This window comes from Delphinus delphis, chromosome 6 (genome assembly GCF_949987515.2).
Source record: "Delphinus delphis chromosome 6, mDelDel1.2, whole genome shotgun sequence".
Taxonomy (NCBI): domain Eukaryota; kingdom Metazoa; phylum Chordata; class Mammalia; order Artiodactyla; family Delphinidae; genus Delphinus; species Delphinus delphis.
Genome location: NC_082688.1, coordinates 104,794,411 through 104,856,481, shown reverse-complemented (window position 1 = coordinate 104,856,481; position 62,071 = coordinate 104,794,411). Strand labels below are relative to the sequence as shown.

The 62,071-nt window shown below is 41.8% G+C and overlaps 1 protein-coding gene across 3 annotated transcripts; it reads left to right on the top strand.

Moving 5' to 3' along the window:
* The first annotated feature begins 2,986 nt into the window (after positions 1-2,986).
* Positions 2,987-60,070, top strand: FBXO16 (F-box protein 16). 3 transcript variants are annotated; one of them, XM_060013610.1, is made up of 9 exons: positions 2,987-3,063; positions 8,390-8,525; positions 16,711-16,746; positions 25,746-25,952; positions 30,525-30,689; positions 34,694-34,926; positions 40,469-40,571; positions 57,900-57,925; positions 58,421-58,560. In XM_060013610.1, exons 2-9 carry the CDS (start codon positions 8,427-8,429, stop codon positions 58,428-58,430), a joined length of 879 nt encoding a protein of 292 aa, XP_059869593.1. In that variant the 5' UTR covers positions 2,987-3,063; positions 8,390-8,426; the 3' UTR covers positions 58,431-58,560. The 3 variants fall into 3 exon arrangements, with proteins under 3 accessions (XP_059869593.1, XP_059869592.1, XP_059869594.1); XM_060013609.1 differs by lacking the exon at positions 57,900-57,925 and having other exon boundaries at positions 58,421-60,070; XM_060013611.1 differs by lacking the exons at positions 25,746-25,952; positions 57,900-57,925 and having other exon boundaries at positions 58,421-60,070.
* Positions 60,071-62,071: the final 2,001 nt, after the last annotated feature.

Below are 62,071 nucleotides of genomic sequence, written 5' to 3'. Positions count from 1 at the left end.
ACCTGTTTTGAGAACCAGTGTGCCCCCGGGGACCCGGGAATTGGAGATGGTTAAGAGGCGGGTCACCAGCTGCTCAGGGTGGCACTGGGTTCAGGTGGAGGTAGTCAGCTGGCCTGTTGCAGAGCTCCAGGCTGAAACAACAGAGCAGACAGGATACCTGCCCATGAACAGTTTATATCTTCTTTACCAACACCTTAGTGGGCAGGTGGAGCTTGCGGATGATTGGTGGCATTCCCCCATATTTTGCTCCTTAGGAAACGTTTCTCCTCGCTTTTTCTACATAAGTAATTTTAGAACTGAAAGATTTCTTAGAAGTCATCTAAACCCAACCTCTCATTTTTCAGACGCGAAAAAGAACGGTCCAGAAAGGTTAAATGAATTACCCAAAGTCACACAGCGTTTTAATGGCTGAGTTTGGATTCATTTCAAGCCAAAACTGTTCCTCCTTTTGCCTACATTATTTTACCTACCTTTCTCTTCCTTTTCGTCCGTTTTCAACCTAGACTTCACGGGCATCATTTTGATCTGTGGTAGCACACAGGACTTAAAGTAATTTTTTTTTAAAGTAATATTTTGATCTTGTCCCACAATATGAATGTACTTAACATAACTGTACGCTTGGTTAAGATGGTAAATTTTGGTTCGTATATTTTAACATAATCTTTTTAAAGGTGTTCCCTAAATGATAAATAAATGTTGAGCTGAGACAGCCATAAATACAGTTGAATGTCAGAAGACGAGCTATGGGAAAGCGCATCATAAAAGAGATCTGAAGAGACATTTTCAATTTCGTTAATAAATAACTACTCGTGCAGTAACATTTAAAAAAAAAAAAAGAAAGTGGTATTGATCCTTAGGCTGATTCTTGTCAAGTCATTGTGTCCTGTGGAGCCAACACTGCCTCTACTGAGGGTGAGTGAAGCAGCTAAGAGCGTTTGTGAAAATCTGTGTGGACCTGCTTCATGTACTTCCAGATCCCTTGTACCTGCAGATCTTCTGGAGATGTGCTGCTAGCACATTTTTTATGCAATTTACACACGGACACATTGAAGCTGTCAGGCATAGAACATATCTTGGTTCACACCGGGAGGTGGGAATGATGTAGAAATTATCACTGAATGTATCAACATGATCACATCTCAGAAACAGAACAGAGTGGAAAAACCAAACTACAAGATATGTAAATTATGATAGCTCTCTAAAACCGCCGTATTGTTTATGAGGTCAACCATGTATATACAGTAAGCATAAAAAGTGGACTAGTGGGCTACACACTAATTTCATGATAGTGGTTGCCTCTAGGCAAGCAGGGTGGGGAATGAGATCTGAGAAGCATGCAAAAGGGGCTTCAACTGTTAATCACACACAGGAAGCAAAATGTTAACATTTTAAAAAATCTCTGTGGGGAGACAGGGTGCTTCTTAGGCAAGTCTCTAAACTTTTCTTTGTGGTTGAAATGTTTCATTTAAAGGTAATGTTGAATTATCAAGGATGTTGAGCCAGTGCGCTCACCATGAACACAGGTCTAGAGGGTGCTGGTTGAGAGGATCAAAGAAAGGGACCTTATTTTCATGGATAAAAATATTCAGCTCTAACAGGGTTAAAGTGTTCTGCTCTCTTTAAACCCATCTCTCTTTCATTCAATGTTGTAACCACCAGTAGAAAATCTTTAATGAGCGGGAACTTCACAGAGACACAGCACTCTCCCAGCATGTTGTTAAAACTGGTCTCTTTCTGGATGAACCCGTCTTGAAACCATACATGTTAACTGGTAATACACGGTAATTTAGTATTGCATCTACCTACCTCCCCCAGGCCTCTGGCCCTGCAAAAAGGCTTTGTTTATTCATTTTACATACAACCTGATCATGCGGAAAAACCACTAGGCTGGAATTCAGACAACCTAGGTTCTAATTTCAGTTTGGCCACTTGCTGATCCTTTGTCAACTCACGGAAAGCAACAACCTCTATGAGCTTCACTTTTCATTTTCTTTTTAAATGGGAGATATACAAATGCTGCCTATTTCAAAACTATGAAACGTTACAAACATAGAGTTTACATTTGTTTGCATAGGAGTACATTTTTATCTATTTTAGGAAATATTAGATAATGAGAAAGTCTTTTTTGTTTGTTTGTTTAGCTGCTGCCCATAAGAACTGCTTTACATTTACCAGAGAAGCTCCGTTCTGAAATGTTGAATGTTTTGTTTTTCTCTAACACTTGTTTATAGTTCTATCACAGTAGTTATCACTGTGGTCCTTACAGTAGTTATTTCTACATTGCATTTTCCAGGCTTCCTCATTAGATTTCTTTTTTAATCCTTGCATTCTCACTCCGCCTCTCATTACATGGTGGATACTCCACAAATTTAATTAAATTAGACCGATCCTAAAATTTCCCAAATTTGGAGCTATTCTTATTAAGGCATGCCATCTGCTGGTTCCCTGGTGTATCTGTCAATCGGCCTGAATTCTTTAGTCCAATAGATTAAAAATCATGTTGAAGCATTTGCGAGTTTGTGTGTTGGGCAGTTTTCCCACGTTCTTCCACTTCCTGTGTGCAGGTGCTATTCTTTCAGTGAACCTCTCTAGAATTCTTTTTCCTCCAACCTTCTTTTACCTGTTGGCCACTCTTAAAACCCGGAGAAATGGAGTTGACATTTTGGAACCCTGGAGCGACCAGAACGATGTAACTGGGCATGCTCAGTAGGTTGGCCTGATTTGGAACACACGTCTTGAATGAGGGCTTTTAAGGCTGTTTATTTCGGGATCGGCTGCATCTTCGTACTAGCATTATATTGGGAGATTGCAGTCCCTCCCACCCTCTTGGCGCTCACACTTTTTCGTTTTATCCATGCGCCCAATTTTGGAGCCAGCCCTCCAGGATCTCCTGGCCAATCAAGAGACCACACATTGTTGCCTAAGAGACCCCGGATGCCAGCGAAAAGATTTATAGGCGGTGATTGGACTACTGGAAGGGGTGGGGGCTAGACAGAGTCAAAGAAACAGCAACTATGGCAACACCAGCGCCAGAGGCTTGAAGAGAAAGACGAACCAAAAGAGGTGAGAGCAGTGGGCAGTGCATGAAAAAGATGGAGACTTTCGTTTGAGAGCTCCTCTCTCAGATCCTCCTGGGTCTCTCACAAACCTTGGCAGTGCCCCCCCGGGAATTACATTTTGCTCCGTTTCAGCTGCAGTTCAAGTGACAGATGCTTCATATTTCTGAAATTAACAACCAACAAATAATTGTTTCTATGCCTATCAAGCACTAGCTCTTTGCACGGTATTATAGTTTTTCTGTTTCTACCTAGTTGAATATCAGATGAATTCATATTTAAGTCTAACCATACCCTCTTTCCTGATAATTTCCTGATAATATCTGATCTCCTCTGATGATACTGCAATGTACAATGGGTGAGATGTATGTTAGTATAGAAACTCAATCCTCTTCCACTCTGTAAACTCCAAATAAAAATCCGATCGTCCTGAGTTTAATACCAGTGGTCAGTTCCTAATGTTGAGTTTTATCCTTCCCTTCCACTAGTCTTAATCCTTAAACCGCCTCCCCTCCACTGTTGTATTCATTCATTCAGTTGACAAATATTTATTGAGCACCCATTACGTACGTACTACTGAGATTAGGATTCAGGTGAGCAGTGTCAGAAAACCACATAAGCAAAGAAGCATCAGTTTTGTACCATGTTCTGTGATCTGAAGTTCAGTGTGTCTGGGCAGATAGTGCATGAAGGGAGAGAAAGGAGGATGAGGCTGAAAAGGTAGGTGGAGGTAAGTTCATAGTGGACCTAGATTTGCATGCTAAGAAGCCTGGATATTCTGTAGCCATTATCAAGCCTTTGAAGGTTTTTGAGCTGAAAAATGACAGGTTTTTTTTTTTTTTTTTTTTTTTTTGCTGTACGTGGGCCTCTCACTGTTGTGGCCTCTCCCGTTGTGGAGCACAGGCTCCGGACGCACAGGCCCAGCGGCCATGGCTCACGGGCCCAGCCGCTCCGCGGCATGTGGGATCTTCCCGGACCGGGGCACGAACCCGTGTCCCCTGCATCGACAGGCGGACTCTCAACCACTGCGCCACCAGGGAAGCCCCGACAGGTATTTTTTAAAAATACCTCCCAAGGAGAGTGGTGATTAGCAAAGGTTGGGGGGGTGGGGAAATGGGGAGCTATTGATCAAAGGGTACAAACCTCTGGTTATAAAATGAATGAGTTCTAGAGACCCTATCTACAGCATTGTGACTATAGTTAATAATAATGTATACTTGAAATTTGCTAAACGAGTAGATCTCAAGTATTCTCATCACACACACACACACACACAAACGGTAACTATGGGAGGTGATGGATATGTTAAATAGTTTGATCGTGGTAAGCATTTTACAATGTATACATGTATTAAAACATCACGTTGTATACCTTAAATATATACCTTTTTTATTTGTCAAGAAAACAACAAACACAAAAAGAAACCTCTCTAGCAGTAGACTTTTAGCTCCATTATAGCCAAGACTCTCATCTTTGTACTTCTAATACAGGCCTAATAAGGTCCTTAGTGCAGTTGAATAATGGTGACAGTGTGAAGAATGGCTTAGAAGATGGGATTGGAAGTACGTGGCCACTGGAACTTTACCAGAGGAACTATCTTTGCCTTTAAACATGGAACTAGAACCACACATTGGGGGCAAGGGCCATAAGCCCTTTTTCTTCCTTTTTATCCAAAGAAAAATTAAAGATGAACATTCAACGACAGCCATTAAGGGGAAAAGAGGTCATAAAAAAGCAACAGTGGATTTCCCTGGTGGCGCAGTGGTTGAGAGTCCGCCTGCCAGTTCAGGGGACGCGGGTTCGTGCCCCGGTCTGGGAAGATCCCGCGTGCCACGGAGCGGCTGGGCCCGTGAGCCATGGCCACTGAGCCTGCGTGTCCAGAGCCTGTGCTCCGCAACGGGAGAGGCCACAACAGTGAGAGGCCCGTGTACCGAAAAAAAAAAAAAAAAAAGCAACAGCAAGCTTTGTATGTTGAAGGAGGGAAGACAACTTGCTTTGTCTTGTTATTTTTATGTATGTTGTATAAAAGTGTCTGAGTGGTCTATACTGTGAACCGGTGTGGGCGTGCAAATATGCACGGTGCCCATCTTCTAGAATGGATGGAGGAGGAAAAACTGTAAAAAGACAGAGCAGGGCACCTCCATTTGCCTGCTTCAGCAAGACTATTACCAAGAGGTCTCTTTCTCCCGGCCTGGCCCATCTCCTGAAAACCAAACTTTCCTCAAGTTGATTTGAAGAAAGCCTAATTCAAATAATTTCTAGCTCTGAGGACCCAGGACAAAGAAAACAACCAGTGTAAGGCCTTGGGGAGGCCCTAGAGAAACTACTTTGTCATAATCAGAAATTGTGCCTAGAATCAGTCAGATTGTTTCCTACACAAACTGGAAAGAGAGAGAGTTTCTCAGCTTACAGCAGGAGTTTTCATCATATTCTCAAAGAGTTTTATGGCCCTGAAAAAAGAAATTGAAAACAATCGGTTTAGGGAATTCCCTGGTAGCCCAATGGTTAGGGGTCCGCACTTTCACTGCCGAGGGCCTGGGTTTATAGAATTTTTTTTAAATTTTATTTATTTTTGGTGGCATTGGGTCTTTGTTGCTGAGTGTGGGCTTTCTCTAGCTGCAGCGAACGGGGGCTACTCTTCGTTGTGGTGCACAGTCTTCTTATTGCGGTGGCTTCTCTTGTTGTGGAGCACTGGCTCTAGGCACATGGGCTTCAGTAGTTGTGGCACGCGGGCCCAATAGTTGTGGCACACGGGCTTAGTTGCTCCACGGCATGTAGGATCTTCCCGGACCAGGGATCGAATCTGTCCCCTGCACTGGTAGGTGGATTCTTAACCACTGCGAGGGCCCGGGTTTAATCCCTGGTCAGGGAACTAAGATACCACAAGCTGCACAGAGCGGCCAAAATAAATAAATAAAAATTTAAAATAAAACAGAGAAAAAACCAATTGGTTTAAAGAGAAGAAAGGTCAAACATGAATAAATAACAATAACAAAAAAGAAATATGTGATTTTTAACTGGGCAGATCTAGATTCAGTGACCATGCTTTGTACCTATAATTTGCCTGCTCACGTGTACTTTTATAGCTGCCAATTAATAACACTGTAATGAAATCATTTCTTACACCTTTTGCAACATAGCTGTTTGGAGCTAAGAATATAAGGACTGATCTGAGCCCCCTTATGCCAGTGGAGTGGTGACAGCAAAAAACTGTAGGAAGATACTGTCTACCTTTAAAACCCTGAGATACTGTCTACCTTTAAAACCCTGAGATTTTAAAACATTGGCTTTATCTTCAGCTCTAACTTAAACCTGAGAGAGAATATTACATGTCAAGTGAGAGCCTCAAAATTTCAGATCTAGCATTTGGGGAATCCTCTATCAGCTAAACACTAGTGATTTTTTTTTTAAAGAGGTGTCCAGTATTTGTTGCTGTAATTTTCGCAGCCCAGAAATCAAGCAGGCAAGTAAGTCCTAGCCCCCTCACTCAGCACCACTTCCTTGGATGTGAAATCTACCTACAGAGAGGAAGAAAAGCACAAATAAGCAGAAACATGGAGGATACATACTGAAAATACCATCAGTCTGCTTTAAATATTTTTCACCTTAAAATATTTTGTTGTGGGCTTCTAAAGGACAGGCTTTGAGGCACTCTGTAAATGACAGGGAGTTCTAAGAAAGGCTGCAGGGATTCTACTCATCAAGACCACTCATCTGTCAGGCATTCTGCTTGAGCCTTTTTTCTCAAACCTTTGCAACAGCAGTTGAGGGTAGATATGCACACCCTTATTTTACAAATAAGGAAACTGAGATGGATTCAATAACTTGCAAAAAGTTACACAGCTAGTAAGTTTTAGAACCAGGATCCAAACTGTATAAGGTAAAAAGTTTTGGTTGCAAACAACAGAAATAGATTCTAGCTAATGGAAGCTAAAGAGGAGATTGATTTATTGTATCAGCTGGCTTACAAAATGAGTAAGAAAGGACGAGGGGCTTCCGAAGGTTGAGGCAGCAATAACAGCTTGTTAGTCTGCTCAGGGCACCTATGGTACTTTGAATGACCACCTCAGCTGTAAACTAAGGATAAGCCAGCATCAGTAAACTGGCCTAGGGGAATTCCCTGGCAGCTCCAGTGGTTAGGACTTGGCTCTTTCACTGCTGTGGGCCTGGGTTCAATCCCTGGTCAGGGAACTAAGATCCCACAAGCTGAGTGGTACAGCCCCCCCCCCCAAAAAAAAGTAAACTGGCCTAGCTTGGTCTCATGACTGGGGAGGGGGAGGCCACCTTGATTAACCAACAGAGCAGACTCTAAATAATGAGGGAAAAGTAATTCCTAATGGAAACTAGAGTGCTTTAATCAAATGAAGGAAGACATATTTAGTACTGGACATCTAAAAACAGCACATTTCCCCCATTAAACCCAAATCTGTCTGTATCCAAAGTCTTGGCTTTATCTGTTGTACCATTCTACCTCTTAAATATGGTATCAAGCTAGAACCCTTGTTACCTAGATGTCAGAAAGATAAGAGGGGAGGAAGAAGGTCACAAGGGACAAAGATAGAGTGTTTTCATATTGCACTGTGATTTTATAAATACTTCTTCTTTCTGGCCGATATGGTATGTTCTTAGCTAGGAGAGATTCTGGATTTCTCCCATGGTTCAATGAAAATCAAGCAGAGTTAAATAGACCTGGGTCTGATTTCCAGTTCTCCGCTTAGTGTCTGTATAAATTTGGGCAGAGAGTATTATTTCAGTGAGCCTCATTTTCTTCATCTGTAAAATGAGCTAAAACCCACCACCTCACCAGATTGTCATGAGTTTTATTTATTTATTTATTTGTTTATTTATTTTTGGCTGTGTTGGGTCTTCCTTGCTGTGCGCAGATTTTCTCTAGTTGCGGCAAGCAGGGGCTACTCTTCGTTGCGGTGCGCGGACTTCTCATTGCGGTGGCTTCTCTTGTTGTGGAACATGGGCTCTAGGCGTGCGGGCTTCAGTAGTTGTGGCATGCAGCCTTCAGTAGTTGTGGCTCATGGTCTCTGGAGCACAGGCTCAGTAGTTGTGGCACATGGGCTTTGTTGCTCCGTGGCATGTGGGATCTTCCTGGCCCAGGGCTTGAACCCGTGTTCCCCGCATTGGCAGGCGGTTTCTTAACCACTGCGCCACCAGGGAAGCCCTGTTACGAGTTTTAATTGAGCAAACATAAAAGTTCCTGACATATAAAATGTTCCCAATAAATGTTAGCCCTCCCATTCCCTGGTCCCAACGTACTAAAAGATTATATGGTATTAGTGTTTTTAGTATTCTGAAGATTATATGATTCATTTCTTCTACAGGTATAGTTTTTCTTATGGAAGAATATCCAGTTATTTCATGATGGCATTTGCACCTCCAAAAAACATAGGTGGTCCCAAAATGCAGGCAAAGATGAGTACCTGGACACCCCTAAACCATCAGCTTTTGAATAACCGGGTAAGTGATAAGAGCTATTTTATCAGTTGGGTCCACACCTTAAAGAAAAAATAGTATTAAAATCTTGGTTATCAAAATATAAACATTAATTGTTTAGGACTGTGTAATGGATAAAAAAACAAAATGAAGGACTTTTTCAGAAACTTTAACTGAACGCTTGCTACATGGCCAGGGTTGGCAGTAGACACAGAGTTCCTGCCTAGAAAGGAAGGTCTTAGATTTGCTCTTTCCTCCACTGTCACTCCTCCTCTCTCTCACCCCAAATGCCTTTTCCCTTCTATCACTGGTTCTTTGCAGGAACCACCGGAAATGAAAGAGGAGGGGGTGATGTGTGAGGAGTTCCCCCCAAAATAGGTTTTCTTGCTAGAGTTGAGGTTACTGGATAAAGCTGTACATTTAACCAAGTAAATAAAATGAGTCAATGTCAGCTGATTACTCACATTACTGGGATTCTCCTAAGAAGTTTATTTGCCACCTGCGTTCTGGGGAGGTGCCAGCAGAATACACCAGAAAAAGCATTGCAAGTGTGGACAGCTGGGTATCATGTGGGCATGAGAGATTGCCAACCTCTGGGGATTTCTACTCCTGCTTCAATTAGGGGCAGAATTTCCAACAGGTCTGTGAGCTCCTATATCAATACTTATATACAAGGACCATATCTAGTTGACAGTAAATTACGATCATCAATAAAACTGACCTCATTATCTTGCTCCTACACACCAGTTCCTCCCCCTAAGGAAGGGCATCACTTTACACCAAATCACTCAAGCTGCAAATCTTCCTTCTCCCTCTTGGGTCCAGGGTTTGGTTTTCCCCATCTTACAAGCTAATAACTTAGCCTGTTACTTATGGCAAAGTCACTACTGTTTTACAGTAGAAGACAAGAGATGCTTGGGTCAGAGACAAAGAACTTTCTTACAGTGCAGCAAGGGGCGTGAGCATCATGTTTGCACAGGTTCTCCTGGCCCACCTTGTGCCACAGGGGTGACGCAGAGACCCAGATAAATACTACGCACACAGTGGGTCTGCACCACAGCTGAGGAACAAGGGGCCCAGGGAATCCACTGCTTTCGATACTGAGCATTAGCAAGGCTGCTCTTGGTTCTAAAGGGAGTTAGTACCTCACCCCTCAAGGTTCCTTGCTGCCAGCACAGCCTGGAGTAATGACCCAAGAAAAGGGCAGTCAGGACCTTGCACTCCTGGCATTTCAAGATATTTAGGCGGTGAGAAGCTCAGGAAGGAGTGTCTGCCACTGCTCTGCCTCACTCCCACATGCAATTTGTTTTGCAGCTCTGAGTCTTCCTCCTAGGTCTCTTCATCCGGACCCCTTTTCTCCTTTCACTGCATACCTCCAGCTCCACATTCTCAGTTCACGCCCTCATCACCCTTTGCCTGGCACATTGTAGTAACCCCCCCAACTGGTTTCACTGCCTCTATCCCTAGCAATCCATCCTCTCTTCTGATCCCAGAATGATCTTTCTGAAGTACCAAACTAATCCTATTAACTAATCCTATTAAGTAAGACTGATAACACGCTGCTCCAAAGGGTAAATTCCAGCCCCCGCCCCACACATAGCACTGAGGACCCTTCATGAGTTGACTCAACCAGCATCACAGTTCAAGCCCTGCCTCTGCCTCCTCTCATCCTACATCTGGGCCAAGCTCTCTCATCCCCTCCACGCCTTTGTAGTGCCCTCCTCATGGCCTCCTGTAAGAGTTACCTGAAATGTCATTTCTCGGGGAAGCCTAATCCCCCTTGCTTTTCTTTCCTCTCATGACTGTTTACCGACTTCTCCACTTGACTCTAATGTGTTTTTATATGATTTTTCTTTTTTGTTTTTTAGGCCGTGCCGTGCGGCCTGCGGGATCTTAGTTCCCCAACCAGGGATCAAACCCGTGCCCCTTGCATTGGGAGCATGGAGTCTTAACCACTGGACCACCAGGGAAGTCCCGACCCTAATGTGTTAAGGGTTGCGATTCTGTCTTTTCTCTCTGCATCTCCAGAGCCTGATGTGTTTCCTGAAGCACAAAGAATGGAGTCAGAGGTCAACTGTACTCACTGAGACCTCCTTCATTGACTCTGACCTTCTTGTCCCCACGTCTCTCCTTCCTTAGCCTGGATTTGACCCTTTGCCTCTCTGAACTAACAGCTATGCTAATTGCTCTGGCAAAGCTGGAGCGTCCATCCTGACCCCTTCTGCTCAGGACTTTCCTGTTTCTACTCATTTGATGCAGAACATGAGCAAATTTGGGAGAGAGACAGAGGAACCAACATAGTGATCGGAATACTGAGAAGTAAAAGGGAGAGATACTGGAAAGGAAAAAGATAAAGGAAGTGAGGAAAGGAGATCGAGAAATAGAAAAAAAAAAAGGAGGCACGAGGAGAAACAAAAGGAGAAGCAGAGAGAGAAATCCAGCCTTTACCCAGCCATGAGCAAAAAGCAAGTCTATTGACAGTCTTTTTTAATTCAGCTCAACAATTATTTATTGTGCACCTGTTTGCAATGCTCTTAGTTCTCCAACAGTTTATATAGCAGCTTCTCTGCTTTCTGCCCCCAGAAACTCCAGTGTTTAGTTTTGAAATACATTTTCTCATAGAATTGTAAAGGTTTTACGCACGTGAAAAAGTGACTTGAATTGAAATACGTATTCGTTGGATGTCTTGATTTTCGGAAATTTTCTTTGAAAAATGAGAAGTCTTCATCGATTTAGCAGCCATGGAGAAAATGTATCTTGATTGTCTGATTGTCTGATTGCCTGTTGCAGGTTGGGTTACTGGAGAAGCAGACTCTGAGATTGGCATGTAGGGCGTTGATGGGGGAAGGCTCTCGGGATCCATACCTGGGGAGGTGTGGGGAGGGAAGAACAGGATGTAGATTTCGGGCAGAGGAAGAAGCTGGGCTGTCAGGCAGTTGCAACAAGGCCTCCATGGACCCTGTAGGACACCCCAAAGATCCTTCAGAGTCTTGCATTGCATCAGGGGGCCTGGCCTTTATACTTCCACACTGAGCATTCAGTGGATGGGATCTTAGTCAAGGCAGATCTCTCCAGCTCACGGCTGTCAGCCAGCAGCACTCCCAAGAGTTGGGGGGAATAAATCCTTCAATCCTGGAGGGGAATCTGGGCCGCGCATCATAGCAAGCATGACACAGCCTTATCTTGGTTCCTGAAGAGCTGTTGTCAAATTTCATGATAATTTCTAAAGATGATATTTATTTTGTTGTTCAGAACTCCCATTTTATTCCAAAATTGCTTTATTTTGGTTTAGTTAGGTTCTAGTTTGGAGTAAAATTATTTTAAAAAATCTTGGTGGACTTCCACTGTAGGGGGTGTGGGTTCGATCCCGGGTTGGGGAACTAAGACCCCACATGCCGCGGTGTGGCCAAAAAAAATTTTTTTTTAAAAATCTTGTGTATATACCCATATGTCTGTGTATTAATGTACATAGACACACCCATGGAATTTGGATATGTATATACCAAACTATTAATAGTGGTTTCCCCCAAAGAGTTGGATGGCATGGGAAGGTGGGAGGGAGGTCTGTTAGAAGAGTTTTTGGTTTTTACTTTATACAGTGCAATAATATTTCAGATTTTAAAACAATTCAAAAAACAAATATAAATAAAAGCAAACAAAGAACAAAAACTCTGAGAATTGAAAATACAGGTTCCAGATCAGCTGTACTAATAATCTCCTGCTTGACTTCAGTGAGTCACTTACATCTCTGGTCTTTACTACCTTCCTTTGGAAAATGAGTGGGTCGGGTCAGATGACCTCAAAAGTCCCTTCCAGATCTAACATTCTGACTGTGTGAAAAGGATTAAAAATAGATGGCCAAGGATACAGCTCGGCAGAAGGTGTCCATACAATAACTTCAAGGGCTACCCTGTATTTCTAAAACAGGGCGTTTTGTCACCAATGATCAGCGTAATTTTGAGGTTCTGTTTTTGGTTTTTAATTTTGCCTTTTTTCTGCTCTGTAGTAAAATGTGAAATACGTAACTGTCTCAGACTGAAAGTCACAGGGTTTTAACTTCACAGCAGGCTTTAAGCATAGATATTGAATTCGAATGTAAACACCTAAAAAAAATAGCATCATCAGTTTAGGCAAATATAACAGATTATAAAATAATTCAGGTATTGTGAACTTTGAGAGAAGGAATGTTTTAAAAGTATGTATTTCTTTGCCATCCAGTGTTTTAATTGAAAATGATCAACATTTCTTTTTGAGTATGGTTCGCACGTGTAGTACAGTACACGTTAAAAGGGTGTTCTGAGAAAAAGCACCTAACTACCATACATCTGTCATAATTTAGGAGCCCCGAAATGTCTTATTCCTAACTTTAATGATGTCACATGGTAAAATATGGAACTGCAGTGTCAACAGACTAAAATAACAACCGTGGGATTTTGACTTAACAGCAGGCTCTGAGTAAACTGTGATGTAAACAGACTACAGCATTCTGCAAGGAAAGAAGACCCACTTTAACGTTTCCGCTTGAAGCGATACGTTTCCCAGCTCTTTTTTTTAATTGAAGTATAGTTGATTTACAATGCTGTATTAGTTTCAGGTGTACAGCCAGCTGATTCAGTTATACAAATAGATATATATTCTTTTTCAGATTCTTTTCCCTTACAGGTTATTAAAAATATTGAGTATAGTTCCCAGTGGTATGCAGTAGGTCCTTGTCGGGTATGTATTTTATATAGAGTAGTGTGTATATGTTAATCCCAAACTCCTAATTTATCCCTCCACCCCCTTCCCAGCTCTTAAAGATGTAAAACCTGATTGCAAATCCTTGGAAGGAAGACTTGCTCCAAACCAGAGAATACATGATTCTGAGTCTGACTGAGGACCTGACAATTAAATAATTTGTCCCAAATTATATTTCTTGTGAAGGGCAGAGTCAGAACCAGATCTGAGTTTGTCTGGTGTTTCTCCTCTCCCCCTTTACTCTCATCAGTTTCCACTTGGGTCTAAATGCCTTTTGGTAGAGAACTGGATTTGCTTGGATCCTGCTTAGACTTGGTTGTTGGCTCTCTAAACACTCCACCTCCCACCCTGTTCCTTTCCTGCCACCTTCTTGCTGACTCTCCTCTCCCCTTCAAGTCAGTGCCCCTTTCTTTCCAATGCCCCCTGTTACCATTGGACACCACGATGGGCATCCCAACCTCCTTTTGAAAGGAGGTTGTGGTCTTTGGATCTAATCTTTTTTTCTTCCCACTGTCAGGCCAAAGTGTGAGCAGCGGTTCACTGAGAATATAGGGCTGGGACTTCCATGGTGGTCCAGTGATTAACACTCCACACTCCCAATACAGGGGGCCCAGGTTCGATCCCTGGTCAGGGAACTAGATTTCGTATGCTGCAACAAAAAATTCCACATGCCACAACTAAAGATCCCACATGCTGCAACAAAGATCCCGCATGCCACAACTAAGACACGGCACAGCCAAATAAGTTTTAAAATTAAATAAATAACACATGTATCAATCTGTCCAACTAAATATAAGCTTTAAAAAAAAAAGGAGAACGTAGGGCTGGAGGTCGGGATAGGGAAGACCAGGGATCTAGGGAGGAACCAAGTATAGAGTTGAGCTGAACAGACAGTCTGGAACCAATGATTAACTCTTTGGGCCTCTGCTTATCCCCTCTAAAATCAGGGGATTGAACAAAAAGATCTTAGAATTCCTTTTAGCTCTAAAATTCTACGACATCTGAAACTGTTGTTGTTGTTCCATCAGTAGGTGTTTGTTGAGAGCCTGCGGTGGAGCCTGTGGAGCATAGAAGGGAAAGTGGTTGTAATCTACACGGGAAAATGAAATGAACAGAATCACCTGGCAGGCAATTGCAAACCCTAGAAAGTCCAGGTGGATCATGGGCTGCAAGTGGAGGAGGAGTTGGGAGGAGTGAGGTCAGCGGGTGCCGGAAACGTGCTGGTGCCAGGGACTTGGGCTGGGAATTAGATGATTGATAGGATTTGGTTAGACACAAGAGAAGGGTTCAGGAAATATTTGAATCCTGATTTTTCAGTCTTCTGTATTCTCTAGGTTCTCTTCTATTTTTGTTGTTGTTGTTGTTTTATTTTGTTGTTTTGGCCGCACCTGGGGCATGTGGGACCTTAGTTCCCCAACCAGGGATCAAACCCGCGCCCCCCTGCAGTGGAAGTGCAGAGTCTTAACCACTGGACCACCAGGGAAGTCTGCTCTTCTATTTTCATTTAGAAATTCTGAGTTTCTGTTGCCGTTATTTGAGGGTCTTAGTAGCCCAGGTCGCAGTTAATTAGGGGGAAAGGGAGAATGGTATTCTTTTTTTTTTTTTAAAGAAGATAGTGGGTGTAGGAGTTTATTAATTAATTTATTTATTTTTGCTGTGTTGGGTCTTCGTTTCTGTGCGAGGGCTTTCTCTAGTTGCAGCATGTGGGGGCCACTCTTCATCGCAGCGTGCCGGCCTCTCACTATCACGGCCTCTCTTGTTGCGGAGCACAGGCTCCAAACGCGCAGGCTCAGTAGTTGTGGCTCACGGGCCTAGTTGCTCCACAGCATGTGGGATCCTCCCAGACCAGGGCTCGAACCCGTGTCCCCTGCATTGGCAGGCGGACTCTCAACCACTGCGCCACCAGGGAAACCCAAGAATGGTATTCTTTTTCTTCTTCTCTAAAGTATAAAAAGTGTCTGCCTGTGATGTATGAGGTTCCGGGGTTAGTAGCAAAGATGACATTTTACAGGCCTTGAGGTTGTTGTTGAACAAGTTATTTCAATCTCCGTGTCGTATGCCCTTTGAAAGTAGAGTTTGAGAGTCTGAAAAAGGAAGGAAAATATATCTGTTGGAAGAAGGAAGCCAGCGCCTCATCCTCCTCCACAAAAGGGAAGAAATAGGCCTGTGCTACTTTCCAAATAGGAATGATCTTAACAGTGTGAGAGAATTTAGATAGTGCCAAGAGGAAGGGAAAAACATCAGGTCCAATTCTGAAAGCTGACAGAGGGTGTAGTGTAGGAGTGAGAGAGACATTCACATCTGTTCACTGCTGTCTCTTACTTCCTTTCCCCAGAACTCCCTCCTCCGCCAAACATTCTCACATTAGTTGTCCCTTCCTCACTCATTCAAATATACAAATGACTGATGCTCAGAAAAACCAGTTTCGAAATACACTCACATTGTACTGATACATTCATAAGGATATTCATTTGTCACGATCACATTCATTTAGTCCAGCAAACATGAGTCCCTCTAATATGCCCTGTACAGCACTCTGCACTGCACTGCAAGGTGACTAAGACATGGTTTCTATCCTAAATAGTATATAACGACAAACCTATACAGATAAACACTGAGCTGTAAGCCCAGAGGCACACATATGCAAGTTTCTAATCCTACAAACATATAAGTCATGTACACCCCCTGATATGTGAACTCATGGAAATATAAAAACAGAGCCACTCACTCATAAATTTCACAGGTTCGTATACTATTGATGCTGATATATTTGGGGGAGGTTCTCCATTTTCCTGTTTTTCCTTTGTCAGTTTTTTCATCTCCTTTCAAATTCCAAAAATGATTTCACTTCACAATTACATTCTTATTTCTTTTTTTTCTTTTTGGCCATGCCAAGTGGCTTGTGGGATCTTAGTCCCCAGCCAGGGATTGAACCCGTGCCCCCTGCAGTGGAAGCGCGAAGTTCCAACCACTGGACTGCCAGGGAATTCCCAGCTTTTCTTATTTCTTGCCTTTAAAAAATTATTTCTTCTTCAAGATGAATTATTTCACATGGAGAAACTGAGAAAAAAGAAACTTTGCCCAAGTTAAAAATAAGTAAAGGTATTTCCCCAGTGGTCCAGTGGCTAAGAGTCCTCACTCCCAATGCAAGGAGCCCAGGTTCAATCCCTGGTCAGGGAGCTAGATCCCGCATGCCGCAACTAAAAAAAAAAAAAAAGAAAAGGTCCTGCACGCGGCAACGAAGATCCCGTATGCCGTAACTAAGACCTGGTACAGCCAAATAAATACATAAAATAAATATTAAAAAAATATAAGTAAAGTACCTTTTCAGGTACAAAATCTGTTTTATACTCAGTAGATATAATGAAAAGCCTGTCAATATTTATTGATACTTTAATGATGTCTTTTTTGTAATGGGTATTTTGAACCGTGAAATATGAAATCATTCCATTCTTTTTTTTATTTATTGTAGGTATTTGAAGAAAGAAGAGCTCTGCTTGGAAAATGGGTAACTATTTAAAGTATACTTACTTCTCAGTCAGAAAGGGAAAGACAAATACCATATGATATCACTTATATGTGGAATCTAAGGTATGGCACAAATGAATCTACCTACAAAACAGAAACATACTCAGAGACATAGAGAATAGACTTGTGGTTGCCAAGGGGGAGTGGGGGAGGGAGAGGGATCGACTGAGAGTTTGGGGTTGGTAGATGCAAACTATTACATTTAGAATGGATAAACCACAAGGTCCTACTGTATAGCATAAGGAACTATATCCAATCTCCTGGGATAAACCATAATGGAAAAGAATATAAAAAAAAAGAATACAGATATATATATGTATAACTGAGTCACTTTACTGCAAAGCAGAGATTGGTACAACATTGTAAATCAACTATACTTCAATAAAAAAATAATTAAAAAAAATTAAAAAGTGGGACTTCCAGTGATTAAGACTCCATGCTTCCACTGCAGGGGGTGTGGGTTCAATCCCTGGTCGGGGAACTAAGATCTTGCATGCCAGGTGACACTGCCCCAGAAAAAAAAAGTATACTTACTTCTATATTGTGTTATGTTATCATGGAGCCCAAAGAATTCAGTTTGGACATAAGGTAATGAGCCATTGTTCATTCCCTCAGAAGTCTGACTGGTACTTTCTGTATGTATCAGTTAAGGTTCAGTCAGAAAAAAAGAAATCATGCCAGTTATTTTAACAGACATAATTTAATAAATAGAACTGGTTAAATAAATACCAGAAGACAGAAAAGACAAAAAGGGAACACTGAGGTACCGTGGAGCTAGAGATGCAGGAAGTAGCTACCACCAGCTTCACTGATACCTCAGGAGCCCAGGGAAAGGACTCTGGAGCTGGGACCATCCCTGTAGGGGACGTCTACAGAATAAAATAGAGGATATCATGGCCAGCTGATTCTGCTATATCTGAGGAAGCATGATGGTTCTGGGAGTGTGGAAAAAACAGGATTCAGGAATCAACTGCTACTGCCAGGGTGAAGAGCTAAGGTGATAAGTGCCAGGAACAGCAAGGAAACAGAAAGGAGTGAGGTTCTTCTCCCTCAGTTTCCCTCTAGTGACCCCTCCCCATTGGCAGTATTTAACAGGGAGCCCGCCGTCAAAGGAGAAATTTGGTTTGTGGAGCCCTAGCCTTCCATATTCACAGAATATGGGGTGGGTTTGGATCTGAGAGAGGATAGCTTAGAAACCAGCACAGCTCCCCCACTTAACTCCTTAGCTTCCATATACACCCCTCTACATATACTTAAACTTCCAAAGGAACGCTGTAACAACATGCTTTTACCTAACAAGATATGACTATCCTTAGCACAAAGACTTTCACACTCTTCCTCAAAGGAAACACAGTCTCAGTGACTATTGTCCATCATGATCAAAGTCCCCATCTCTGAGCAATGCGTACTCCTCCTCAAATTCCTCTGCAGTCTCACCTGATAGTCTCTTCACTTAAGAGAACTGAAAACACGGCTATGCAAAAACTTGCACTTTTAGGTGAATAGTCTTTTGGACCTTCTGAAGTTTTAACCGTGTGAATGTTTTTAATCGTGTGACTGTATTACCTATTCAAAATAGTACTAAAATTTTATAAAATAAATTCACTAAAGGGACTTCCCTGGCAGTGCAGCGGTTAAGACTCCGTGCTTCTAATGCAGGGGACATGGGTTCAATCCCTGGTCAGGGAACTAATATCCCACATGCTGCACGGTGTGGGCCAAAAAAAAAAAAAATATATATATATATATTCTAAAATAAATTCACTAAAAATTAATTTTAAAATACTGCAGTCTAGCTAAGTTTTTCTCATATTCTATTTATGTTTTAAACTAACTTTGCATCTGTTACCAGAAACTTAAAAAAGACATTTATTTAGAATGACTGTATTTGCAGTCATTCCACTTACTACCAGTGGAAATCCCTAAATTAATATAACCAGGGCTAATGTTCTGCCAGTGCTCAGTGGTATGGCTGACCAGCTACTGTCTGTTTTGATTGGTTGTTAGCATTGCCAGTTGTTAAATATTTTCAATATCACCCTGGATGAAGTTCAAGGTCTTCAAACTTTTTAAAAGATCCTGTTTATTCTTTTCTTTTACCATAACTAATAGAAACATATATTTGCAAAGATCACTAATTATCTATCTACTGCAATTGGCTGAACTACAGGGGGTAGGCATGGTTCTATCATACTCCTTGTTACACATTCCTTGATGCTATCAGACATTTAATAAATATTTTCTAAATGATACTCACTGGTTTTTCTCTTTTGCCTAACAACAAACTTATTCCTTAAATTCACTAGATCACATAGTAATCTTTATACCCCCATGAAAGCTACATCAATTAAGTTTCAAGGGGATATTTCCAATTTATTTTATTTTATTTTATTTTGCCTTGCCCTGTGGCATGCGGGATCTTAGGTCCATAACCAGGGATCAAACCCATGCCCCCTGCAATGGAAGTGCAGAGTCTTAACCTCTAGACCGCCAGGGAAGTCCCTCCAATTTACTTTAATTCAGTTTCCTCTCTCCATTTTAGTTTTTAGGGTTTTTGTTTGTGTACTTTACAAACAACATTAAGAGATTGATAACATAAGAAATGCATTTTCCAAAAAAAGAAAGGAGAAATAAGGATGTCGATTTAAACATAACATTACTTGGGATATTCATTGTAGGGACTAAGTATTGGTTTTAAAGGTCCATCTAGTATTAGAAATAAAGTCATTTTTTAAAACAATCTGGATAGTAAGAGGCAAGATTTAATATGAGACCTATTCAATGATAAACAATTCAAAAGTATTTTATATTTAGCCATAGAATGTCATTTTTGTTCATACATTTGCACATGGCAAATGTCTGATGTTCTGTACAGTTACAAACAAAATGATTGAGAGAAACTGAAAAAAAGCTCTTCAACTTTGCTGTTCCATGCTATTACTTAATCTGTTTTCTCTTAAATCTTCTCTGCCCTTCAATCCCTGTTAGAAAAGGCAACTACTTCCCAATGGACAGAAAACACCAGCAGAAGTATTTCAGCTGAAAAGATAGTATTTCAGACTTTTTCTCAGCTTCTGCTATGTTGTTAGAAATAATTGTAATGTTATAAAGAATTTGATTAAAGTAGATGGCATCACTTTTAACTTGCTGGAAACAACCATAATCAGAGTTAAAATTCAAAAGAGAAACAGGAAAATATTTTGCAAGTTGCTTGATAAAGATTAATATCTGATGAATGGATAAAGATGATGTGGTGCATATATACAATGGAATACTACTCAGCCATAAGAAAGAGTGAAATAATGCCACTTGCAGCAACTTGGATGCAACTAGAGATCATCATACTAAGTGAAGTAAGTCAGAAAGAGAAAGACAAATACCGTATGATATCACTTATATGTGGAATCTAACATATGGCACAAATGAACCTATCTACAAAACAGAAACAGACTCATAGACATAGAGAACAGACTTGTGGCCAAGGCGGGAGGTGGCAGGGAGAGGGATGGACTAGGAGTTTGGGGTTGGTAGATGCAAACTATTACATTTAGAATAGATAAACCACAAGGTCCTAATGTATAGCACAGGGAACGATATACAGTATCCTGTGATAAACCATAATGGAAAAGAATATTAAAAAAGAATGTATATATGTCTATAACTGAGTCACTTTGCTGTACAGCAGAGATTGGCACGATATTGTAAATCAACTATACGTCAATAAAAAAATTGAAAAAAGATTAATAGCTGAGATATATAAAGTTACTACAAATCAATAAGAAAAATACAACTACCCCTACAGAATAATGGGCCAATAGAAGAATGAGAAATACACAAAAATATATGTGGCCAATAAACATGGAAACTATGTTCTTTTTACTAAAATTAGAGAAATGCAAATTAAAATAATGAGATTCCCAACCCTTCTCTTGGTCTATGGGGCAAAAATTGAAGAGATAAATAATATCCAGCGTAAGTAAGCATTCATTGGGGAGTAGTAGGATATGCTTAAAACACAATTAGAGGGAATGTAAAATAATAAAGACTTTTTAAAGACAATTTGACAGGATCTATTAGAATTTTAAATGCAGAATCTTTGAACCTATAATTCCACTTCTGTTTATCTGGACTAGAGAAATATAGACATAGGACATGAAAAAACGTGCACAAGAATATTGCAGTGTGTGTAGGCACGTGTGTGTGTGTGTGTGTGTGTGTGTGTGTGTGTGTTTTGGAAACAACCTAAATGGTATCAGTAGTATATTGAATAAGTAGATCATGGCATATGTGTACGTCTATGAATGACTGGAGAAAATATCATGCTCTGAAGTTCATTGCATATCTGGACGTTTATGGCTATATTTTGTTTGTTTTTAAAACTGTTGTGTAGTATTCCATGGGGTGGGTATACTCTAATTTATTTAACTGCTTCCCTATTTTTAAAAATAAATTTATTTATTTAATTATTTATTTTTGGCTGCTTTGGGTCTTCACTGCTGCGCATGGGCTTTCTCTAGTTGTGGTGAGCGGGGGCTACTCTTTGTTGCGGTGCGTGGGCTTCTCATCGCGGTGGCTTCTCTTGTTGCAGAGCACGGGCTCTAGGTGCGCAGACCTCAGTAGTTGTGGCATGCAGTCTCAGTAGTTATGGCTCACAGGCTCTAGAGCGCAGGCTCAGTAGTTGTGGCGCATGGGCTTAGTTGCTCCGCAGCATGTGGGATCTTCCCGGACCAGGGTTCAAACCCATGTCCCCTGCATTGACAGGCAGATTCTTAACCGCTGTGCCACCAGAGAAGCCCCTCTATTTTTTTTTTAATTTTATTGGCGTATAGCTGATTTACAATGTTGTATTAATCTGCTGTACAGCAAATTGATTCAGTTATACATATATATATTTTCTTTTCCATTATGGTTTATCACAGGGTATTGAATATGGTCCCCTGTGCTATACAATAGGACCTTGTTGTTTCAACTGCTTCCCTATTGATGACTGTATGTATACATAAATACATAGAATCGCATGAACATCAAACTGTAAACAGTGGTTATTACTGGGGAATGGAGTGAGATTTGATGGGAAGGAATAAAGAGGATTTTCATGTTTAATTCTGCAAGTACCCATCTGAAACTTTTAAAACAATAATGTATTCATGTTTTTATTGTGAAATTAAGTGTTTGATAATAAGATTCAGAAACTCAAGCAGATTGAGATAATATAACCAGTAAGCAAAAAATAACAGGCCTCTGTCTTCATCTTGCCCCTCACTCCCCAGGAACTTTCCTTGCTATTCAGTGTAAGATGAGTGGCACTGACACTCTAGCCACTGTCCTCACTTCCTGAAAGTGCAGCAAGAATCGTTGTAACAACTACTCTGAAAATAGGATTTTCACAATTCTATTGTCAAGAAAGCCCTATAAAAAGGCATTAAAAATAATTATAAAATATAATATGATATAAGATAGTATAGCATAATATAATATAGCATAGTGTCATATAATATATAACATTAAAAAGGAACTAACTGTGAAGTGAGGTACCTACCAGGATAGGAAAGTGACCCTAGCTGCTCCCCAGTCTCACACATTAGATCCCTGGCTACAATGTTATGGCTCTTCTTTCTTGAGAGGTGATGCAAGAGATGTTGGGATGGCTACACACTACCATATGTAAAATAGGTAAACAACAAGGACCTACTGTAAGGCACAGGGAACTATATTCAATATCTTGTAATAACCTATAATGGAAAAAGAATCTGAAAAAGAATCTATCTATCTATATATCTATATCTATATATAGATATAGATATAAAAAACAATCACTTTGCTATACACCTAAACCATTGTAAATCAACTATGCTTCAGTTAAAAAATTAAAATTAAAAAAAGAGATACTGGGAGATTACCAAATTCCTGTACAGTTAACTCTTCCACAGATTATTTACTTTTTGGATTATTCCTAGCACCTTTTAAATTCCAAAGGGATTTTCCCCAACTGTTCAGCATTCTTCTGAGTCATCTACCCACCTTCAATTGGTGGGAGTTCAAGGAATGCAAATGAGTTTTCTTTTAGCCTAAATAAACACAATTAGAAAGGAAAATCCCTCAAGGCAAAGAACACCAATCAAAGCCAAATATAAATTATCTTTGTTGTAATCAGGGAAATAAATGAGGAACCAATGTAATGATCTTTTTAATCTCTAGAGGAAAATGTTTTAATGTTTTCTTTTATAGATTTCTTCAGCATTTTATAATCCTAATGTTCTCTTATATTCATTCTAAATCACTTGTTCTTCAATCTGAGCTCATTCTCTTTTTGTGGGCATCCAGGAAAGTAATTGAGCTAACCTCAGTCATTCGAAATGTACTTCCCGTCCTTGTCAATGTACAAACCTGGTAATTTTATGCTTTGTAATTTAATTGTTTGCATATCTATTCCTTTTACATTGATTTACCCCACATACTTATTATTTTTAACATCACTGTGATACTTTATAATATTAACTGCCATGACTACGAATCATGCACCATATTAGGAATTTTATACATATTTTATTTAATCCTCATGACAATCCTGCAATTTAGATATAATTATTCTTAATGTGTAAATGAAGAAATTAAGAGGTTGTTAGTGAGACTCAAATGGCCTCATTCCCAAATCCACCATCCATCCGTAATGCCATACTTTCTCTTATCATGCTGATATATTAGTTTGCTGAGCTGATCCACTCTTGTTAGGCATTTGGGGTTATTTCTGATTTCTTGCAGTGCTAATAATATCCCATAAAAATTATTTTGTAAGCATAATCATCCTGGGTCCCCACGTAGCTCAGTTTCTACAGAGCCACATAGCACTGCCCAAAAGTAATTTTAAAAATGAATACCGATATTCATTTGGTCTCTCAAAGAAAAATCACAGGGGATCCAATTCAAAACTCATAACAATACTTCCCACATCTGCTTCCTTCATTCCCCAGTTCTCTCACACTCTATAACTGCTGCAGAGGCAATTACAGTCTGAACCCCTCAAACTCCCTACAAGCCCTGCAGCTCTTCTATCTCTGTATGCCTTCCCGTTGGCTCTTTATTTTATAGATCAAAGCAGCTTCTTGGGCCTGACCCTTCTCCTGGCCCTGGCCATTCTGGCCCAGCTTCTCTATATTCATTCTAATAATCCAACCCCAAAGGAAAGAAGTCTCATTTTATGGGAGTTGAAAATATGGACTGTGCAGAAACAAACATAGAAGAAATCTGGGAACACTCACACGTGAATATATTTTATTCACGTATTTGTAAGTTAAGGTTTTGGGGTTTGTTTTTTTTTCATTTTAGGATTCCCCATCCCCCCAACCCCACCCCCTGCGCATGAATTATAGTCTCCAAAGTGAGATTCATGGGTCACTGAATAGATCTGTAACAGTGAATAGTTTTAATCAAGAAGTATTCCTACTAATTAAAAAGATACATCCTATGATTATAACGAAGTTGACTTGTCATAAGGCTTATCAAAAATACATTTTTACTTTATATGCCTTTTTAGGTGGTCAGTGTATTTTATGATTACAACTAAAGTTTATTATAAAATTCTGATTACTTTATAATAACGAATAAACCTCTATATGTTAAATGCAATAGTATACAAAATACAAGTAGCCCCAAACTTCCCTGTTTTCTCTTCTCTAACGGCCTAAAGAAGAAGAGAGATTTAGACCCTGGTAGTGGCCCCTTCAGCAGCTAGGTGTTCCCCTAAGAGGCTTTCTTTTGGTTTTGGCCAGCCCTCAAGTTCTTACCTTCTGATCAGTCACTGATCTTGGGACTGGTTTGGGGTTATCTCTGAGGAAGATAGTGACGTAACCAAAGCTCTTGTTTGGCATGCCCCAGATGGCTTTGGCATCTCCTTCCTATCTCTGGCACTTTTTTCCCAGGTCCCCCTATCACCTTTTCCTTTGCAATCATATCAATCATTTACATACTAGTAGAACTTTAACCCTGTATATTCCCCTTCTCAGGGATATTTGCTTGCTATACCTTATCTCCGATTGTGAACACAAAGGTTCGTTTCTCATCCTGGAGTTTTAATCACTAACGAGTTAATAGAGAAACTGTTGGGGGAGAGAGGCTGCCCAAGTGTCTTCTCTTGAGGTTGTACAGACGGTCCCGACTTAGGGTGATGCAACTTAGTGAATTTTCGGCTTTATCATGGTGCAAAAAGGATAGACATTCGGCAGAAACCATATTTAAAATTGTAAATTTGGGGGGGTTTTTTCAGGCTAGCTGTGTGCAGTAGGATATTCTTTTATGATGCTGGGCAACCAGCAAGCCACAGTTCCCAGTCAGCCACACGATCATGAGGATACACAGCGAATACACTCACAACCTTCTGTACCCAGACAACCATTCTGTTTTTCACGTTCAGTCTAGTATTCAATAAATTACATGAGACAGTCAACACTTTATTATAAAGTAGGCTTTGTGTTAGATGATTTTGCCCAACTGTAGGCTCATGGAAGTGTTCTGAGCACGTTTAAGGTAGGCTGGGCTAAGCTAGGATGTTTGGTAGGTTAGGTGTATTAAATGCATTTTCGACTTACGATATTTTCAACTTATGATGAATGTATCGGCACGTAACCCCATCAGAAGTTGAGGAAGATCTGTATTTTATAAGTATATATATTCTCAGTTTATGAATACGGCCAGCTCTCAACTTACTGTTTTTATGTAACTCCAAGTTTTGAGGTCAAGTGCACTTCTGTGTCCACACCCCAGTCTTGCATGGGCTCACCCACGCAAACATGAGAAAGGGCAGATAAATGGTAAAACGTGGAATTTACTAGCTAGGGAAAGAAATACATGCTATTCATTAGGAATAAATTACTAAACTCACTTTCTATGCCATTCTTATCTCTTCTTTTTACAATGCATCTCTGGTGTCAGACTAAACCTGGAGCTTTTTAAATTTTCTTTTCCTTTTTTTTTTTTCCCCAGTTTGACAAATGGACAGACTCTCAAAGGAGAAGAATCCTGACAGGGCTGTTAGAACGCTGCTCCCTGTCACAGCAAAAGTTCTGCTGTCGAAAGCTTCAGGAAAAAATTCCAGCAGAAGCTCTGGATTTTACTACCAAGCTTCCAAGGGTGTTATCTTTATATATCTTTTCTTTCCTGGATCCCCGAAGCCTTTGTCGTTGTGCACAGGTAAAGACAAAGAAGCGGTGTATGGCATCTTGTAAAGACAAAACGCTGAAACTTGAGGAAAAAAAACAGCACGTACACAAAACCAAGAAGTAGATGAGATGCTCAGTATGATTAGTCTGTACAGTTTGAATTAACCCTCATCTCCTTTGTGTCTGACTCTACATTTAGTGCTCAAGAGCAGGAAAAAGTGTAAGACACTACTAAGTGTCCACAAAATAGTATTAACTAGCTGGGGAAACAAATACACATGTATGTAATGGTTCATCAGCAGAATAATCTTATATTGCACAGCACAGAACTACAGTAAAATCCCAAACTGTAGAGTGCAGGCCATTCATAAATAGAAAAGCTTAAAATAAGGTGCTCATGCAATAATTACAAAAGAATATGAGACTAAAAGTTTTCAGAGTGGGCAGATGTGCTCCCAGGGGTGAGGTTGGGAAAGGATCTGACCATTATTTTCTTACAAGCAATTCCATGGTGTATTAAAGTATATTATTTAAGATATAAAACTGATAGTCATTTTGTTGATTCTTTTCATAGTCTAGTAAGACCAGAAATTACCTGTTACTTTGCATTCACATACATGTAACATGGTAACTTTAGTTTTTAAGATTAAGAAAATGAATGCAGTAGGATATATGAATTATTCAATGAATGGTGTTGAGACAATTGGGCAGCTATCTGGAAAAAAATTCTAGAAGGATAAAAGATTGATATGAAATTAAAGGAAACCACTAAAGTACTCAAAGGAGGGAATTCTCTGGTGGTCCAGTGATTAGGACTCCGCACTTTCACTGCCGGGGGCCCAAGTACACAGGGAGAAAAACAAATGGCCAGCAAAGAGCTAATTTCCTTATTTTTTAAAGAACTACTATAAATCTACATTAAGCAAAAAAAAAAAACAACCCAGCAGAAAAATGAGCAAAGGAAGTGAACAAGTAGTTTACAGAAAGAAAAGCAGATATTTCTAAAATATGTAAAATGTTTAGCCTCATTATCATACCATCTTTCATGACTCAGATGGGTTGAGTCATATTTTTTAATGATACTATTTTATATTGGTGGAGGTGTAGGGAAACAAGCACTTTCATATATTGTTGGTAGAAAAATTGATGCAACCATGACGGAGAACAATTTGTAGCATTCAATTTTTAAATAAAGATTCCCTTTGCCCCAGCAGTTCCACTTCTTGGAATTTGTCTGATGGGCATACTTCAACACATGCAAAAATTATGTCTGTGTAAGAATATTGCAACATAGTTTGTAGTAGCAAAATGTTGGAAACAATGGAAGTGTCTGCTAATAGGGGACCGGTTGCAACCATCTCCACAATATATCATCAGTGAAAAAAGCAAAAGTGCAGAGTTGTCCTACCATTTTGGAAAGAAAAAAAAAGAGTACATCCATATCTGTTAATATTCTGGAATGACACACAAGAAGCTGGTAACAATGGTTACATCCAGGGAGGGAAGTGAGTGGCTAGATGATAGGGATGAGAGAGACTTCTTTTTTACCGTGTGCCCCTTGGTATCTTTGGATTTAGTATTAATGTACACATATTACTTATTCCAAAAATGAAACAATTTTTTTTAAAAAGCATAGCGGGGGCTTCTCTGGTGGCTCAGTGGTTGAGAGTCCGCCTGCCCATGCAGGGGACATGGGTTCGTGCCCCGGTCCGGGAAGATCCCACATGCCGCGGAGTGGCTGGGCCTGTGAGCCATGGCTGCTGAGCCTGCGCGTACGGAGCCTGTGCTCTGCAACGGGAGAGGCCACAACAGTTGAGAGGCCCGTGTACCGCAAAAAAAAAAAAAAAAAAAAGCATAGCGGGACTTCCCTGGTGGTGCAGTGGTTAAGACTCTGTGCTCCCAATGCAGGGGGCCCAGGTTCGATCCCGGTCAGGCAACTAACTAGATCCCACATGCATGCCACAACTAAGGAGCCCACCTGCCGCAACTAAGACCCGGCACAACCAAATAAGAAAATAAATAAATAAATATTTAAAAAGAAAAAAAAATCATAGCATTTAAAAAAAATACAGTTATTTATTTATTTATTTATTTATTTTTGGCTATGTTGGGTCTTCGTTGCTGCGCCCGGGCTTTCTCTAGTTGCAGCGAGCGGGGGCTACTCTTCGTTGCGGTGCATGGGCTTCTCATTGCAGTGGCTTCTCTTTGTTGCAGAGCACTGGCTCTAGGCATGTGGACTTCAGTAGTTGTGGCTCGCAGGCTCTAGAGCGCAGGCTCAGTAGTTGTGGCACACAGGCTTTGTTGCTCCGCAGCATGTGGGATCTTCCCGGACCAGGGCTTGAACCCGTGTCCCTTGCATTGGCAGGCAGATTCTTAACAACTGCGCCACCAGGGAAGTCCCCAACATAGCATTTTAAATGCCCAATAATAAGAGAGTATCATACAGTCATATGATGAATTGCTATGCAGCTATTAGAAAACATGTTTTGGAAGAACAGAGATGCTTATTATGTGTAAAATGAAGAAAGCATTATTTTAAATTGTATACAGAGTTTCCCAGTTTTGTTTCGTATATGCCTAGGAAACAGATGGCAAGGAAAACAACTCTACCAAGTTGTTAATAATGGTCATCTCTGATTGATGGGGTTATGGGTATTGTTTTTCTTCAAGCTTCTCAGAATTTTCCAAGTGTTTCACAATGAGAATGTTATCATTCCAGGGAGATGTTATTTTAAATTAACTAATCCTCTCATCTGTGTGCACCATATGTCAGTCTTGCAAGATTTCAGCCTCGTATTTTATTCCCAGAATTGACTGTGAAGCAGTTGTTCTTCAGCTAGATTTAAAGTAAACAGTAAAGTCATTGCACCAAAATGAGCTTTGAGCTGTTTAAAAATATGGTGGGGGATGCTTTATAGTTTTTTGTTTTGTTTTGTTAACTTTGTGTCTTTTTTTTGGCTGCATTGGGTCTTCATTGCTGCGCGCGGGCTTTCTCTAGTTGCAGTGAGCGGGGTCTACTCTTCATTGCGGTGCGCGGGCTTCCCATTGCGGTGGCTTCTCTTGTTGCAGAGCACAGGCTCTAGGCGTGCAGACTTCAGTAGTTGTGGCACGTGGTCTCAGTAGTTGTGGCTTGCTGGCTCTAGAGTGTGGGCTCAGTAGTTGTGGCGCACGGGCTTCGTTGCTCCTGGCATGTGGGATCTTCCCGGACCAGGGATCAAACCTGTGTCCCCTGCATTGGCAGGAGGATTCTTAACCACTGCGCCACCAGGGAAGTGTCTGTCTTATAGTTTTGAAAGTTCTTACCTACCCTTCTCCTCATTCCTGTTTAGTTTAAAAAACAAAAAACAACGAAAAGAAAACTTTATTTACCCCGGTGGGGGGACCCCCAACTTAAATACCCAGGTCTAAACCAGATCTAAGGTTCCTCTTTTCAGAGGAAAAGAGTGAGAATTGGGCAACTTTTCTCCCCATCCCCTCCTTCCCAAACCTCACCTCTCGATTGAATTGAGTTAACTAACCATACGGAGATTAAGGTCTGTGTAGTTTCATGTCTGGTTGAACAAAGTAGATGTGATTTCTGTTTCTGCCCTCAGGGCTCTATCAGATCCTCTAAGCTTTTTCCTCCTTCCAGCTCCTGAACCTGTCATTACTTCTAATTGTGCCCTCTCCGGCATGCCTCTCTCCTGCACGTCTCATCTTCAGCGCGTAAAACAATCCTAGACATGATAGGACGGAAGGAGGGAGGAAGAGAGGGATAGATCAATGGATGGATGGGTAGCAAGTTCCATTATAGAGTGTTCTGCTTATTTGGGGGACACTCAAACATTATTCATTATATAGATAATCTTGAAAAATAGGCCAGTTTTCCAAGGATGAAACTTGAGTTTGAAGGTTAGCTGTCATCTTTGCAACTCTTGATAAGAGACATAGAATGCCTAGTCTCAACTTTATATATGGACTCGACTCTAGTTTCTAACAAGACTTACTCAATACCTGGAGTAAATTATTGTAAGTGCTACTACACATAATAGGGTCACCTCCACTATTTGCTGGCTGTGTAGGATTGACACTAAAGCTATGGAAATGGAATGTATAGAACAAATACTTAATGCTCTATTGAAACTTAAAGGCTATTTAGGACACTCCAATATAGTATTAGCAATGGTGTTCCCTTTATAAAGTTTATATTTAGTTAAATCATAAGAATGGAGGGAAAAAAAGGAAGCATATCATGAAAAGAATAAGCAATGTGCCAACCGGAGTCTCTGTAACTTTCATATGGAGACCTTCAGGAACCTTTAGGAAGTTCCAAAGTCTATCTGAGCCTCAGTTTCCTCATTTGCAATATGAGAATAATAATTATACTTCCCTCCTTAAGTTGCTATGAGAATGGTTAATAGGTGCTCAATAAACATTAGTTGACTCTGATTCTAAGTCTGAATTAACATTAAAAAAATCCTTCTGCCTGGCTAGGCAGCACTTTAGGCAGTAGGTAACTAAGCTGTGATTTGGTGGAAAGGGACAGCTCAAAACCTAGAGAAAGTGAGCATGTAAACTGAATAGTTTTTGTTTTGTTTTTTTTAAATTTTTGTTGTTTTTCCAGGTGAGCTGGCATTGGAAGAACTTAACGGAACTGGATCAGCTCTGGATGCTCAAATGTTTACGGTTTAACTGGTACATCAATTTCTCTCCAACTCCCTTTGAGCAGGGTATATGGAAGAAACACTATATTCAAATGGTGAAAGAACTCCACGTTACCAAGCCCAAGGTAAATTTGGGGAAAGAAGCAACAAAATTACAAACATCCACTATGTAGGAATGCTTGAACTAAGACTAAATGATCAATCTTGAAGTTGGGGAAGGCAGTTGACTCAAAGGAAATATACTATCGATGTGACTTTAAAATTCTCCTTTTCTGAGAACTTGATGGCGCTTTTCAAGGTATCCATGTGAGTTGAGAACTGTCACCTGACACTGCCAAACCACAGTTCCACCCAGGTTAGGACTGGGAGCTCCTCACTCTTCAGATTCCTGGATTTCTGTGTCTCTGGCGCCTATACCACAGAGTTCTGACACTGGGATTCTGGGGGAGTGTGCTGTCCTTATTACCTATGGCTCATCCCACTTTACGTAACTGATTCAAATTGTCTATGATTCTACCAGACGAGCTGAAGTTTATTTTTGTATCATTTATAAAGAAGAGTTTTGCAATAAATTAGTAATTACGGAAGGGCATATGGGCATGTTAAAGTTCTTTTTACCCTACAAACTAGCAATGTAAAGCATGTACATATAATCATAAAAAGTAAATAATCTGAGCATAATATTTTCTAGTGGTTTTGCATGCATTATAACCAATGTTTATGTTCATTCTTGTAGTCAGTTAATTAGGTAACTTATGGGAAATTTTTATGAGCTTTTTCTTTATGGCATGATCTAATATATACTTACGGAGTTATGCAGTTTTGTACAGTAGATGAGTTCCTGAAAAATTATGTGTAAATTAAAATTTTTTAATCATTTTTTAAACCACAGGGGTTTTCTGTAAAAAAGCTGCAGTGAATCCTTTTCTAATTGAAGAATCCGTTTGAAATATGAAGCGTCAGCTCCTGAGCTATTTAGCGTGCTCATTTAGGTTTCGTTCTATTGTTTGCTCGAAGAAGAATCCATCTGCATTTAATAGAGTAATAAACTATGCATAATTAATATTGTTATAGTTGCAATGATAAAACTAGTCTTTCTGAGTTCAATAATTGGTGTTCTCCATGAGGATTTCTTTAAAAAAGAAATTTTTTTTGTTTGTTTTTTTTTTGCGGTACGCGGGCCTCTCACTGTTGTGGCCTCTCCCGTTGCGGAGCACAGGCTCCGGACGCGCAGGCCCAGCGGCCATGGCCCACGGGCCCAGCCGCTCCGCGGCATGCGGGATCCTCCCGGACCGGGGCATGAACCCGCGTCCCTGCATCGACAGGGGGACTCCCAACCACTGCGCCACCAGGGAAGCCAAAAAAAGAAATTTTTAAACTGAACTGGTAGACAAGTTATTTAAAAAATTACAATAGCTATGACTTTTTATCAAAACACTTTTCTTTCTTTTTTTTTTTTTTTAATTTATTTTTACTTTTGCCTGCGTTGGGTCTTCGTTGCTACACGCAGGCTTTCTCTAGTTGCCGCGAGCGGGGGCTACTCTTCGTTGCCGTGCGTGAACTTCTCATTGCGGTGGCTTCTCACTGCGGAGCACAGGCTCTAGACATGCAGGCTCAGTAGTTGTGGCTCGCGGACTCTAGAGCGCAGGCTCAGTAGTTGTGACACACAGACTTAGTTGCTCTGCGGCATGTGGGATCTTCCTGGACCAGGGCTTGAACCCGTGTCCCATGCATTGGCAGGTGGATTCTTAACCACTGCGCCACCAGGGAAGTCCCCATGAAGCTTTTCTTGACTCTGGTTCTCAATTGTAGGCAGGAAATGGCATTCAATGGCTGAAGCATAGGCTGGTCTGAGGCAGAGGAGAGAAAAGTGATTAACCAACTTGTAGAATGAAAAAAGGTTTTGAGTGTTATATACAACACTGACTTTAATGCTTCGTCTTCAGCAATAACTCTTTCTCCACAAAATATTTATGCATAACTATATTTTAAAATAATGAATAGTTCTGATGCAAGAAAATTGCCACATCTTTGCTTAGTATTAAATTTCTGTAGGTAGTACTTTTTAATATACCAATTTTAATACCAGTTCTACATAAACTCTTTCAGAAAATAGAGGAAGAGGGAACGCTGCCCAACTCATAACCTCTATACCAAAACTAGATAAAGACTTTAAAAGAAAACAAAACAAAACCACAGACCAATACCCCTCATGAACACAGACATAAAAATCCTTTAAAAATATTGGCAAATTAAATCCAGTAATATATAAAAAAAGAATAATAAATGATGACCAAGTGGGATGTATCCAAGGAGAATAAATTTGGCATAATATTCAAAAATCAATCCATGTAATTCACATAATAAAAGAGAAAAGATGTATGGTCATTGCAATATATGCAAACAAAAGCATTCAAAATTTTTTCAACATTCACGATTTTAAAAATTCTCAAAAAGACTTTGGGTAAAGGGAATAAGATTTTTGTTTACTTAACAGAAAAGTCATCAGTTTTTCTTTATTACCTATTCTGTTAATGGGTCAAATATTGTGTACTTTTCAGAATTAATGACGCTTATTTATATATAGTTAGTAGCATGCACGCCTAAATTTTCTTCCCTGAAATTGCTTTTTATTATCATGTATTATTTATTCCCAATGGTGTTAAACAAGACCTCTTCCAGCAAAAACAGACAGATTTCATTCAAGATGAACTCAGAGAAATGAAATGAACGTCCATTTTATTTACTTTTTTTATTTCATTTTTTTGTCTGCGTGTCTGTGTGGCTTGGGATTTTAGTTGCCTGACCAGGAATCGAACCCGAGCCCTAGGCAGTGAAAGCACAGAGTCCTAACCACTGGACCACCAGGGAATTCCCTGAATGTCCATTTAAAATGAGATCTGCACAAAATATTGAATACTAAACCAGTAATGAGCTATCAGTTATATAAATGTAAAATGTCTTCTTACTCTATTAATTGCAATCACTCACTAAAAGAGTAAATATTTATTAAATACTGTTATGTGCTAGGTGCTAAGAGTACAATGGTCTTAACCCTGCTTTCTGGAAGCCTAGTCTAGTGGCCCAGGACACAGACAAGCAGATAATTACAACGTTGAATACTAAGTGCTATCTGGTAGTAGAAATATATACAAAGAACAGTTGAAACAAGGATAAGAAATTAACCGACTCTGCTTGGAGAGACTGGGGAATTTTTTAATTTTCACAAACAAGTCAAGCAAACCAATTTACTGAGCAAAGCTTCCCTAATCTCTTAAAGAACAAAAATTAAACCTTTAATGGCTTCTCAGCATACCACTACCACTTCCCTTAGGCTACAACCACATAAAAACCTTATGAATTTTATACACAAAAAATAGATTTTCATTTGGGGCAATTAAAGCAGAAGTATTCAGGGCTTCCCTGGTGGCGCAGTGGTTGAGAGTCCGCCTGCCGAGGCAGGGGACACGGGTTCGTGCCCCGGTCTGGGAAGATCCCACCTGCCGCGGAGCGACGGGAGAGGCCACAACAGTGAGGGCTCATGTACCGCAAAAAAAAAAAAAAAAGCAGAAGTATTCTTTGCGAATGGCTGAAGTTTTGATAACTGAAAAAATCTATGAAGTCTACCCCTACATAATCGAAATTGTCTCTGTTTTAGGTATACTTAGGGCTGGGGTACTTTTTTTAGAATGTGTATATTTTTATGAATAAATTAACTGCAGTAGTGGAAAACTGTACAATGATATTGTAGGAGAGGGGACAGTCCAGGATAGAGAGATTCAGTGTGTGGACTTGAAGCAGGATAGTCCTGGATTCAAATTCTGACCCTGGGTCAATACTTACGTAGTAGTAGTGAGCAAATTAATTAGTTTATCCTATTTCAGTTTCCTGTTCTGTAAAATGGGAGTCGTTACAATTACCTTTTAGAGTTATTGTGAAGGTTAAATAAAGTAATGCATGAACACTTCTGAGACAGTGCCTGGCACATAGCAAGTAGTCCTGGGTTGGTGGCTGCTATAATCATCGTCACCGTTATCATTGCCATCACGGTGATGATGATGTTCTTTGTTTTACTTCTGTTATTATTATAGTATTTTGGGAACAGAAATAATTAATTTTCTTCTTCTAGACACCTCCAAAAGATGGGTTTGTGATCGCTGATGTTCAACCAGTTACAAGCAGTTCTCCAGAGGAAAAGCCATCCCCTTCATCAGCTTTCCGGTCCTCTTCCTCTTTGAGAAAGAAGAACCACCCAGGGGAGAAAGAACTCCCACCCTGGCGATCCTCTGACAAACATCCAACTGATATCATTCGCTTCAATTACCTGGACAACTGTGACCCCATTGAGCAAAGCTGGCAAGGGTGAGAGTCATGCCCTTCTCCACTTCTTTTGCTTTTAGAAACAATCTACTGACACTTCAGTCTATGAAAAGATGAAAACAGAACTTACTGTGAAATACAAATGCTTTTCACTACGTAGAAGCAAAAAGTAATTGAAAAGTAAATGAACCATTATTGGTAAATTTGTCCGGTTCTTTAGGATTTGTTTGCATTTTGTAGCTGTAATGCTTTCCTTACAGCTTCTTTTAATATTTTAATACCTCAAATTCCAATCCAGTACCATAAGGTTCATTCTAGTCTTTTCCTTTTCCTTTTCCACAGTTGTATCTCCCTTCTGTGACAGAGGGAGGGATATACAAATATGTACATCTCCATATACATATCTCCATATATAATTTTGATTATATATTATATGTACATATATAATTTTATATAAAATGTATTATATATAGTACATACACAGAGTATATATTTACTTAACAAATTCTGAAAGTAATTTCAGAATTGCTAACTCATATCATTATCGAAACAAATCTAACTAGAATTCAATATTTGTTTCTGGTTCTTTTTGCCTTTAGCCTGGGTATATACTCATACTACTGTGTTCAAAAGTCATGTGGGTTCTTTTCTTTAAATATCCCTTTCCCCATGTGAGTATGTTACGTGATTCTAGAGTTAAAACTATGTAAAACTATACAAAAAGCATACAGAAGGTGAACTCAGAGAATCACCCCCTCCATCTCCTCCACTCTACCGCACACTCATCTTTTCCACTCCATTCCCACTTACAAATCTCATGCGTTTCTGGTTTATCCTCCCAGTGTTGCTTTTTGCACAACGTTGCAAAATATGCCATTTTTCAACTCTCTGATCGGCAAAAACTTTAAAGTTTGTCAATATATTCTGTTGGTGAGGCTGTGGGCCAGCAGGCACCCTCATACACTGCTGGTGGGAATATACATCGGCGCAAACCTTGTGGAGAAAAATTGTACAGCATCCAGCAAAAAATATCTGTATTTATTTTGACCCAGCAATCCCACTTCTAGGAATCAACCTTGAAAACACCAAAAGTACGTCAGCACAAGGATATTTATTGCAGTATTGTTTATGATTTTGAAATATTGGAAATAACTTAAGTGCCCATAAATAGGAGAGTGTTTGTTGAATAAACTATGTATGGTCCATTCACACAATGGAGTATTAGGCAACTGTAAAAATGAATGAGGAAGATCTCTATGAACGGGTAAGGAGTGATTTCCAGGGTACATAGTTAAGTGAGAAAAACAAATTGCAAAAGAGTGTCTCTAGTATCCTACACATAATGTAGAAAGAAAAGAGAGTAAGAAAATATACATCTGTATGTACATATGTATCTGTTCATTTGTTAACACACACACACACACGCACGCACACAGGATAAACAAGAAATTAAGGAAACAAAATTTGAAAATGTTTTAATACATTTTTCATAGTTTTAGGTTCTATTTCAACAGATTAACATCAAGGCAGCATAAGATAGTGACGATGTACAGGCTCAGGGGCCATACTGCATGGGTTCAAATCCAGACTCCCACACTTCTAGCTGTGTGACCCTGGGGAGTCCCTTAACCTCTCTGTGCCTGTTTCCACCTCTGTAAAATGGCAATAGTAGTAATACCCAAGTCATAGGATCACTGTGAGGATTAATATATGTAGCATGCTTATAATAGTGCCTGACACATAGTAAGTAAGCATTTTTTTTTTAGTAGGATGGCTTCTAAAAGGATATTATTTGGCTAAAAAAGGAAAGGGTAATCCCAGAAGGCTTGATGACTTAGGAACATTCAAATTACTTTGGGGTCCTTTGGAGGTGAGATGAGAGTGGTATCCCTAATTAAGCAACAATTGAGCTCTTTGAGAGCACAGACTATGCCTTACTCGTCTTTGTTACCACTGACTATCATTGCAATACTCATTAAATGGTGGATTTCAAAGGAAGTGTAGCCTTTTGATTCATGAACTTCACATTCATCTAGTTGTATCAGAAAAAGTCTAAATAGTTTGCTGATAATTTAGAAAGTTCGAGGGGAGTGGTGGGGAGACAAGGTATAAAACAGAGTTTGAAAGAAATACTACTGTTTACATTTAAATGGGTGGAGGAGAAAGATACTTATATACACATTCATATTTTTATATACATACAATATCTCGGGAACAAACACAAGAAACTGATACTACCATTTGCCTTCAAGGAGAACGTTAAGTTGGAGACAAGGATGGACAGGAAAGTTTCACTGTATATCCTTTTGAACTCTTGAATTTGGAACCACTGTGAATGTATTAACTGTGTGTTGGTCGGTGTATCCCTGAGGATAGTGTCTAAGTTTGTATGTGGCCCTTAGTCTGGACTAGGTTGGTAAATTAGAGAGAGGCAAATTTAGTTACCTAGGCTTATGAATGGTACATTAACCTGAGAAAAACCAATAGTCTCCTGAGTTTTCTGTGAGACTCAAATACTATTTGTGAAAGGCAATAATTACATTAAATATACTTAACACTCCAATTAAAAGGCAGAGATTATCAGAATGGGTAAAAAAGGCAAAAACCAACTATATGCTGTTTTACAAGAGCTACACCTTAAATACTAAGGCACAGTTAGACTTAAAAATAAAGTGGTAGAAAAAGATGTACCATACAAAGAGGAAGCATAAGAAGGCTAGAATGACCGTTAATATCAGTTAAAATAGACATAAAGACAGAGTATTCCCAAACAGAAAGAGGGACATTTCATATAATGATACAGGGATCTATAAACTAAACAGAAAGACATAACTGTTGCAATGCATATGTACGTAATTACAAAGCCTAAAGGTACAGAAAGCAAAAACTGAAAGATTTTAAAAGATAAACACACAATTCCACAAACATTTTTTTTCAAGTGCATGTGCTACATTCACTAAAATAGACCAGATGCTTGAACTCTTCCAAGAGTCAGTGCTGTAGGGGGAAAAAAGAGGCGGGGGAAAATGTTCTAGACATAAGAGACATAACAAACCAATGCAGTTGGAATCTAGGCAGGATCTGGTTCAAAAAAGAAAGACTATGAAGGGCACTCGGGTTAACTGCAGAAAGTTAATATGGACCATATATTAAAATGACATTAAAGAATTACTGCTCATTTTCTAAGGTATGATGGCACTCGTGTGGTTAGGTAGGCAAATGTCTTTACCTTAGGAGATGAGTGAAGTATTGGGGAATGAAGTGTCTGCAATTTACATTTTTATGGCCCAGGGGAGGGGAAAATATATATACACATACACAGAGATGAAGCAAAAATAGCAAAATGTTATCAGTTGTTGAATCTAGTTGGAGAGTATATGGGTAATCACTTTACTGTTCTTTCAACTATTCTGTATGTTTGAAATTTCTTAAATAAAAGCTGGTGGAGGGCTTCCCTGGTGGCGCAGTGGTTGAGAGTCCGCCTGCCGATGCAGGGGACACAGGTTAGTGCCCCGGTCCGGGAAGATCCCACATGCCGCGGAGTGGCTGGAACCGTGAGCCATGGCCGCTGAGCCTGCGCGTCCGGAGCCTGTGCTCCGCAACGGGAGAGACCACAACAGTGAGAGGCCCGCGTACCGAAAAAAAAAAAAAAAAAAAGCTGGTGGAAATTTTTGAAAATTAAGTATCAGAAAATATTTGGGCAAAGCTGGTCTTTTTTGGTTTTGTTTTGTTTTTTGGCCGCGCAGCTTGAGGGCTCTTAGTTCTCCGACCAGCGATTGAACCCGGGCCCCCTGCAATGGAGGTATGGAGTCTTAACCACTGGACCGCCAGGGAAGTCCCAATAAAACTCTTTATAATGAAAATTCAAATATATGCAAAAGTAAAGAGAATAGAACCTCTTATAACCACCATCCAGCATTAACAGTTTCCAACACATGACCTGTCTGGTTTCATTCATTCCTCACCCACTCGGCTGTTCCCCCTGGTTACTTTGGAGACAAATCCAAACGTCATATTATTTCATTCATACATATTTCAAGGCCTCTCCTTAAAAGATAGACTCTGTCTAAAAATCATAAGATGATACCATATCACTTCTAAGTCAATGAATGATGCCTTAATATAATCAATCAAGAATCAAGTCGGTTTTCAGGTTTCCTTGAATGTCTCATAAGGGTTTGATATTTTTCAACAGTTGATTTGTTTAATCAGGTTCCAAATAAGGTCTACATATTACATTTGGTCCATGTGTCACTTAAGTTTTGGGGGGTTTTTTGATCCATAGGTTTCTTCTCTGCCCTCCTTTTTTTTCCCCTTGCAATTTGTTTATTATAGAAATCAGGTCATTTACCCTACAGACCTTCTCATCTTCTGGTTTTTGGGGACTGTACTCCCAGCATGTTCCTCTGTCTCCTGTACAAGTACCAGTCTTCAGATCTGGAGGCCTGAGTATGTAATGCTCAGGTACTTCCATCATGAGGCACATGGTTTCTGTTTGTCTCTCTTTTTGTGATGTTAGTGGCCATTGATGATCATTACCTTAGTCCATTATTTTAGGCAAACTTTTTCTGGAAAGGGCTGAACAGCAAATACATTAGGCTTTGCAGGACATATCTCTGTCATAACTGCTTAACTCCAACACTGCAGCCTGAAAATCGCCATTGACCATATGTAAGAAGTAAGAGTGACTGTGTTTCAGTAAAACTTTATTTACAAAAACAGGCATGAGTCTGCATCGGCCTCTGGGCTGTAGTTTGTGGATCCCTACTTTGTCCTATTACATACAATAGTTTTAGAAAACAAATATTAGTATTAATACAAACAACAGGATTGCTGAAAACAGTTTAAAATTTCTTTGCCTGTGTTTTTGTCCTTAGGATATATTCTACTAAGACTATTCAGACAAATTACTATGTTAAAGTCCCACGAAGTAATTCCTTTATGTGGGGTAATGCCACCAACTGGAGAGATAAGATCATTTGTTTCATTTTGTTTTTAGATTTTTGGGAATTTTCTTCCTTCATTTTATTTTATAATTTTGATATGGTTCCAAAGTCAGATACACAAAACAAAGTGTATTTGGAGAAGTCTAGCTTCTGTTCCGACCCCTCCATACTGTTCCCTGTTCCTGACTGGAACACAAAGGAATCCTGCTGATAGGTAACTAGTTTTCAAAATGTCGTGGTGCAGTCCTTCCATTTAAAAATATATAAACAAATACACACACACACACACACACACACACACACACACACACCCCTTTCTGAAAGAAATGGTGTCACACAATACATACCACTTTATCCCCCTTTCTTTTTTCATGTAACAATATATCCTGGAGATCACTCCACAGTTATATAAAGAAATATTCTGCCTTCCTTTTTACAATTCACAGTCCTCCATTGTGTGGATGTGTCAGAGTTTATTGTACCCATTCTCTATTGATAGATATTTGGCTTGTTTCCAGTTGAGTGAAGACAATCTTTTAAACCACAGGTACAACAAAATCAAATGGACAAACAGCTATGCCAACCACCAAAGCTTTAAAATGATATTTATAATTTTTCCAATGCTTTCCAATTTACAGAAGAAGGAAAAGACACGAAATGACCCCAGATTTCAACCGACAGTCACGTGATAAGAAAAATAAATCACAGGACAGATCTAAACTAGGAAAAGCACAGTCACTGGTAAGTATTTCTTACAAAAGATTCCCCAACATGATGTTAATGATAATTGCTGGATCTCTAATCCTATTTGCAGGATTGAATTTGGTGTTTTTGTTTGTTTTAATTTTAAAAATTATTTATTTATTTGGCTGTGTCAGGTGTAGGTTGCAGCATGCAGGGTCTTTGTTGCAGCCTGCAGGATCTTTCGTTGCAGCGTGTGGGCTCAGAAGTTGCTGCGCGCAGGCTTAGTTGCCCTGGGGCATGTGGGATCTTAGCTCCCCAACCAGGGATCGAACCCGCGTCCCACGCATTGGAAGGCGGATTCTTAACCACTGGACCACCAGGGAAGTCCCCGAATTTTTTTTTTTAATCAGAATCATCAAGTGGTGGTTTAAATCCTAGTCTCTGACACTGACTGACTAGCTGTGTGACCTTGAAGATGCCCTTTATTTTATCTCTCTGAGCCTCTGTTTTCCCACCTGTTTAAAAAAAAAGAGAGAGAAAAAAGCTTGGATGAACTGATGTGTATGAATCTGCTTTGAAAACTGTACAATGTAAAGGGAGCATTATTATCATTGGTTCTTTCTTCTTCTGTGAGTCCTTTGGGGTGGGGGGAGGAGAGCCTATAGAAATTTCTCTATAGAAATTACTTATCTGTAGAGTGAAGGTTCCACTAATCTAAGAAAAAGGCATGATTTCCATAGCTTTCCTGCCACCAATGGAACATGATTATAAAAGTGCATTTCAAATAACTTCAGAAAAAATGAATTAAGAATTTTCTTTTCTTTCCCTAATTAAAAAATAGCTAACTGACTACCTAATAAAAGTCAGTGATTATGACTAGGGAGCATTATTATTTCATAGCAGACTTTCCCAAATTGTGGTTCTGTACCCCCAATAGATCCCTTTCAGCACATATGAGAATCTTTGGAGAAAAGTTGAAGGGAATAAGGGTGGAATAAACAGTTTCTATTAGTAGTAAACATTTAGAAAAAGGCTGCGGATACACACTCAAGGAAAATTAATATAAAATGGGTGTCATTTGGGAGAGGAATAAGTGTGTACTCGTGAATAAATCACTTTTATAGTTTTCCTTTAAAGCTCAATTACTTTCTGTTTAAATGCATTTTCAAGTGTTATGTTCCAAAAAGAGAGATGAGCTTTTTAAGATAGGGTAGTCTGTATTCTGAGGAGCCAGTGTTGTTGGACTGGGTGAGGCTTATCACAGACATATGTACAGATGCCCAAGGGAATGGGGAAGCTTAAAATAGAGCAGTAAAATTGTCAGTGAAAACCATTAATTGAGAAAAATAACTTTATGAGGCTTATCACCCAAGCCATTCAGGCATGCTTCTGCCTAGTTCCCTGGCCCCTCCTAGGCCAGCAGTAGAAGACACATCTGGGGGAGAACAGGGAATTTGAAGGAAGATAAAAGTTGGTGATGTATGCTTACAAATTATCAGCACAATCGAAGCTTTCTCTGGCTTAATAAAAACAAAACAAAAATCAAAGGCTAAACAGAAACCTTCCCTCTGGGTTTTTGATGTTTACCATCTGGCACACACTAGCAGGCCTTGCTTAAGTGAAAATAGTCATAAATTAACAACTTCAAAAATTGTGCTAATTAAAGCTGAAAGGGAAGCCAGGGCAAATTAAACAATGATGGAGAACCATTAAGCTATTAATAAGTGAAGTGTACAATTGTATCGATCTACTTGTATTATTTCTGTAAATATGCTAATTAGAATCACTATTTCTGGGGACTTCCCTGCTCGTCCAGTAGTTAAGGCTCCGCACTTCCTCTGCAGGGGGCGCAGGTTCGATCTGTGGTCGGGGAACTAAGATCCCACATGCCTCACGGCGAGGCAAAAAAAAAAAAAGAAAAAAAAGGTTAAAAAAAAAAAGAGAGAATCCCTGTTTCTGCTTAGTTCTGAGGAGCACAAGGCATAATTAAACCCTCCAAAAGTGAGCTAGGATTTTTGACTCTGTAATGGTGTCCGTGATAAGCCTGCTGTTTGGACCACAGGCTGCAGGTGGCTAAGGCCCCCTCCTCCCGAGGTGCCAGTTTGCCCCACTGCCCACCACATCCCTCAGAGGAAAAGAGCAACTTCCTAGATGAGGCAAGGTGATTGTGAAAATGAAGAAGTAGTGGCAGTGGGGCCTGAGAGGAGAGGAAATGGGTATTGAGGAAATTCAATTAGGGGACATAAGAAAAGTAGGGAGTAAATAAAACTCCAACAAATGCAGGTGTAGAGAGAGTGTGGTAGACACAGCCTGCGTGTGATTGCAGTGGAGAAAATCCCGTATTCATCAGATAGAAAATCCTTGCATCATTTAGACAGGTTTATCTAGGAAGATTCAGGAGGAACTCGAGAAACAGGTGACTAGGCAAACTTAGGGGAACACGTTATAAAGCCAGGATGAGAAGGACAGATCACCAAAGCCCAGGAAGGACCTGAGGCCTGAACACTGGAGTATTCCTTGCCCCTCTAAGTGGCAAAGGGGTATGTGATACTTGGAGAAGTTAAAGCTTTGTGAAATGGAAGGGTTGGGGACTTCCCTGGTGGCGCAGTGGTTAAAAATCCACCTGCCAATGCAGGGGACACGGGTTCCAGCCCTGGTCCAGGAAGATCCCACATGCCGTGGAGCAACTAAGCCCTTGCCCCACAACTACTGAGCCTGCGCTCTAGAGCCCACGAGCCACAACTACTGAAGCCTGTGCGCCTAGAGCCCGTGCTCCGCAATAAGAGAAGCCCCCAACTAGCCACAACTGGAGAAAGCCCGTGTGCAGCAACGAAGACCCAACGCAGCCAAAAATAAATAAATGTATTTTTTTAAAAAAAGTGAAAGAGTTGGAAGGAAAAAAAAAAAGTGCGGATGTAAAGTACAAAGAATATTCCTTAGGCCATCTCTCCAGGGCGTGGCTGTCAGGCCACTGAGACATTTTCACTTTTTGCCTGTCATTACTTAGAGCCTTCAAATGTGAGAGTTCTTCCCCATATCGGAAACATTCTCCAGGAAACAGTTTCAAATCCACGTATATTGCTGTGAGTTGGTGATGTTTTCTATTATCATCAGGTTTGCGTTCTCAAAGCCTGCCCCTCACAAGGGTACCTGATTTCCCTTTTTTTTTAAAAAAAAAAAATAAGTTTATTTATTTATTTTTGGCTGTGTTGGGTCTTCGTTTCTGTGCGAGGGCTTTCTCCAGTTGCGGCGAGCAGAGGCCACTCTTCATCACGGTGCGTGGGCCTCTCACTGTCACGGCCTCTCCCGTTGTGGAGCACAGGCTCCAGACGCGCAGGCTCAGTAGTTGTGGCTCACGGGCTTAGTTGCTCCGCGGCATGTGGGATCCTCCCAGACCAGGGCTCGAACCCGTGTCCCCTGCATTGGCAGGCAGATTCTTAACCACTGCGCCACCAGGGAAGACCCTGATTTCCCTTTTAATTCTAGCACTGCCTCATCATAGCTGCTTCATTGAACCACCTTTTAGAGTGAATCACTGATAGAAGATGGGAATAAAGCCTAGATCCGATCACTAATGCTTTGTAATTTTGAAGGTGGTTTATTAAAATTATATAAATATCAGGAAATGCCCATTACCATTAGTTATTATAACAAAATTCCATACAGAACAAAGCAATGAAAAAATATAAACACCACAGGACAGCCGGGTATCATCTTAAACTTCAGAGATTTTCCGATCTTGTGTAAAGACGTGAAAAAAATTTTTTTGTTAAATCTTAACAGCTGACCCCATGATTCCTCTTTGGGAAGGGGAAGGAGGGAGCTGTCTCCCTGGGGGAAAGCCGCTGAGGGGCTTGTAGGGAGGGATGACACCTCGAGGGCTTGGATGCTGCAGGCACTTGGGCTCCAGAGGAGGAAAGCCTGCTGAGGCTGGAGATTAGAGGAAGACTTCGTTGCTTCTGCTCCTGCAAGGGGAGTGGAGGGGGAGCAGAGAGAGGGGAGGAGAGAGATAAGACCAGGAAAGAGAAGCCAGCCTGATGGAGAGAAGCTGAGACAGGGAAGGGGAGAGGGGCCAGGTTAGTGTTGGATAGTAACCCATCCATTCCCATCAAATTTATTCCCTATTACTGGGATGTAAACCCCGCCTTCCATCTCTCTAGTAAATTCTACTCAATTTACACATGGAAGCAAGGTCTCAAAAGTCTAGAAACCGGGGACTTTCCTGGTCGTCTAGTGGTTAGGACTCCACACTTCCACTGCCAGGGGCACGGGTTCGATATCCCTGGTCGGGGAACTAGGATTCTGCATGCCGTGTGGCACGGCCATAAGAAAAGGGGGGGGGGTGGGCAAGAATGGAAACAGGGGAAGAAGTTAGGAGAGATGCTGGTAGCTCAGACCAGCATGTTAGCGGTGGTATTGGTGAGGAGTGATCATATTCTGCATTGTGGTAGATTGGATGTGGCATGTGAAGAAAAGAGGAATAAAGGATGACTTCACTTTCTAATATTAGAAAGAAAAAAAAGAAGTCTAGAAACCTAGAAAGCCCTTCAGGACAATTCACAAAAACCAAGGGGGTGAGCTTTGGTCTTCCCAGGGCCTGGAATTGGGACCCCAGGGACCCCAGCTGATATCTTGTTTCTCGTCTGTTTTTGTTTTTCTTTTTTCTACCAAGTTAAGTATAAAAACAACTACCTTTTTGTCTCACACTCAACGGAGGTTAGAAGTCCTCACTTTCTAGGTTCTGATCTGGCCAAGAATTTCAAAAAGCTTGCTATTCACAGCATTCAGCTAAACACAAGTAACAAAAGCCTCTAATTGCCGGTTTACTGTTAATTGCTTTAGATAAGACCTTATCTTTTCCTGTGCTTTGCTAGCTCCAGCCTCTGCAGTTACCTTCTTGACCTCTTTCCAGGATAACCTGATTCTTAGTGTCTTGATAGTTTTGGGGTTTTTTTTAGGCATACTTTACAAAACATTTAATTCACCCATTTCAAGTGTGCAATTCAATAACTTTTAGTGAAATTAGCAAGTTGTGTATCCATCAACATAAATCAGTTTTAAAACATTTCATTTTAAAACCCCAATAAGATCCCTTATGCCTATTTACTCTTTTTCTTTTTAACATCTTTATTGGAGTATAATTGCTTTACATTGTTGTGTTAGTGTCTGCTGTATAACAAAGTGAATCAGCTATATGTATACATATATCCCCATATCCCCTCCCTCTTGCGTCTTCCTCCCACCCTCCCTATCCCACCCCTCTAGGTGGTCACAAAGCACCGAGCTGATCTCCCTGTGCTATGTGGCTGCTTCCCACTAGCTATCTATTTTACGTTTGGTAGTGTATATATGTGCATGCCACTCTCTCACTTTGCCACAGCTTACCCTTCCCCCTCCCTGTGTCCTCAAGTCCATTCTCTATGTCTGCATCTTTACTCCTATCCTGCCCCTAGGTTCATCAGAACCACTTTTTTTTTCTAGATTCCATATATATGTGTTAGCATACAGTATTTGTTTTTCTCTTTCTGACTTACTTCACTCTGTATGACAGACTCTAGGTCCATCCACCTCACTACAAATAGTTCAGTTTCATTTCTTTTTATGGCTGAGTAATATTCCATTGCATATATGTGCCACATCTTCTTTATCCATTCATCTGTCGATGGACACTTAGGTTGCTTCCGTGTCCTGGCTATTGTAAATAGTGCTGCAATGAACATTGTGGTACATGACGCTTTTTCAATTATGGTTTTCTCAGGGTATATGCCCAGTAGTGGGATTGCTGGGTCATATGATAGTTCTATTTTTAGTTTTTTAAGGGACCTCCATATTTTTCTCCATAGTGGCTGTATCAATTTACTTTCCCACCAACAGTGCAAGACGGTTCCCTTTTCTCCACACCCTCTCCACCATTTATTGTTTGTAGATTTTTTGATGATGGTCATTCTGACCAGTGTGAAGTGATACATCATTGTAGTTTTGATTTGTATTTCTCTAATCACATAATGATTAGTGACGTTGAGCATCCTTTCATGTGTGTGTTGGCAATCTGTATATCTTCTTTGGAAAAATGTGTATTTAGGTCTTCTGCCCATTTTTGGATTGGGTTGTTTGTTTTTTTGATATTGAACTGCATGAGCTGCTTGTATATTTTGGAGATTAATCCTTTGTCAGTTGCTTCGTTTGCAAATATTTTCTCCCATTCTGAAGGTTGTCTTTTCGTCTTGTTTATGGTTTCCTTTGCTGTGCAAAAGCTTTTAAGTTTCATTAGGTCCCATTTGTTTATTTTTGTTTTCATTTCCATTTCTCTGGGAGGTGGGTCAAAAAGGATCTTACTGTGATTTATGTCATAGAGTATTCTGCCTATGTTTTCCTCTAAGAGTTTGATAGTGTCTGGCCTTACATTTAGGTCTTTAATCCACTTTGAGTTTATTTTTGTATACGGTATTAGGGAGTGTTCTAGTTTCATTCTTTTACATGTTGCTGTCCAGTTTTCCCAGCACCACTTATTGAACAGGCTGTCTTTTCTCCACTGTATATTCTTGCCTCCTTTATCAAAGATAAGGTGACCATATGTGCGTGGGTTTATCTCTGGGCTTTCTATCCTGTTCCATTGATCTATATTTCTATTTTTGTGCCAGTACCTTACTGTCTTGATTACTGTAGTTTTGTAGTATAGTCTGAAGTCATGGAGCCTGATTCCTCCAGCTCAATTTTTCTTTCTCAAGATTGTTTTGGCTCTTCAGGGTCTTTTGTGTTTCCATACAAATTGTGAAATTTTTCTAGTTCTGTGAAAAATGCCATTGGTCATTTGACAGGGATTGCATTGAATCTGTCGATATCTTTGGGTAGTATAGTCATTTTCACAATGTTGATTCTTCCAATCCAAGAACATGATATATCTCTCCATCTGTTTGTGTCGTCTTTAATTTCTTTCATTGGTGTCTTATAGTTTTCTGCATACAGGTCTTTTGTCTCCTTAGGTAGGTTTATTCCTAGGTATTTTATTCTTTTTGTTGCAGTGGTAAATGGGAGTGTTTCCATAATTTCTCTTCCAGATTTTTCATCATTAGTGTATAGGAATGCAAGAGATTTCTGTGCATTAATTTTGTATCCTGCTACTCTACCAAATTCATTGATTAGCTCTAGTAGTTTTCTGGTAGCATCTTTAGGATTCTCTATGTATAGTATCATGTCATCTGCAAACAGTGACAGTTTTACTTCTTCTTTTCCAATTTGGATTCCTTTTGTTTCTTTTTCTTCTCTGATTGCTGTGGTTAAAACTTCCAAAACTATGTTGAATAATAGTGGTGAGAGTGGGCAACCTTGTCTTGTTCCTGATCTTGGAGGAAATGGTTTCAGTTTTTCACCATTGAGAACAATGTTGGCTGTGGGTTTGATATAGATGGCCTTTATCATGTTGAGGTAGGTTCCCTCTATGCCTACTTTCTGGAGAGTTTTTATCATAAATGGGTGTTGAATTTTGTGGAAAGCTTTTTCTGTATCTACTGAGATTATCATATGGTTTTCATCCTTCATTTTGTTAATATGGTATATCACATTGATTGATTTGCATATAGTGAAGAATCCTTGCATTCCTGGGATAAACCCCACTTGATCATGGTGTATGATCCTTAATGCTTTGGTAAGCTTTCTCACTTTTTCATCCCTGTCTGGGTCAAAAGAGGAGGAAAAAGGAATATTCTCTGAAGTGATTCCTGGTTCATGTCATGGAAAGAATAATGGTTTAAGAATCAGGACACCCAGGTTTCTAGCCTCAGCTCTACTGTTAACTAGCAGTCACTCAAGCTATTTGAGTTTTCATTTCCCCATTTATAAGTTTGAATTACATCTTTAAAGTCCATTCCAGGCTAAAGTCTGGATCTGTGGACCCCCATAGTTTCCTACCACATTTACTCTCTGCTCTCTCCTTATACCAAAAAAGAAGCCAGTATATTCATGAATTCTGATTGTAAACCAATAAAAACTGGTTTCTGTCTTCCATCTTTCTCTTTGAACTTTAGAAAACTTAATTAATTACAACAGAAGAATTTACAAAACACAGTTTATGCAGTGGCTTCCTTGCAGGCAATCTTTAATAGATTCCTTTCAAATTCTGACGAAACCCCCAGGTATTCGTTTTATAACGATTGTTTGGTTTGGATGTGCAGAGGTAAAAATATCTAAAGGAGAGGTTTTTATTTATTTAGTTCAGTGAAATTCCTGAGAATTCCATTTGGAAGGAAGAATAAGAAAGAGTATGGGCTTTGCGGTCTGAGAGACCTGGGCTTTTTTACTTAACAGCACAACTTTGGATAAGTTACTTAAGCTCTCTGAGCCTCAGTTTCTTCATCTATAAAATGGGAATAATGATACCTCCCTTGCAGGACTGTGGTGAGGACTAAATGCCACCAGGTATATATTAAGTACTCAATACATGTTCGTGTTCTCCCCCATTAAATACCGTCTTATTTTTCACTTTGCTGAACAAGAGCACAGCCTAGGGACTGAAACAGCCTAGGTTCAATGCCTGATCTCACAGTCTTAGCAGCTCAGTGATTTGGGCCCAATTGTTAGCAATCTCAGAGGCTCTGTTTCCTCGTCTGTAGAATGGAGTTAGTAACAACAGTGCTCAGCTCAGAGTAAGCTTCAGTAACTAGCAGAAGCTGTCGGAATCACACCAAATCATCATGGAGACAGGAGGGACCAGTGAGAGTGCTGACGGTGAGCAGCTGCTGAGACGCTGCTGAGCGGTCAGCCACGTGGCCAGGAGGAGGCTCCAACCTGTGGAATAAGCTTTGTTTCTCGCTTTTACCTTTACTTTCCCCACTTTTCTTTGTCTTCTTTCTCACAGTTTCCTCTGTGTAGAAAATAGTTGCAGCCAGAGCTATAGGAAATGTAAGCCATATATTTTCTTTTCCTGCCTGGCCTCCATAACATCTTCTGCCTGCTCGTTACTCCTCATCGGTGTGGGGGTTTTTTTTGTTTTGTTTTTTGCTTTTTTATTTAGCTGCGCCAGGTCTTAGTTGTGGCACGCGGGATCTTTAGTTACGGCATGCAGGCTCTAGTTTCTTGACCAGGGATCGAACCTGGGCCCTTTGCATTGGGAGCGCAGAGTCTTAACCACTGGACCACCCGGGAAGTCCCCAGTGTTGGGTTTTTGATTCCACGCTCCCAGATGGAATAGCGTGTGTTAAACTCAGCGCTGTGAATTCTGTCTTGTGCGGCTGCGCTGCCTACTAACTACAATATGGGCTTTTGTTAATTTCTGATACCTACAAGACCAAAAGGCTTCATTGCTAAGAATCCTGGGGGCAAAATTAACTCTCAGGAAGGGCCACTGCTTAGAGTCTTTGCATTTCTCCTTTGCCTCTGAAGGAGCATAGTTTACTTGTTCTGTCTTGTAGCCTCTTGTTTGATCATGCTACCCATAATAAATTACCCTGGCATTTCCAACAGGAGTGATTCTACCTGCTTCTCTTGCCCTGGGGCCAAATGGCTGCTTCTTTTTACTGAAGAGTTAAGCACAAAGTATTTGACAAAAATGAGCTTCTCTTGAGGATCTACCAGAAAAGAAGAACCGTGTTTATGAGTTATGTGATATTTTTAGTTATATACATATTAGTTATGACGGGTATTGTAATCACTGTTATTACTGGGGTTTAAAATATATATGTGTATATGTGGTGTATATGTATGTGCACGTGTAAAACATTTTGTAATACAGTATTTTACCACAAACTACAGTAGAAGCCAATATTCTACGACATGGATGTTTTGAAATATGAATACATGATCCCTACTAACAAACAACCATTGGAATGCGTTGGAGCACATCCCTACTTTATGCCACCTACTTGGGAGGCTGAATGGCACCATCACATAATCTTGGATTGATTTATTTATTATTTTTTTAATTTTTTGGCCACGCTGTGCAGCCTGTGGGATCTTAGTTCCCCCACCAGGGATCGAACCCGCGCCCCCTGCAGTGGAAGCATGGAGTCTTAACCACTGGCCCACCAGGGAAGTCTCACAAAATCATGGATTTAAGTTTCAAAACCCTGGCTAGAATTTTCTGCCTAGCCTTCCTCCACAGCTGACAGTTTCACCCCGAGTTAAAGACAAACCAAGAACAAAGACAGGCCTGGGGCTTCTTTAAAGCTGTGTTGATTATTTCTCGCTCACACCTTCCTCTGTTTCTCATAGAAGCAGAGTAAGCTAGGAGGAAAAGAGAGCACCCTCTTCGTCGGTGTCACCTGGAGGGGTGATCAGACCGTCCGGGCAGCCTTCTGGGCTCGTAGGCAGACAGAGGACAGCAGGGGTCCTCTGCACAGAATCCCCAGATGGTAAAGTCCCGGAAGCAGCTCCATCCTGGGGGTGAAGCATCCACTCAGCTGAAGCCAGGATGAACAGTCACCCCGCTTAGACTCTCCTCCTGGAAGGAAACCCTTCTGGGGCGGGGTCCTCCCCAGACATCTTCATCCCCACCAGTGGCCGTTACTTGTCACTCAGCTCCCAGCCTACGCTTAGGCCATTTACAGGGGTGAGTCGAAGCTGTGTTTATATGACTAAAATGAAAAACTCCTGATTTTATGACTTTCAAACGCAATAATCCATATTTACATACAGTATTACCACATCACCCCTGAACTGGGAGTCATCATAAAGTGCTGAGGGTAGATTTTTTTTTTTAAGTCCTTATTGAATTTGTTACAATATTGCTTCTGCTTTCTGTTTTGGTTTTTTGGCCCCGAGGCATGTGGGATCTTAATTCACCGACCAAGGATCGAACTCGCGCCCCCTGCAATGGAAGTGCAGAGTCTTAACCACTGGACCGCCAGAGAAGTCCTTTTTTAGCTTTTTTTTACCACATCACAGGCTTGGGAAGATTAAATGAAGTAATATAATGCCCAGCAGCCAGATATTTGCAATTATTATTGTTGTTGGTGGTGGTGTTTCTAGAAGAGTGATTGGCACCCTACAGGGCTATCACTGTTGTGATTCTATTTATCTGTTTTCCATATCCACCTACAGTACTCCTTTTTTGCCGTACGCGGGCCTCTCACTGTTATGGCCTCTCCCGTTGCGGAGCACAGGCTCCGGACGCGCAGGCTCGGCAGCCATGGCTCACGGGCCCAGCCGCTCCGCGGCATGTGGGATCTTCCCGGACCGGGGCACTAACTCGTGTCCCCTGCATCGGCAGGCGGACTCTCAACCACTGCGCCACCAGGGAAGCCCCACCTACAGTACTCCTTTACCTGATCTATTCTCTTAAGGGATCCATGGGTTTATCGAATGGTGTTGTTTGTATCAGTGATCATTTGCAAATGTCTGCAAATAACATAAATGGAGAACAAAAAAAAATTCAACTGGGGAGCGACAGACACAGGTCTATAGTATACACACTGGTATGCAGATTTTCCCTGTAACAGCCCTTCTTGGGCCTTAGCCTCCTGAGGAGCCCACCTCTTTCTGGGGTCACTCAGCCTCAGTAGCCTGTTGCCTTTCTCACTCCCTTCTCTGTGCCCAATAAAATGACATCCAGCCGGAAGATAGGAATTTTCTCTCCCTGCTTCATATTTCCCCTGCAAGGTGGTTTCAGCCATTGCCCTGAAATGAAAGAGAAGGAGAAGTCATTCATATGTGTATTCATTTATCCAACAAGTATTTTACAGCCACTGGAGGGAGCTCGAGGGATGTGTGACCCTAACAAGACCCAGTCGTGCCCTCGTGCCCTCGAGGGACTTAACAGGCTGAGGGGCAGGCTCCAGCCGCGTAGGGATGACTCCTGGGTATCTGGATTGGGCGATTGTGTAAAGGTTCATGCCATCTCCTACTGAGACTGGACATGCTTGGTGTGAAGTACCTGTGGGACGACAAGTAGGCGTATTGAGAAGGGAGCTGAATGTATGAGTCAAGAGCTTGGCGGGGAGAGCGGGGCGAGAAATATAAACCCAGCAGTTGAAGATTTAGGCACTGATTGCCCAGGAAGTGGGCTAAGAAAAGAACCCCAGAGAGTTCTGATGTGTGAAGCATGGCTTTCCATGCATCTTCTCCCATGTCCTTCCATTTAAAAACGTGACAGCAACATGGAGAGCAACTATTGTGTAAATATCTCTAGAAAAAGAACAGTAAGTTCAACTGATGAAAAAAATACATTTAGGGGCTTCCCTGGTGGTGCAGTGGTTGAGAATCCGCCTGCCGATGCAGGGGACACGGGTTCGTGCCGCGGTCCGGGGAGATCCCACATGCCGCGGAGCGGCTGGGCCCATGAGCCATGGCCGCTGAGCCTGCGCGTCTGGAGCCTGTGCTCCGCAACGGGAGAGGCCACAACAGTGAGAGGCCTGCGTACCGCCAAAAAATAAAAAAATAATAAATAAATATACATTTAAATTACCCGATTCTGTCTTTGTAGGAGCAGGTTGAGGAAAGGAATACTCTATGTGAAGATGCTCCGGTACTGGAATTACTGGTAGATTGCATGGCTGTCGACACCCTTAGCCCATCAGAAAACGGGTGAGGGCAGACAGACCTGCATATATGTAAAGATAATTTATATCAGGGACTTCCCTGGTGGTCCAGTGGTTAAGACTCCACACTTCCACTGCAGGGGGCGCAGGTTCAATCCCTGGTCAGGGAACTAAGATCCTGCATGCTGTGTGGCACAGCCAAAAAAAAAAAAAAAAATTATATCAGCATCGTTTCTAAGAGCAAAAGATTGTGAACAGCTCAAATAGCTATAAATTTGGCTCATCTGTAAATGGACTATAATACAACCCTTGAAAGATTGAGGAAGTTTTTTTTTTTAAGTTCCCTTATGCTTCTTTCTTTTTTAAATTTTATTTATTTGGTTGCGTCGGGTCTTAGTTGTGGCAGGTGGGTTCCTTAGTTGCAGCTTGCGGGCTCCTTAGTTGCAGCACGTGGGCTCCGTAGTTGTGACAGGCAGGCTCCTTGGTTGTGGCTCCAGGGCTCCTTAGTTGCAGCTCTCCAGCTCCTTAGTTGCAGCACACAGGCTCTGTAGTCGTGGCATACAAACTCTTAGCTGCGGCATGCATGTGGGATCTAGTTCCCTGACCAGGGATCGAACCCAGGCCCCCTGCGTTGGGAGAGCGAAGTCTTATCCACTGTGCCAGCAGGGGAATCCCCAAGGAAGTTCTTTAAGTACTGTTCATACATGCAGGCACACACACACACACACACACACTTACGCATACTCTCATATATATAGTGAACAAAAAGTGATGGTATATTACCAATTGTATGAAAAAGGAGAGGAGGAGAATATATTTGCATTTTATGTGTATATTTGCTTGCAATGTATAAAATATCTCTGGAAGGATACACAGGAAAAAAAGATCATCTTGGTTGCCCTTGAGGAAGAGAACTGGAGGACTCGGAGGTGAGTGGGGGAAATTTTTTTTCACTGTCCCTTTTTGTATCTTTCCAATGCTCAACTATGTAGAAAAGTAACCTGTTCAAAAATAAACAATTATTTTAAAAAAGAGAGAAAAGGAAAAAAAGTCAGTGGAGCTGTAGGCAAAAGCTCTTAAGAGAAGAATCCCATGTAGGATAGAAGTGTAGTAAAATATATCTTGCCTGGTCTCCAAGTGCTCAGAAGTGAAAGTTCTTGAAACCGCTTGAAACAGGGGTTCAACTAGCCTGCTAAGATAGTCCTTGTTAAGTCTCTGCACTGAAGAAATGGACTTTTCTGGGGGAAGGACCGAGACGGAGTTTCACAGCAAGGCAGCAGCCAAAGATGAATAGGAAGTAAAAGGTTTGATGAGCCCCAATGTGAAGGAAAACCCTAGTCTTTCCCTCCTGTTGTACGAAAAAACCTCAGCCCCGTCTATCTCCTAAGTGCTTCTTTTACTTCTCACACAAAACACACATGTCTGGCACTTCTGGTCACCAAGTGTGTGGGCGTTTTCCCCACACCAAGCAGTTCTCTGCAACACCAGCTGGGGGGCCTGCAATTTAACTCAGTTCCGGCACCATCTACCTGGAGACGGCGTCAGAGCCCACAGGATAAGGGCTCAGTCCCACAAGACTGCTCTCCGCTCTCCTCCCCCACACCGCAGTCACCAGTGTCACCTGTGCTTCTGACCAAGCAGCTATAGATCAGAGGTTCCAACGACCCCCTCCTTGGGTTTGATTAATTCGCTAGAGCGGCTCACAGAACTCAGGGAAACACGCTTGCCAGTTTATTAAAGGATGTGATAAAGGACACAGAGGAACTGCCAGATGAAGAGACACATAGGGCGAGGTCTGGGAGGGTCCCAAGCACAGGAGCCTCTGTCCCCGTGAAGTTGGGGTGTGTCATCCTCCCGGTGTGGATGTGTTACCTAAAAAACCGGATTTGCCTTTTGGTGGGTGTCGAGCCAAGAAACATGGCCAAACCAAAGAATGGGAGAAGGAAGGAATTATTATCTGCAGCAAGGAAGGAGAGGGACTTCCCTGGTGGTCCAGTGGTTAAGACTCCATGCTTTCACTGCCAAGGGCCCAGGTTCAATCCCTGGTCAAGGAACTAAGATCTCACAGCGCACCAAAAGAAAGGAGAACACCAGGGATCTTTCCCAAGCTGTGCCTCCCTGAATAGCAAAATTGGGGAAGTTTGAAACTAAGGATACACTCATATTCATGAAGGGTCTTAAGCAGTGGAAAATTCAGTGTAGAATTGGGGCAAAGGTTGACAGAGTGCAGGCTTCAACTGACTGAAGTCACGAGGGTCAGAAGAGGTCAACGTCATCATTCCATCCTCCACCTGGGTGGCGGCCTTACTTTCCGCCCCCAGAGATATGTATGTACTCAATGATATGTATCAGAGTGTTATGTATCTCTTTTTTTTAAAACATCTTTATTAGAGTATCATTGCTTTACAATGGTTAGTTTCTGCTTTATAACAAAGTGAATCAGTTATACATATACATATATCCCCATATCTCCTCCCTCTTGCGTCTCCCTCCTACCCTCCCTATCCCACCCCTCTAGGTGGTCACACAGCACCGAGCTGATCGCCCTGTGCTATGCAGCTGCTTCCCACTAGCTATCTATTTTACATTTGATAGTGTATATATGTCCATGCCACTCTCTCACTTCGTCCCAGCTTACCCTTCCCCCTCTCCGTGTCCTCAAGTCCATTCTCTACATCTACATATATCTCTTGAGAATCTAGGACTCTTTTATCACAGAACCATTGTTTCTTGACTGCTTTTTCCTTTGTTCCCTTAAGATCATTAATTACTGAGACCTGTTCAAGGGCAAGCATTGTGGCCAGGCTTAGATCACAAAATGGCTTAGGTCAAAATGGGTTCTCTTGTGTCAAGAAGGCCATGCCTGGTTCCCTTTTCTCCGGGGACCCCCTACCCTTTCTGCTTATAATACCCAATGTTAGTGTAAAAGAAATTTCCAGTTATTTTAACCAGATCATCAGATGCGCTGGACCAGGACCCAAGACTGTCAGATTTGTACCCTTTTATATAACTTCCCCATATTTTGCCCTTAGATCTTGTCTTTTCTCTTGTAATGATGGACATTAAAGTCTTAAAATGAAAAGGGTCTGCAAACTTGTTTTCAGGGACAGCAAGGAAGCCTGTATAGTCAGGCCACTCAAGATGGCTGTTCTCTTGCTCTCTGTAAGTCCTCTGCCCTACCAGGGCCTGCGTCACCTATATCTGACGCATGTGACTGACCTTCCTATGTACTTGCCTCCGCCCCAGCTAGTGATTGTTCTTATCAAAGGGGTGGTGAGGGGCGTGCCTCTCTGCTGGTTTCCCTGGTAACCAATGAGCCCACCTGACGTCATTTTCCCTATAACTGGTAACCTCCCGCCCCCCCCCCCCCCCCCCCCGCCCTTGGAGCGGAGACTGCCGCCATATCGTGTCTGCCGCTTGCTGCAAATGGGGGTACCTTGCTTCAGACATGTAAGCTCCCCCATCCATTAAACCATTGATGTCTCTGTTGTTGACCTCGGGCTCTTTTTTCAGTCTTGAACTTGGGGAAGTGCAGGGCCCATAGGCCTGCAGGGTGCAGCCGAACAGGTGGACATAACGAGACCATCTTCGGGAACCCATCTAGGAGGGATGAGAAACCCACAATCTGAGTAGGTGGTGACGGTTACTAGGAGGAGAGGAGGGGGGTGGGGGAGTCCCTGGGACGTGCCAGGGTGGAAGAGGCAAGCTTGAGGGGAGCCTGCCTGGGCCTGTGAATCTCCCTGGGGGACTTAGGAGAAAGGGTTCCTCAAGTACAGTGATAAATTATGCTTTGCACTGTAATAGGATTAAATTTGAAACTGTTACAGATGAGGTGTTACTAGCCCATTCTTGTATCACAGAAAGCTAGGCTTTTTCTCCATTCAACAGGTATTATTTTATTTTCATTGTTCCTAAAATGATACAAAGGAAGGCTTCTGTTTGTTCTCTTACCTTATGCTGATCTTAGAACAGCACAAAAATACTGACTACGCGGATCTTGAAACAACACTGAAAACTTCAAACATGGGAAGATGATTTACTCCCATTCCTTCCCCCTTTCCTCTTGGATTCGAACAACTGGCTATGTTTAACCCCAGCTTTGCCTACTCTTTCCCAGAAAAGTCACCAGCAAACATGGATGGATCTACTAAAGGCAGGACTGTAGATTCAATAGGGTGTGGGATTCCAGCTTTGTTCTCAGGGAACTGACAGTCTCATCAGGAGACAACAAATTATTGGGTTGGCCAAAAAATTCGTTCAGGTTATCTATGTTCCAGAAGAACCCGAGCGAGCTTTCTGGCCAACCCAATACATTCAGAAACGGGTACTAACGCCCGAGAGCATACGTTCAGTGCTAAGTTAGGGGTCTGGATAATAATGGCTTGAGGAATGCAGCTGAGGCAGAAATCCCTGAGGGTCAATACACTGAAGCTTCTAGGAGAAGGGGAGCCTCCAAGGACAGATTTAGAGAAGGAGTAAAGAGAGCACCTGAGGCAGGCGGAGGGTGTGGGCGAGACCAGCCCGTGTGGCACACCTCTGTGGAGGAAGAGGCACCTGGTTCGCTGGAGACAGCAGTCACGGCGGAAGCAATTTCTGATTCAATGACAGTCTAAAGTAGGATTTTCCCCGGATTAATAGAAACCCTGTGCGTTGCAAACGTAGCCGTCAGGGCATTAGAGGGATGTAATGGATGAGCTGACTGCTGGGACTTGGCTGCTGAACGTGCAGTCGGGGAGGGGGACAGTGTTTGTGGAAGTTCAGCATCTGTGTATCTGCCAGCCCTCCTATGTCGCTCTGCACACAGCCGGGGCCAAGATGCGGGTGAGCATACATCCCTCCCGTTCCCTGCAAGCTCAGCTCGTATTATTTCTTTCTCTTGTTCTCTCCATTCTTTCCTCTCTCCGCTCACGGCCAGATGTCGAGGAGAAATCCTTTCTCGCTGTGAGTTTTGGTGGGAGTGTCAACCTGTGACATTTGCCTTTTGTGTGCATGCCCAGGTTAGTCGGGAGGATAAACGATGGGAACTCTACCGATACCCACCCGGTCTAAGAATCCCAAGTCTCCAGACCCAGCTCTCATGCCTTTTAGCTCCATGAACTTGTGCTGGCCCTTAAACTACCTGTCCTTCAGTTTCCTTTATTTGTAAAATGGAGATGTTAATACCTCCCTACCTACGTCGCAGAATTTTCTTGAGATTCAAATGAAATATAGTTGTAAGAGCACTTTGGAGACTAAGGAACTTCTTATTAGTAACTCAAGGTGAAGATGGTGGGGACGGGGTGTGGGGGGAAGGTGGTGAAGTTGGGAAACTCAATACATCCCATCCGGCCCGGTGATTTTATAAAATCGTTTTTTATCATTTAAATCATTTTAACTATATAGCTTTTTTGGATGTTTTAACGACTCTCACTCTCGTGATATCTTTTTCCTCCCTAGATATCCCTAAGTGCAGAACCCAGCACCCCCCTACACGTTCCAGCTCGTCTTGCTTGGCTTCCACATCGACCAGTGGGGCTCCCAGCCACTGAAGCAGCAACAAAAACTCTCATCAGCATCTCCAGAGACACTCTGGGCTCCAATCATTACCCCAGGCCTTCCAGCCAAAGTTGATTTAAAAATGTGAAAGGATTTTTCTAGAAATGACAGGCTGCTCTACATGGAGAGTTGCATGTTACTTGGCTCCTTTATTAGAAACAGTTTAGGTACCTTATTGTGAAAGTGAGTCCTACACTATTTCGGTAAAAGGTATTCATGGCACAGATGTTGACGTCTTTACAAACTGAGATAGAAATGTGATGATAGATACCATGGGGTTGATAAAGGGACATACGATAGCACCATTGGTGAGACTGGGTATGTGAGGCAGGATCCCAGAAGGATACGGCCAGCACACTCCCAAGGCTACTTGAGCAGTTTAATGATGGGAGTGTTTTTCCTAGGGCTGCCGTGACAAACTACGGCAATCTGAGTCCACTCAGGCTGCTGTAACAAAAATACCATTGACGAGTGACTTATAAACAACAGACGTTTATTTTCTTACAGTTCTGGAGGCTGGGAAGTCCAAGATCAAGGTGTGGGCAGGGTTGGTTTCTTCTGAAGCCTCTCTCCTTGGCTTGCAGATGGCCATCTTCTCCCTGTGTCCTCACACGGTCATCCCTCTGTGTGTGTCTGTGTCCTAATCTCCTCTCCTTATAAGGACACAAGTCCGATTGAATTAGGGCCCACCCATATGACTTTGTTTTACCTTAATTACCTCTTTGAAGATACAGTCACATTCTGAGGTCTCGGGGGTTAGGACTTCAACATAGGAATTGGTGTGGGGAGGTTACAGTTCAGCCCTTAACCCACACTGTGGGCGGGGTTAAGAGAATCAAGACGAGATGGTGAAGCCCCTGGAAACTAGCAACAGCAGAAGCCTTTATCATCCTTTGGCCTGAAGAAGCAAAAGAGAAAGGGCATGCTATTCCTAGAACCCAGTGAGAGCTGTAGCCACGGGAGAGGGACTGCCCAGCCTATGGTATATGGTGGAGGAACGCAGCCATGATGGAGACCAGGGCCTAGCAGGGAGGGAGGGAGAAGACCCACCCCTCTCTCTCGCCACTCTTCACACTCCAACAGCACTTCCCTTTGGACAAACCCACCTGGAAGTCAGAGAACAGAGAAGCCTGGGGGATGCAGCTCATAGGTGTCAGCCTTTGAGCCAGGGAACAGGCTGACAGGTGTGGCCAGGAGTGGGCGGGGAGGGGTAGGATTTGAGTGGGACGATGAAGAATCACCAGCATGATGGTGGAAACATAGACATTTCCAAAGGAGGAATTGTGATGCATATTCAGGCAACGTAAATGGGCTTTAAAGAGTTACTGGAAAACAGAAAATGCTACTTAACTGCAAAAATATAAGTCACACATTCTAAACTAAACCACCTGCTCATGTAACCATTTCCAGGTCCCAAAAGTGACCATTCTAGGATACTTATTTGCGTAAGTAAAGCAGAATGGTAGAAAAACAAATATGTTTGTCAATCTTGTCATGTTGAACACTTACGTTCTTACTTTATATACTGTAATGTAGGTATTTTCGAATGGTTCAAAATGGTGACCTGGCAGCATGGCCCAGGATACAGTGGTTTGGATGCCCAAGTGCTCGGTGGAGGACAAAACATGACCAACTTATAATTGATGGGTTGGCATCACCCAGGATGAAGCCAGTATGTGGCTCTGAGGCAGAGAAGAAAGAAGACACACCCAGAAGGAGACCTTGTGTTCTTTCCATGGGCAAAGCGGATGGCTGTCAGTTAGGGTTTCCTCTTCCTGGGGCCTGAGCCCTCATGGTCAGCCCCCAGGAGCCAGGGGCAGCTGTGTAAGCTGGGGGGGGGGGGACCTGCAGCTCCAGGATTCTGCCCTGCTTTGTCCCAGTGAACTCCTGTGAATATGTCAGGAACCAGTCATGTTGGAGGCCTATGTCTGAATGGGCCAGTCTGGAGTAAGTCCCCAGCCCTTTCTGGAATAAACCAGGATATCCTGGGGCAAGGACATAATCAAGAGAAAGAAGGGCTCGTCTGGTACAAGCGGCCCCATCTTGTCTAAAGCTGTATTGGGTTATCTATTCCTGTGAAACAAACCGACCCCAAACTTAGTTGCTTACAGCTGTCTGTTATTCTCCTTTTGAATCTGCAGTTTGGGAGGGGCCTGGGGGAGAGCTTGTCTCTGATCCACACGGCACCTTCCCCCCAGCAGAGGGCTGGAAGGTCCACTTCCAAGATAGTGCAGGAACATGGCTGGAAAGTTGGTCCTGGCCGTCCACTGGGTACTCAACAGGGCTGAGGGTTGGGGGCCTCTGTTCCTCTCCACGTGGGCTGGGATTCTCATCGCATGGGGGGGGGGTTCTAAGAACAAAAGTCCCAAGAGAGCCAGGTGGAAACTGAATCACAGTTTTATCCTAGCCTTGCGTTGGGCTGCACCCCACAGGCCTGCAAGGCCTGCACTTGCCAACTTCAAGACTGAAGAAAGAGTCCAAAGTCAACAACAGAGACATCAGTGGTTTAATGGATAGGCGAGCTTACACATCTGGACCAAGGTCCTGCAGCAACACCTCACCGTGTGTGGTGGACGGCAGGCAGGATGCGGCGGCAGTCTTCTTTCGGGGTGGACGTGGGGGTGGGGAAGTGGAGATTACCAGTTATAGGAGAATTGATGTCAGGTGGGCTCATCGGTTTCCAGGGAAACTAGCAGAGAGGCACGCCCCTCACCAACTCTTTAATAAGAACAATTATCAGCTGGGGCAGAGGCATCTACGTAGGAAGGTCAGTAGTGTGTCTAAGGCAGGGGTCCCCAACCCCCGGGCTACAGACCAGTACCAGTCCGCCGCCTGTTAGGAACCGGGCTGCACAGCAGGAGGTGAGTGGCTAGCTAGCAAAGCTTCATCTGCCGCTTCCCATTGCTCCCCGTCACTCGCGTTACTGCCTGCACTGTCCCGCCCCCTCCAATCCGTGGAAAAATTGTCTTCCGTGAAACTGGTCCCTGGTGCCAGAAAAGTTGGGGGCCGCTGGTGTGAGATATAGGTGAAGCAGGCACTGGTCGGGCAGGGGACGTACAGAGAGCAAGAGAACAGCCATATTGAGTGGCCGGACCTTGGAAGTCTCCAAGTCACTCCATCATCTCCTGGTGATCACGAGGCTTGTCCAATTTCAAGCAGAGGGGTTGTAGACTGAGGAGAGTTGCAAGGTTCTGGAAGAACCTGTGGGATGGGAAAGATTATTATGGCTGTTTCAGAGTAGAAACCAAATCTCTGCCTCAGGATGGTACCCGTGTGACCCGTACCCATCATTGGTCACAGCATAGTTATGTGAACTAGGTACATCCCCTGTGTTAGTCTGCTTGGGATGCCATATAAAATACTATAGACTGGGTGGCTTAAACAACAGAAATTTATTTCCTCACAGCTCTGGAGGCTGGGAGTCCGAGATCCAGGTGTCAGCAGGGTTACTGTTTGATGAGAGCTCTCCTTGGGTTGTCTTTTTTCACTGTGTGCTCACATGGCCTTTCCTTGGTGCCTTTGCAGAGGGGGAAGGAAAGGGAGAGAGGAAGA

What these genes read in the sequence shown, in the direction of transcription:
- FBXO16 (XM_060013609.1), top strand. Translation starts at nt 8,427, where the DNA reads ATGATGGCATTTGCACCTCCAAAAAACATAGGTGGTCCCAAAATGCAG. An exon ending in GCCTTTGTCGTTGTGCACAG is followed by an intron (nt 25,953 to 30,524) that starts GTAAAGACAAAG and finishes TTGTTTTTCCAG; the next exon opens with GTGAGCTGGCATTGGAAGAA. An exon ending in ATTGAGCAAAGCTGGCAAGG is followed by an intron (nt 34,927 to 40,468) that starts GTGAGAGTCATG and finishes TCCAATTTACAG; the next exon opens with AAGAAGGAAAAGACACGAAA.